The 62,219-nt window shown below is 44.2% G+C and overlaps 1 protein-coding gene across 2 annotated transcripts; it reads right to left on the bottom strand.

Annotated features, from left to right (window-relative positions):
* Positions 1-1,655: 1,655 nt before the first annotated feature.
* On the bottom strand, positions 1,656-38,399 carry HIF1A (hypoxia inducible factor 1 subunit alpha). 2 transcript variants are annotated; one of them, XM_081911320.1, is made up of 13 exons: positions 38,074-38,399; positions 14,162-14,352; positions 12,311-12,456; positions 12,075-12,159; positions 10,542-10,654; positions 9,352-9,554; positions 7,788-7,894; positions 7,453-7,600; positions 5,399-5,619; positions 4,927-5,207; positions 4,037-4,162; positions 3,330-3,703; positions 1,656-1,796 (listed from the first exon to the last, which is right to left on the bottom strand). In XM_081911320.1, exons 1-13 carry the CDS (start codon positions 38,115-38,117, stop codon positions 1,673-1,675), a joined length of 2,163 nt encoding a protein of 720 aa, XP_081767446.1. In that variant the 5' UTR covers positions 38,118-38,399; the 3' UTR covers positions 1,656-1,672. The 2 variants fall into 2 exon arrangements, with proteins under 2 accessions (XP_081767446.1, XP_081767445.1); XM_081911319.1 differs by having other exon boundaries at positions 1,656-1,799; positions 38,074-38,397.
* Between the last annotated feature and the right edge of the window lie 23,820 nt (positions 38,400-62,219).

The following is a 62,219-nucleotide window of genomic DNA, read 5'->3' as shown; positions in this document are numbered from 1 at the left end:
ACAAACACACACAGAAAAGTCCAATTAATATAACCACAGAGATACCATACAGACATACTACTGAGTTAACCAGCTGCTGTGTAAAAATGGTCCTTCTTTCAAAAAACAGTATTTTGCAGGAAAAAATCTGAATATAAAAGTTTAGGAACAATAAACTGTGCAAAGGGACATCCTGTTTATTTTGATGAGGCTTCGGTGGGGACAGGTGAAGGCCGCCACACATACATACAACCTTGGAATAGTTGCTGCCAGATACACCACCTATAAAATTTCAGCCTGGTCTTTGACTGTAGTTTACCTCTGAGGCTCCTATGCACATTGACTTAGGACCATAGCTGGGGATAATTGGAGAGGAAATCAAAATGGAAGATCAAACACTCTTTCAGTACGCGACAGTGGCTGCCAGAACTCTAATAGCGCAGAATTGGAAGACATCAAAAATCCCAACTATAAACGAGTGGCAATCCAAACTATTTGATTATTTAGAATTGGCAAAAATGACACAGAAAATAAGAAATCAAAAAGATATAAAGTTTAACAAAGAATGGAATAAATTTATGACATACATGGAAACAGAGGTTAAAAATTTAAAAATCACAGTAGGTGTGACGTAACACTTGTGATGTAAAGAGTTTTTTGAGGAAAAGAAACTGCAGATAAAAAATCATATAATATATTCTGAAACCGAGATGAAGGGAAGTCAATCAGTGTTGTGTGTTATTTAGTAAATGTAAGTTAATTTGTTGGTATCTTATGTTAGGAGATGTTTTTTCTTTTTTTTTCGTTATTATTATTTCTCTTTTTTATGTATTTCTTTTTTATGTGTATGTGTTATGTATGTTTCTTTTGTTTCTTTTAATGTTTGATGTAGCAAAACGAATTAAAATCAATTAAAAAAAAAAAAAAGACAGGACCATAGCTGTCAACGTCTCCCTTTTTTAAAGGGAAATTCCCTTATTCCGAATAGGATTCCTTGCAAGAAAAGGGAAAAGTTGACAGCTATGCTTAGGACTCCCTCCCATGTGAAATGCATAGGTTCAGGCAGGCAGCGTACCCCAAACAAGACTTTTGGGCTAATGGTGTGAACAAAAAGTGCAAAAATGATAATTCTCTGCCATGTTGTAAAATGTTTGCCTTCGGCTATTCACTTGCACCCACCAGTCTCCCCCACCTTAAAAATGAGATTAAATGGACTCCTTGGACCAAGGTTTTCTGCAGACTTGCTGGTAAATCGTAAGGGTTTGATGCTAGAATTTCTGAACTGTAGTAACTAAGGTGTGGGTTTGTCTTTATAAATTCTGGTCACCCTAAGTGTATGGTTCAAGTGGCACAGCAAGCAAATGTACCAGGCTACAAACATCAGCTCCAGGTAATGGACCAATGGGGAACGGAGAGGAGATAGGGCAAGCCCACCAAACCTTGTTCTGCCAGATACGTTCCAGGGTCTTGAGGCAAGAGAACTCATGTTAAAAAGGGATCCCTATGGTTCAGTGGTGCTGAATAGGATTATTTTTAAATGTTCAAACAACTGTGCCGTCACCTGATATGAAGGACAGAACCATGACCACACGGCTACAACCTGATTTAAATTACCACCACAGAAAATTTAAGCTTTTTTTTTTAAAAAAAGCAACAATCTCATGGTTTTTTTTAATACAGAGGGACTGTATATTTAAAAACTTACAATGCCCACTGCTTGGAAAAGCAAGCCATCTTGTTCCATTTTCCGTTTCCTCTGAATATTATGCAGAGCTATTAACTTTGGATTAATTTCTTCATTTGCTGCAGCAGTTGATCTACTGAAAATAACAAGTTCAGAAAGTTAATTCCCACTCCCCTCCAGACAAAAGTAAGCTCCACAATGCTTTCTTGCTTGTCAAAATGTGAGTTCCAAGGGGGTTGGGTTCACAGAACACTGATGTGTGTGGTACAACACAAAGAAGAGCATTGAATACAGTGGTATCTCGGGTTACATACGCTTCAGGTTACAGACTCCACTAACCCAGAAATAGTGCTTCAGGTTAAGAACTTTGCTTCAGGATGAGAACAGAAATCAGGCTCTGGCAGTGCAGCAGCAGCAGCAGCAGGAGGAGGCCCCATTAGCTAAAGTGGTGCTTCAGGTTAAGAACAGTTTCAGGTTAAGAACAGACCTCCGGAACGATTTAAGTACTTAACCCGAGGTACCACTGTAGCTACATACAGCTGGGATCACGTGGAGAGAAAATACAGTGTTCAGAGAGACCTGAAGATCATATTTCAGAGAGTAGGAACAGCCTTTAGGATATGCTCAAAGGTTTGGGGCAGGGTATGTGTGCATGACCAGCAGTGGTCAGTCAATGACAGGATGGGGTGCGAGGTCAACTACACCTCAGTAAGACTGAAGCAACTTCTGAGACAGACTGATGCCAAGAAAGTGGTGCAATCAAAGGTTTGCAAGTTCCCCCATGTAGAATATTCCCAATGCATATGAAACAATCAGCACATTGGGGGTGGAGGGAAGAAATAGTTTGGCAATGAAGACATCATACAAAGTTCCTGCTTTTCTGTTTCGGCTCTAACTTGCAACCCGTATCAGGGTTCCTGTGTAGAAGTTTGGCACCTATGGAAGAGTCATTGAAACTTTGCCCAAGGCAGCATTACCAGCAGCAATAAGTGCTGCCCGGAAGAGGAGCACACAAGTCTTTTTCAAGCAAAATACAAGCACAAGTGGTGGTGCGGTGGGTTAAACCACAGAGCCTAGGGCTTGCCGATCAGAAGGCTGGCGGTTCGAATCCCCACGACAGGGTGAGCTCCCGTTGCTCGGTCCCTGCTCCTGCTAACCTAGCAGTTTGAAAGCACATCAAAGTGCAAGTAGATAAATAGGTACCGCTCCGGTGGGAAGGTAAATGGCGTTTCCGTGCGCTGCTCTGGTTCGCCAGAAGCGGCTTAGTCATGCTGGCCACATGACCCAGAAGCTGTACACTGGCTCCCTCGGCCAATAAAGCGAGTTGAGCGCTGCAGCCCGAGTTGGCCACAATTGGACCTAATGGTCAGGGGTCCCTTTACCTTTAAACTATCCAGGCAGAGACTGATAACCTGAAGCCTAAACCTGGAATTGTGTTATAGGACAGTATTTGGCTGAAACCTAAATCTTCTTTGTAGAAGAATCAATAGGTATCAAGTCTACTGTGATACACAACCCCCTGCAGCAATACAGGAACCTTTTTTGCCCAGTGTGGGACTTCAACCCATGACTCTGAGATTAAGAATGTCCTGCTCTACCACCTGGGCTATGTGACTGGTTTTGAGATCAAGTGGGCAACATATTTTTTAAAAAACAAACAAACTACCTTTTACCCAGCGTGACTGTTAACAAGTTTGGCACTCCTGGACTCTGCTTCTCTTTCTGCTCTGTCGTGCCTTTTCCTTCTCTGACTGGAGACGCCGTTCGACTGAGATTCTCGGCATAGGGTGATGCTGGGGCACTGTTGGCTTCTATGACAATGTGAACAGGAGCTATCAGTGTCGTTGATTCATCCTCATGTTTGACCGTCGCAGGTAGTATCTTGTCTGCGGTGGGCTGAAATCCCGTGACGGTGCCCGCTTTGGAAGGAGGGCTTGCCGAATTGCTCTCCAGCGGAGAAAGCTGGTCAAAGGAACGCAGCTGGAAGTCATCGTCCATGGGTATGTAGGGCGCCAACATTTCCAGGTCTAAATCAGTTTCCTGAAATGTCAGCACAAGAAAGTGTAATTGCATCTTTTGACAGGGAAGTCAAGACTGCTGTGATGGTCAATCCAGCTTTAGGGTTCCCATCTACCAAACCTCCTGCCATTTCCAAATGTGGGAGCCCCATTTAAATGAACGGACACAGTGAGCAACACGGCTATGTACACAATTCTTGTGTTTTATCCCTCATCCCAGGTTGAACTGAGCATTCCAGCTTCCAGGTCACACAAGTTCTATCAAAAACACTGCACACTATTAGTAAACGTTTAAAAAACTGAATGCGGCCATAACGCAGGCCTAAAAAGTGAGTGTTTCCTCCAACGTGCTCACCTGCATAGAATATGGGTTTTTGGACTCTGGGTCTATTGCAAATAGCTTTTCCACCAGCTCCAACTTGAACTCGCTGTCGATCTCGCTGTCCACATTGAAGCAATAGTCATTAGGAGGACTACTGGGCTGTAAAGACAATCCACACCTCTATTCAACAAACTGTGCATTTCCCTCACCCAATTTTAAAAGTGGTCTATGTTCAAAGATTTCCCCATAATGCAAAGCATTAGAGCTTCCGTAATCAGGATGCTGCAGGATTCCAGGACCACACAGCCCGTGGCTGTTGCAGCTCACACATATTTAATGTCATAAATATATCCCCGAATTCAAGGGACACCCCCCTCGCCCTCACTAAAAATCATCTTTTTAAAATCTCCTCCTCAATCTAATAATCCTTTCCTTTGCTCATCAGTAAAGAAGGGTTGCAAGTTGTCAGATGGCAGAATTCTGTACAGCTCAAAAGGCTTGGCTTAAGCTGCCATCTGTTATGAGTCAAATGAAGCAAGAGGAGCTGTTCTGCAAGGTTCAATCCTCAGCATTTCAAGGTAGGGCTGAGTAAGAGACCTGTCTGAAATCCTGGGAATGCAGCTACCAGTCAAGAGTAGACAATACTGAGCTAGATGGACCAACATAAATCAGCTTTCTATGATCCTAAAGGAGCTTGATTTGTCTAGCTCTCCTGTTGCATCATTTCATGTTGAATCAGATTATGCTGACTGGATTGTTTTAAGCTGATAGTGAAATGTATGCTGCCCCCAAGCTTCTTGGAAGAAGGGCGGGATACAAAGCTGACAAATTTTGACATTGAAAATAGATATTTTATTTACAGGTCGGGCAACGGAGATTCAGTTAAAAATTACAGATCTGCAGCAGATTATCAGATGACTAACCTCAGGTGGGCTTTGGCTGGGGCTTCCGTCAGAAGGAGTATCTGGTTTTTCTTGCATCCGGCAGATGGAGAAAGCAAGGTCCAAGGGCTCTGTGCTGGGCTCCAGCTTGGACACCACCTCTCTATTGAGTGCTGGGTCCGCATTGCTACGGAGTGGCTTTGTAGCTTCGGAAGCAGGCAGAGGGGAAATGGCCAAATTTATACTCTGCAATTTCTCACTGGATGAGGGGAGCATTACATCGTTATACAAGGGAACGTCATCAAACTGCTGCTCATCAGACTCTACAAAAATTAAATAGAAAAGTCATCACCCTAAGTGTTGCGTCGCACCTTAAAGGGCCTCATTAAAAATCCAGCACATATTACGTTTGCGACACCCTGAGGGCATCCGGCAAAACATGCCGCTTGCTTTTAATGTACTTCATAGGCAACTCTGCCTGTCAGAAGGCTGCCGGAATTAAACACCCACCCACCATCATTGCTGAAATCCAGCGCTATTATGGTGTCTCCAGCTGCAGGAGCAAGGTAGGTTAACGCATCTGGCTCCTTCTTAAGCTTCTCATAGAGGCTGTTGCTGTCTTCCAGTTCAGTCTTGTCCAGTATTTTGATCATCCCCATCTCAGGGGAATCCACTGGTTTCAACATGCACTCGGTTTGCTGGAGTGAAAAAATCAAATCGCCCTGAACAATGCCACTGCAGAAGAGAAGAGGAGGGATGTTAGAGAGCACCTTGTAGCCTTTGATTCCCTAAGTTTATCACATTAATGGCTTCCAACACTTTCTATCTCTTTCCTGCTGTGGAATCCCTGAGTGTCTGCTGCAGGACCCCTGCTCGTTGCAGAGAATTTTACGGTGTTAACTCAGTCCATATGGTGAACTGACCACACATACCTATAGAACACATCAAACACTTCCCCCTATGGCTGCACATTGCAGGGAAAGATTGCTAGTAGCGGGCAAGCTGCTTTTCCAGGAAACTGATCTCCTGCTACTCATCTTCTCACTGAGGAACCCAGAACAATACTCTAAAACCACTGCAACACTTACTTGGGAATTAGCCTGAACTCAGTGGTTAGCAAACTCGTAAGACTGGGTTGGACATGTTCATTAGTAGCCTGGCAAGAGGCTTTCCGGATTAGTACAATATGAGAACAAATCTGAAGGATGCAGATAAAATAGAGATTAGTATGCGAAGTGTAACATCTCAGGCCACATTAATTTATCCAAGGTATGTTCTCTTGATGAAAGCCATAACACTGTAGTTATCTACACAGTTGATAAGCTGTTTCTCCCTATATATTTTGTTTTATATATTTAAGCATTATAAGATAGGAAGATATTTGTAGTCTACAACCTTTAAGGTAGAACATAAGAGTTCTATAGAACCCTTTTTAAAAACAAAAACAACTTTCTACTTGTTTGGAAAAGCCCTAATGAAGAGGCAAATATGGTGTGACAGATATCTGGTTCTGTTAAAGAATACAGATGCATCCTTCTATAGATTGTTCTTTTAGTGCACTATACACTAAGAGCACGCACTATGAGGTCTCACCAAAGGCGCAGTGGTTGTTCACAGAACATTGCCCTCTATGGCTCAATTGAGCCTCATTGACCCTTCCTCGCCCCCAACACATGCACGCAATACATATGCACATGGGTGTTAACATACACAATGGTGTAAGGCATTAGAAGGTACCGGTGGGTCCATTCAGTGTTCCATCTCTGAATGCTGCACGGTACTTGACTTCCAGAGAATGATTAAATTGCAAGGCAGATAGATTGTGCAGGTGGCATGTGCAGACATGTAACCCAGGCATGTTCCCTGCAATGGCAGTTCTGCTATTTGTATTAATGGGGTTAATATGCCCTGTGGGAGTCTGCATGACAGACTGGACTGCACACAAGCAGACTAGGATGCATTTACAGATACAGGTGTCTATTGGTGTTTTTCATTTTTAATATATATGCAGCATGATTCAGGCACAATCCAAGCTATAAAAATGTATGTGCATTGGGTGAATATTGTGTGTGTGTGTGCGTGTGTGCACACACGCTTTAACTGCCCCCCAATACAGAATGAGGCAACCCATAGGAATAAAAGAGCTACAGTACGACTCAAGATGTTACCATTTTCTAGTTAGCCTTGTTAGCAATTTCCTTGGGCATCTCTGACAGCATAATATGAAAATGGGCAAACACACATACAAACTGGGTTATATGAATTATGCATTCACACGGCAGGTTTTCATAGCTTCCCTTAAAATGGAAGGAGATATGTTTTGCTGGCAAAGGCAACAGTATTGAGAGAGAGAGAGAGAGAGAGAGAGAATAAATACCATGAACTACATAGATGATAGGTAGGTAGGTAGGTAAATAGATAGATAGTACCATGAACTACATAGAAGATAGGTAGGTAGGTAAATAGATAGATAGCCAGGCTGTTTAGGCATACTGATGTGACTAGACTGATCTTTGGCATTGAAAAACACCTACCCCTAAATACCCACAGGTAACACAGAAAGCTCACCTCAAGACATAATTCACACACACTATACACTGTGGCTGAGAATTCTTATTGTTGTATATGACGGTTGCTTGAGTCTCGACCCAAACATAGCCCCCGTGTTTGGCAAGCATTCTGTACTGCCCGGTGGTCACCTGTCCTTTAGCGAACACTGGAAGCAGAAAGAGACACACATTATTTACATTGTTAGGCAATGTCTAAAAGGTTAACAGTGAAACAATCCATAGCCTTTTAGAATGTTGCGGGCACTATGACGCGTGATAGCTAGAAGCAAGCAACAGAGAGTGTACTTCAGCCTGCAACTATCTCATTTCTAAAGCCACACACCCCTCACTTACTGTCATGATGTGTTTTGGTCAGATGATCAGAGTCCAGGGCATGATAATATTCATATATGGAGCGACCCAGGAGCTCATCGGGGTTGTATCCCATCAGTTCCGTAATCCTTGAAACAAAAGGGGGAAAGGATGTTAATTCAGTAATATTTCTACATATTGCAGGGCAGATAAAACTTTATTTAAGGTCAGGTATTTTGTTTTTTAATAAGGGCAGGTGACTTCAAGGAAAAGCACGGCCAGTCTGCAAGCTACTGAAACAAACACAAACCACTTGGTTAGCTACATTAGCAAATAAGTGGCTTGTGGCTTTTCAAAACAGCCGTATGAATTAATGTCACTTCCCATATTAAATGAGGACTCAGCTACACTGGTAAAGAAAAAGTGATTTATATGTGTTGCATGTGCAATATAACTTTGTGCCACCAGATGGTGACTTGGAGTCCTGTTTTTCTCTACCTGTTTTCCCTCTTTAAATTTACAATGCTTTAAACTGAAACGCCTCTTTGATGTGTCTAGATCCAGCCTGTGTGCTCCCTGTAAATAACTCATTTTTCAAAAAACGGGGAAGTCGCTTCCCTAATCTAATCAAGACGCTGATAACCAAGGCCCTCCAAGATTCTCATCATGCCCAACTAAATTGTTGCTTGTGCAAAATGACTTCTGCAAGTGCAACAGAACTTCCCCGCCCTCTGCTCCCCCTACCCAAAAAATATGCCTGGGGGGGGGGTGTCCCTTCAACCTTCCAGAGCAAATTTTGGGCAAGTGACACATGGAGAAGGGAGGTTCCACTGATGTCATTCCGCAAATGCAATGATACAGCCAATTCATAGGTATGTCTCCCTCCTACATTTTGCTTTTTATCGTAGCAGATATATGCCTCCTTATCACAACTAGCAGTAATTTAACACAGAAGGCAGTTGCTTCACGTCTGTGAATTCAAGTACAACTTTTAAGTCCAATTCATGCCACCAATTTCAGCTTGCCACAAGTTCTAATAATAACTGCCATCGCCATGCATCATATTCTGACTCTTAGTGAGTGTTTTGTTTCTTTGAGTTTTAGATAAGATGCATCCAGGGTATAAAATCAAGGGATGAAAATGTTTTGCATAAAGGTGTAACAGAAACTACATAAAATGCCCTTGGTGTTAACGGTGAGAATCACTTCTGCTCCAAGTTGAATGTTTAGAAGTGCCATGTTTTAGTTACTGGCTAGCATAACGTATTCAATTCTTTTGGCCACTGGGTGGCAATGTAGTGCGTTCTTGCCTCAATAAGTTTTTTTTAAAAAACACCACCTTGATTTTGGTTACAATCTTATGAAAAGGGTAAGCATAACTTAAAATGGAACATTCACCACGTAATTTATCTGGAAAGTATTTTGCATCATCAGCTTTCAGATTCTGGAGTTGCAAAACTTAAGGGTGCACCCAAGGACCTACCTGTTTAACTCTTGCCAAATAAAGTGCCAAGGAAACAGACAAGGCTAGTAACGACACGCAGATCCACCTACCACCATTCACACGAAAAGCCAGGCACCACTTACTTTCACTCAGAGCTTTTACCTTTCATCACAGTATGAAAATTTCATGTCAAGGCAGTGGCGGCTGAGGAACGTCTTGCTGTCCAAGGGGACTTCAATATTTGATGGATGGGGGATGGGTTCACAGATTAACACCAAACACGTCATGGGGGGCTTTTTATATCCACACACTGTCTGGTTGTTGCAATTGTCATAGACGCGAATGTGCCCTGTGCAATGAAGTACCTGGGTGTTGGGGTGAAAAGGAGAGCTTGGTTACCATATAGCAAAACAACAACAAACCTGTGATTACGTGAAACATACTCAATAAACACACAAGACGTAACCGGCTGTACTTTTGAATAAATAAGGTATACTACAATTTGATGTGGGACGCAGGTGGCGCTGTGGGTTAAAGCCTCAGCGCCTAGGACTTGCCGATCGAAAGGTCGGCGGTTCGAATCCCTGCGGCGGGGTGCGCTCCCGCTGCTCGGTCCCAGCGCCTGCCAACCTAGCAGTTCGAAAGCACCTCCGGGTGCAAGTAGATAAATAGGGACCGCTTACCAGCGAGAAGGTAAACAGCGTTTCCGTGTGCGGCTCTGGCTCGCCAGAGCAGCGATGTCACGCTGGCCACGTGACCCGGAAGTTTATCCGGACAGCGCTGGCCCCTGGCCTCTTAAGTGAGATGGGCGCACAACCCCAGAGTCTGTCAAGACTGGCCCGTACGGGCAGGGGTACCTTTACCTTTACTACAATTTGATACAATGAATAGTATACCTTATTTATTCAAAAGTACAGCCGGTTACGTCTTGTGTGTTTATTGGTTACCATATAGCACAAAGTAACGGAGGGAATCAAACAACACAAGTTGAAAGAGGTATTCTATGACAAGGAGCCTCACCATTCGGCAACTGAACTTTAGCTACCGACTCTAATTACCCGAGGAACATCAAAAGGCAGCAAGCTTATGTATCTAATTTGCAGCAAAAGCCTTGCTAATTTGAGCATTACTTTGATGCTCCTCAAAGGCTCACCGACTGCAAAAAACATTGGGTTCAATGGCTGGTGGGATTGCTAAAGTCTCCCCCCCCCCCCAGGTGCCTTCCTCCTCTATTTTTTTTTTTTGCCAAGTGTGCACAGCTAAACATGTACACATGTGTGTAAGCTGTGGGTCTACTGTAAATCTTGACACCAGCCATTCTAACGTCACATGTAGAGCACTTGTATGATTACCTTCCATGTGGCAGACTTTATATTGACAGTTCTTCCTCGGCTGGTCAATGTACACTTCATTCTGAGGAAAAAGCTGCGCTCCGTGTTATGTTCCTTCCCCTTTTTCACAGGACCTAATGCAAGAGTGTTAAATATCAGTATTATTCACTACTTCATGCAATATTGAATCCAGAAGGCAACAACTGAAATACAGACTTAATGCAGCAAAAATACTTTTACGGTTTCTTTTCCAGCAGAATTTAAAGCACTTTGGAGGGTTTTGGAGGGTGTCTAATGCTGTAGAAACTGCTGGAGTTGAGAACATGGCTACTATGTCAGTTTCAGGAAATGCAGCAATTAATACAGAAGTAGTCAATATTGTGGGAGACAGGTGCTCAGTGTAGATGAAAATTTAAAAGGCCTAGAGGACAACAACTCAGAAGTGGGTGGATTAACAGAATAGTATCAAGGCTGTTTTAGAATGCCTCTCCCCGCTTTTAATTAAAGGCAAACAAACAAATCCCGAGGCAGGTCAAACCAGATTTAGTTTATCTTCAAGAGGTACTTAAATGTACTTCTCAAGCACGTGCAGAAAACAGATCCTACCATTAAGATAGATGAACTGTTTTGCAGGTGAGAAAACCAGTACAGGGGACTGATATTTAAGTACACTTGCGATGAGGCACACAAATTAGTTTGTGCAAGTAACTGCAGCAACAATATCCTGTGTGAGGCAGATGCAGCACACTGATCCTGCTTAAGTTGTAATCCCACTGTTCCAAGTAAAAATTCCCTGTAGTAAGCTATGGCGCTTTATGCCAAAAGGCACAATTTATCCCTCGTTGTGCTGATGTAACCGTGGTTGCTCCACATCCAAAAGTTTTCACTTAATGAAACAGTGGCACTCGAGGGTCAAAAGACCAAGTGCTGCTAAGTATTTTGCATCCTCAGTACGGGTTGAAATTCTCTCCTGCCTAAAGATCACATATGTGTGTGGGACCACAGGCACATAGATTTGATTCATATAAACTCCTCAATCCATCAATGGCATGGGAAGGGTTGCATCTATGAGCGTATAGCACTACTCATTTTACAAGTGGCTGGCTCCCCAAGACCCTCAAAAGGGAGGCTTTTGCACAAGTACGGCCCAGGCATGTCTAGATCTAGGTGAGGGTTGCTCAAGTCATATATAGCCATATGTGCAAAGTAGGCAGGGGCTCTGGACCCACAAAGAGGATCCTTGGCTGGGTAAATGCATTTACCGAATCACAATTTCTAATCAATATATTAAAATCTGTATTTTATTTGTGTAACTCCCACTTTTTAGGGTTCAAACCCTTGCAAGGAAGCTTATAACAGTTAGAAAAGTACAACATAGCAAACCATGCAATGCAAAAACTTTTCATAACTTTTGAAAAGCAGCCTTGGGTGTTTCAGACTTAGTTTAGGTATCCTGGGTTAGGCTGTTCCTTAAATCAATCAAGCTTAATTAGTAGCAAGCAATCAGATGAGGCATGTGACCTGAAGTTAAAAGTTTGAATGTCTCTGTTTTACCATTCCGGTGGGTGAGCATTTCTCTCAACTCTTCCTGGTCACACGGATGAGTGAAATCAAACACACTGTGTCCGGTCAACTCGAACTGCAAAAGAAAAAGTTCAGTCTAGTAGTGTGTTTTCCATAGACACAACTGGACACAACCCAGGTTCAGTACTTTTAATGGGATTGTGGCTGTATTGTAGGAAAATATATTATTTCAGCTAAAGCGATGGGAGGAGATGCTGGTTTCCTACCTGTGTGAGCCCCATGCACTTGTTCACATTTTCAGACATGTAGATCATGTCTCCATCCTCTGAGAGAACCATGACAAATCCATCAAGAGCTTTTAAGTAAAAGCAATTCAGCTGTGTCTCCATTTCAGCTTCTGCCTCCAGGTCACCTAGACATTAAGACATCTACACATTAGATTTCAGACACCTAGGCATTAGACAAATTTGGTCAGTCACCAATGTTCATATTTCCTGTTTGATTCCACCAGCACTCATTCTTATCATCGCTAAAATACACCAGTCATAATAACGCTTTCAAGGTGGAAAGTTGGTGCTAATCAAAGATGAAAGTTGAAGAACTTATATAAAAGCTCAAGATGTTCTTTATGAAGGCTTCTTGTAGCCCGAAGGCTCATAAGGGACATTATACATTATAAAGTCAAAATTTTAGATTTGGGAGGACACTAAAACCTTGTCTGACTTTGAACATACACTACTGATACTAAGGATGTGACTGCAAGAGTACGCTATCAACTAATTAAATCTGATATGGGAAACATACAGGGTCTAAAGGAATGTTGGGAGAAGGCTACTGGTTACCAATCTGAGGATAATGCCTGGTCAAATATTTGGGAGACAAAGCCAGTGCATTCAATTTCCCAGATCCCTAGATTTGAATCTCTTACTCTGATTGTTGTTTAACTGCTTTAACTGTTTTGCTGTTTTAAATAGCTTGTTCATTGTATATTTAATTATGGGTGCTTTAATTTACTTGTTTTACTATGTATTTTAATTACAGGTAGCTCTATTTTTTGTAACTGGTTTAAATTATTATTATTTTGCTTCTTGGCTTTTATACCTGAGACGGGTAGGGTATAAATAATAAATTTGTTTGTTTGTGAATGAACTCTATGTTTCTTCTTGAAATGAAAGGCAGTTGTTAATAATAATAATAATAATAATAATAATAATAATAATATTGCCTCAACACTCCAGTATCTGAGATATTCATCACTATAGCAAAACTAATAAAAGTTTGTGAAATAAAACAGGAGAACCAGTTTAATGAAAAAATGAAGAATACTTGATTTTGTATGTTAGAACAAGACATGGAATGATAATGATAGTACTACTATGGTGTCTGTTCCAATTTTAATACGTACTTATGACCTATGCTACTCACATATCTTAACATCACAAATTTCTCAGGGAAAAGTCCTCACTCCATTAAGTACTTTCACAAGTGGATGAGATCACACGTTTGGCTCTCTCACGTAAATCAGGAACTTACAGTATGTGCCATCCAAGCATAGAGCAAACTAGTTTCAGCAAGTTTAGAGCACCGTGTGCCTTCAAACCATGCCCTGGGCCTTTTACTGTCTGTCTCCGCATAAACCAGGTATTAAAGGTTATGTAAAAGGTACATAAAATGGGCTTTTAAGAGATGGCAGAGGCAGCTGAGAAAATATTGTGGAAACAGTGGCAATTTAACCGAGCAGGGTATATATGCAAATAAACTTCGAAAAAGCTTGTGTTGCTGGCAGTCTTTAACAAAATGTTATATCTTCCAGAGCTCATCATTCTGTGGAAGTAACATTCTCTAGCAAAAGCAATGTCAGAGGGGTTGAGAGTGAGAGGATGACACACTTTGAGCTCCAACCACTGAAAAAAAGATAGTTCTTGGGGTTTTCCCCTCCAATTATTTCACGAAATGACCTTCCTGACCTCCAGGGGGTGGGGAGTGAAATTAAGCTGCTGGGAAATGATGCAATTTCAGATCATTGCAACACAAACACAAGAGTTAAAACTTCTGATTCACCGAATTGTTCCAAACCCTACTTTTCACTCCATCCTACTTCAACTGTAAAATCTCACCTGCATCAAGCAGTTTCCTCATGCGCAGGTAGCTGATCGTTAGCCTCATAATTGAGGCTTTGTCGAGATGTGCGCTCACATGGTGGGGAAGAGGCAACTGGTGAGCCAGTTCATAGAACACCTCCGATTCCTTGCTCCTCCTACACCTGGCTGCATCTCTGGACTTCTCCTTTCTGCGTTCTGAACTTATCCTGCGGAAATGAAGTTAAGCATGAGTATTTAAGACCATGTGTATTTGCCTTGTGTTTTCACTGAGGAATTATTGCCTCCAACCAACTACCTGAAGATAGAGCCACCATACCACTCTCCTAGCCACCTGAAAAACGCCACAGGTTTTTAGTCTAGAAGGGAGAAAGAACCTCAACCACGTAGCCTTCAGAACTGCACTTGAAAAGGGGTGGGGATCCCTTTAATCTGACATTCAGTGCTAGAAGAGTCTCCATAGGTGGTTTACAACTGTGTTCTTCAGCCTTGAACCCCCAGATGATGTTGCACTATAACTCCCATCCTCTTTGTCCATTGGCCAAGATGGCTGGGGATGGCAAGAGATGAAAAGCAGTGGTTTGCAAGCAGTTAACAATTCCTAGCAATTCCAGTACAGAGTTACTGCGTTCAGTGCGAAATAATGAAGTTTCAGAACTATTTCGAGCGCTTAACCAAAAACAAATGCCAAAACAACAAAATAATAATCACTGTTAAAATAATTAAATTTGTTTAGTCAGCCCGAAATAAGTTTCGGCTATCTTTGCAAAAGCCTGCAAGGTGCGGGCGACTGGGACTGCCTTGGGAAGAAATCCCATTTTGAGGGGCTACCACTAGTAGAAACCTTTGCCAACACCAGCCATGAGTCTGAAGGCCACAGTAGTAGAAACTCGAAAGCAAAGCAGTGCTAGCACGCCTGCCATGGTCAGGCACATGGCTCTACCTGTGGTACTGGCTCTATGTGTGGCACTGGTCCCACTGGAATAGCTCCACCAGAGTGGAGGGGAGGATAACCAGTAAGCCAGAGCAGCGGCTGCAGAGATATGCAAAGCCTGAAAGACGTAGCAGTGTAGGAAAGATGAGCAGGAGGGTAGGCACCACCCTCATACCAAGTTTTTGAAAGGTTGAGCTATTTTTTTCCAGTTACTGTTTCTACCCAATATAGCTTGCATTTCACAGCAGCTCAGATCTTCCTTGTAAGGCAATTCCTTTAAGCTATCCAGATGACTTACTCATGGAGAAACTGAGCAGCTATGCCTTTTGAGCAGGAATGCCTTATAAACCGCTTGGCATGCTTCCTCTGAGGTCCTATTCAAAGATCTCTCTTGGGGGAGGGAAAGGGTCGTACAGTGGTACCTCGGGTTACATACGCTTCAGGTTACAGACTCCACTAACCCAGAAATAATATCTCGGGTTAAGAACTTTGCTTCAGGATGAGAACAGAAATCGCACGGCAGCAGCAGGAGGCCCCATTAGGTAAAGTGGTGCTTCAGGTTAAGAACAATTTCAGGTTAAGAACGGACCTCCAGAACAAATTAAGTACTTAACCTGAAGTACCACTGTACAGGGGATGCGGGTGGCGCTGTGGGTTAAACCACAGAGCCTAGGACTTGCCGATCAGAAGGTCAGCAGTTCAAATCCCCGCGACGGAGTGAGCTCCCGTTGCTCGGTCCCTGCTCCTGCCAACCTAGCAGTTTGAAAGCACATCAAAGTGCAAGTAGATAAATAGGTACCACTCCAGCGGGAAGGTAAACGGCATTTCCGTGCACTGCTCTGGTTCGCCAGAAGCGGCTTAGTCCTGCTGGCCACATGACCCAGAAGCTGTACGCCAGCTCCCACCGCCAATAATGCGAGATGAGCGCTGCAACACCAGAGACGGCCATGACTAGACCTAATGGTCAGGGGTCCCCTTTACCTTTACCACTGTACAATATACCCTGGATCTGCAGCATCACTTTTGTAATATGAGCTCACCTTCCAATTTGTTTCACCCCCCATTTGTTTAAAGAAGACAGAGAAAAGTCTATGCAAAATCATTATTTTCGGTAGTTTCACTTCTGTTACCACTTCGTCATGTGACCCTTCTCTGCAGAATTTCTACTCTAAAAATTCTCTGTGTTGTGGCAATTACAAGGAAATTCACCAGCTGAGCCAAGAATTGTTCTAAAAATCAAATATACTGCAAATGTTCGTTTTTGCTTTGCTTTGCTGAAGGGTAGTACGTCTCCTCAAACTGAGAGGCAATTTTGTTAACTTTGAACTACTGTGCACACCTAGGGCTAATCCAAAATGTGACCGAGTGGCCACCATTTCACAACAAACTGTGATTTCCACCCCCCACCCCCGTTTTCATACACAAAATTATTAATACTACATTTATATCCCACTTCTCCTGGCAGGAGTTCACGGTGAGAGGCGCAAAGTCCCCCTATGAGCTTCATGGCTGAGTGGGAATTCAAACTCTGGTCTCCCAGATCCTAGTCTGACATTAACCATTATATCAATATTGTTTAATATATAACCTTTAAAGAGTTCATTTTAATCTTAGCTACCTTGGGTAGCTTATGATGGAAAGGCAATGTACAGACGTAATAAAAGGCGATTGGAGAAATTCAAGGAAAACAGGTCTGCCCGCACCTATTAACCGCAATGTGATGGTTCAATAAGCTACTGATAAGGAGCAGGGGCTGTTGACTTCAGAAGGAGTTTTGACTACAGCACTGAAAGGTTGGGCAAGATGAGAGGGAGGTTTGTGGGACTTTAGGGAGGATTGGCACAGCAGTGCCGTGAGGAATGATTTGGCAGCAAGAGGCAGTGAATTGTTGAGAAATGTGTAGGAGAGTCTATAGTTATAATTAGCTATAAAGTGAACTATTTGGAAGGTGGAGGAAGAGCAGAGAGGGTGATTTTTAAGGGCTCAGTGTGCTGGGTTTCGTGGGAGGAGAGTTGGAAGGGAGCTCCTGTGGCATTCGGACTAGCAGAGTGAAAGGCAAGATGGAAGATAGTGAAGAAAACAGAACAGCCAGCATAAAAGTGACCAATGGGGAGTTGAAAGGCAGTTTTCAAACGATGCTTGCAGCTAAGGTATTGTTTTGTGTTTGATGAAGGATGTAAGCTGCCGAGACTATCTCAGAAGATATGAATTATTGAAATAAATACATAAAATTAATAGCCAGCTCTGGAGGTTTTCCAGGAGGCATTTATTAATTAATTACAAATCTAGGTTCTCTAGGTGACAACATTACCAGTGTGGTAAACCTGACAGATGAGATGGGTCTTTTGTCTGATCCTTATGTTAATATAGCTTATGTTAATATAGATCTTATCTTACAACAAGTGTAGGGGCTCTTCGGCTCTCCAGATATTGCTTAACTACAATACCCATTGGCCATGCTTGCTGGGGCTGATGGGAGCTGCAGTTCAGCAAACATGAGGAGGGTGAAATGTTACCCCACATCTGCCTTACAAGGCTGTAAATATGGTTCAACACTCTGAACACTCAAGTAGTATTATAAAAAGAGCTACGTGGTTATTAATAAAACTATTCCTAAAATATCACATATTGCTACCTGAATTATGAGCAAGGTTGCCCGCAATCAATTGATTCAGTGTACCAAGGATGGAGCCATCAAGCATCTCAGCTGCACAACCCATCTGTTTCAACGATGAAGCCAGACCCACTAAAATGATCTAGTGCAGCAAGCACTTAAATTAATTTAGATATGATTAACTGCCACTTCTATCGGATTGTGATGAAACACACACACACATAAACAATTCAGTCAAATGAAATATTTAACTTCAAAAGGCTACTAATAAGCCTATTCATAAAGCTATTACAACATTTAAGAGGAGGCAATTTCTCTTGCAGCTTCCAACAAGTGGTATTTCAAAAGCGCGCAAGCGCACACACACACACACGACTGCTTTCCACAAGCCACCCAAATGGAACCCAGCCATCAGCATTTAAAAACTTCTGCCTTAGTTCATGGTTCATTGCCATTTCCACTTTGTGTGTTTCTTCTTCTTGCATACTGGGACAAGAGAATTGTTGTACGAGAAAGCTACATTCAAACAATGTAGCTGAGATCACAGAATCGTAGAACTGTAGAGCTGGTAGGGACCCCCAAGGGTCATTTATTCCAACCCCGACAAACAAACACATTCCACTATGGCAAGCGCAACCTAGGTTTAAGGTGCTGTTTGGCATCTAGCTTATATCAGAGTTTCAAATACTGGCAAGGAAGCCTGTATAAAAAGCACCAGAAATGTTACTTGATGTTTCATGATAACAATATGGCTAGAGTAATATCTCACCCTCCAATAAGGGTCTGGAAGTTGCTTCATATATTATATGCCATTGACACCTCTTGCAGCAACTGAATAAGCTGTGGCAATGTTGCAGAGGTGTGGGGCTGGCAGAAAAGTCCTTCTGCCAGTGACTAAACTGCTCTAATAGTAAGGATCGTCAACTGTGATTCGCAGAGATGCTCCAATCTGGGTTTGGAGGCGAGAAATAAAAAGCAAAGCTGTAAGACGAGGTGCAGCTGGGGTTTGGGAACACAGCATGTCAAAAGAGAGAAGAGTAGGAAGGTAGGAAAGGGCTTTTTTAAAAGGCTAGCGGTTCAAAGAAATGGGAGAAAAATGGCAGTGGGGAAGGAAATGAACTGGCAAGAGAGAAGGAACAGTATCTTCTGGGTGGAAAGTTGAAGTTCATCGGGTTGTTTTAAATAGCCAAATACTCGCAGGCAGGCCTGATTCGTTTTGGATTCCTCAGAACTCGCTGCTGTGTCTGTTGGAAAGGGTTGGCCCACACCCTGTGGGTGCTGCCAAGCCGCTCCCATCTCTCTTGGCAACATCTGCTTTTTCTGCCTCTGGCAACACCTGTCAGTCAATGTACCCTTCTTGAACACAGCTTACATTACTCTTTCCACATTGTGTTTTTAGACATAACTATTGACAGGCAGAAGCACTCCTCTGTCACAAACACAATGCGGATGGCAGCTCCCCAAGTTACACAAAGAACTAGGTCGGCAGGATTTGTACAACTTCCTACTGCCTTGGAGTCCTGTCAAGGTAACTCAGGACTTGAAGCATATTTACCAGAGGGATGTTGTTTATCCACAGCACAAACTGAAGAGGGATTCATGATGCAGGCGATATAGTAGAGTTTTATGCTTTGTTCTATTTATAAGCTACCTTGGGGGTCCTTTTGTCACTGAAATCATGGGACCGTGGAGAATGGACTGAAACCATGCCAGGGCTGTGGAGCCTGTGGCCCTCCAGATAGGGTAAAACTACAACTCCCATCATTCCTGTCCCCTGGCCATACTGAATGTTGGCCTTCAGTAAGATTTCTGGGGCCCCAGGCTCCCCAGCCCTGGAATAGACTGTTGCTAACTTTTTAATGATAGCCAGGGCTGTGCATACATCATGCTGTTTCTCCTTGCAAACAGCCATCCAGGGCCTTGCGCCCCCCCCCCCACTGCCAGTATCTTATTCAACCACATTTAAGGCTTCCATAAGGAGAAAACATTGTATACAAGTGTTCAAGGCAACGTTCACAGTCATAAGGCTTGAAGACTCCTCTCTAACAGCTGCCACCACCACCACTAAAGGCAAAAGGAGAGTTTCTCAGGAAGCAAGAGCTCTGTGGCCACTTCCACATTTGGTGTTTTCTCAGCACTTCTACAGAATTGTGGCATGCACACAGGGATCTGCCAATAATGATAAGTTATGATGAGTACAGGGTAGCACTCAAGATTTGTCAATGTTCCACCTGTGGTTTCATCTGTCTTGTTAAAAACAAAAGTCTTGTTTTTCTATTCGCTCTCAGCTCTAGGTTACCTCTACTTTGCTCAGGGCTTTTTCAGACAATAATGCAAACCTTATACTTGAGACCATTCTCATCAACCAGCATGCATACTGTTTGGCACAGTGGTACCCAACTTGGAAGCCCCCAGATGATGTTTGACTCTTAACTCCCAGCAGCCCCAGCCAACAGTGCCAATGGTCAAAGATGTAAGAGGTTGTAGTCCAACTACATCTGGAAGTCGTCATATTTGCTATCTCTGATTTAGCCCAATGTTGCTAATGTACTATTAGTAGTAATGTTAGTAGTAAAAAGAATTATCAATATATTGCATTTTATTTCAAGAAGAGCTACCAAGGCAGATGAGAGACAAAACCCAACAGCAAAATAGTAAGAATAAAGCCAATTATAAAACTACAAGCATCCATAATTAACACACACAGTAAAACAACTACATTAAAACACCCAAAATTAAATATCTAACAAGGGCAACCAGACTGTCAATACCGATGGGGCCTCCCATATTTCAGCAGGCAGAGCATTCCACAGTACTGGTGGCACCAGAGAAAAAGCCCACCTCCATGTTACTACAAGCTGACATTCATCACACCATGACAAATCTAACTAACCAGGTTCAATTTGCAGGTCTTAAGGTCCGTATAGTTAAAGCCATGGTTTTCCCAGTAGTGATGTATGGAAGTAAGAGCTGGACCATAAAGAAGGCTGATCGCCAAAGAATTGATGCTTTTGAATTATGGTGCTGGAGGAGACTCTTGAGAGTCCCATGGACTGCAAGAAGATCAAACACATCCATTCTTAAGGAAATTAGCCCTGAGTGCTCACTGGAAGGACAGATCCTGAAGCTGAGGCTCCAATACTTTGGCCACCTCATGAGAAGAGAAGACTCCCTGGAAAAGACCCTGATGTTGAGAAAGATTGAGGGCACAAGGAGAAGGGAATGACAGAGGACGAGATGGTTGGACAGTGTTCTCGAAGCTACAAACATGAGTCTGACCAAACTGCGGGAAGCAGCGGAAGACAGAAGTGCCTGGCGTGCTCTGGTCCATGGGGTCACGAAGAGTCGGACACGACTAAACGACTAAACAACAACAACAACAATGCCCTTACCAGGCAGTGAAGAAGACCACATCTTAAGCTTTAGGGAGGGATTATGGTTTAACAACAACTGACTTCTGCAGACGTATTTCAGTTTGGCTGCTTCTCCCTATATAATTGCTAAATAAAAAAGAATTGATACTGGTGGTGACCTTTTTTCACTGTTATTGTTTGTGTATACACTCCCAGAGTGGTAATTTTCTGATTCCATGGGTGGTCTTCCTGATTGAGGACTTAATGCCCTCACTGGAACAGCAACAATAGTAATTAAGTCCTCTATTTATAAAATACATGCAAACAGCACTTATGCTCTGCCAATACTTTTGGATTCTGAAACAACTGCTATCATACATTTAGTATGATTACCAAGAAATGCTGTGATGATCACCTAAACACTGCTGAAAGGAACTATCTCCACCAATATTATATATTAGCACCACCTACTTCATTATACAAGGCCTTAAAAGTGTTTCCTTTATTGCAGATTGATTTATGTTACTATATCCTCTGTTCTAAAAGTTATTCAAAATAATTAAGCTGTCATCACCCTTTCCATATTTTTTTTGCAAGTGAAATTCATATACAACCACTTATAAAAATAAAACACAAAACATTACATTTTTAAACACACATAGATTTGGCCTTGCCAGTAGTCTCATTTTTATCCTGTGAAAACTCTTCCCATCTCCATTTTACAGTAATTATGTATAAAAACCAGGAAATAATCACTCCTGTTCCAAGTCTTCACATGCAGTCTCCAGTATCACATGGTTTTGAGCTTCATTTCTGAAGACATTCTGAACACATTTCTGTGTTCCCCTTTTCCCAACATGTAAAACTAGCCAATAAAACAGATGGTTAATTAAGTGCTATCTGGCCATTTGTGAAAAGGAAAAGCAAGGAGGGTTGGCCGCAGCCTCTCTTCAGGAACTGGATGCTTGTTTGGTCTGGGGCAGGGCCTGTGAAAGCTAGATGAAGCACCAAAATAAGGGTAAATGCAGAAAGCTTGGAGAAAGAGTGTAGGGTGATTAAGAAACTAATAGGAAAAGGGCTCAAATATCTAGGAATAGCACAGCCTTGAAGGTGAATCTCTGGGCCGTTCTGTCTCAGTGGGGGCCTGAGAGTGCCTGGGGTGTATACACAAACTAGGTAAAGGTAAAGGGACCCCTGACCATTAGGTCCGGTTGCGGCGCTCATCTTGTTTTACTGCCTGAGGGAGCCGACGTTTGTCCACAGACAGTTTTTCCGGGTCATGTGGCCAGCATGACTAAGCCGCTTCTGGCGAAACCAGAGCAGCGCACAGAAACGACGTTTACCTCCCCACCGGAACGGTACCTATTTATCTACTTGCACTCTGACATGCTTTCTAACAGCTAGGTTGGCAGGAGCAGGAGCTCACCCTGTTGCGGGGATTCGAACTGCCAACCTTCTGATCAGCAAGCCCTAGGCTCTGTGGTTTAATAATAATAATAAATTTTTATTTATATCCCTCCCTCCCCAGCCAAAGCCGGGCTCAGGACGGCTAACAACCACAGCGCCACCCGCCATAAACTAACTAAATATAAATTCAGGTAGGTAGCCGTGTTGGTCTGATGTAGTCGAAATAAATAAAAAATAGTCCAGTAGCACCTTAGAGAGCAACTAAGTTTGTTATAGGTATCTGCTTTCGTGTGCTTACTTTCGTGTGCATGGTAGCTGAAAGCTGTACCCCGGCTCCCTCGGCCAGTAAAGCAAGATGAGCACCGCAACCCCAGAGTCGTCCATGACTCGGCTAAAGGTCAGGGGTTCCTTTACCTTTAAGGTGCTACTCAACTATAATTTTTTATTTTAACTAAATATAATTTAAGCTGTTTTTCAGGCTTAGCTCAAGTACAATTCCCAGGGTAGATAAACATTTTTTTTTTTTTTAAAAAAAGACTTGACAAGAGTTACATGTCTATCTGCTTTCATATAAAAGGCCTGTCTTTTCAAGTTTATAAAATGGCAACTATAGAAGCCCCCAACAAATAAAAGATCAAAGGTACAAAGGCAGCTTGGGAAGTTGAAGGAACAAGATGGCAACTCATATTTCTGAAGTCCTGTCCAACCAATCAGCCATAATCAGTGTGCACATACGTCTCACAGAAACACTGCTGTATTTGTTGCTTAGATTATATATCTGGGTTTCTAACACTGGTTTTAATCTCTTACAGGAATGCAACTCAGAAAAAAAGGAAACAGAAAGAAGTTATCAGTGTCCTAATCCAATATTTATGCTTACAGTCAAATGACAAAATTTATTTTTGCTTTTATGGTAAACCATGCTTAAATTCCACAGAAGGTCTTATGCGGCTGCTGAGTCCCTTAGTAGAAATTGTAAATGATGGAGCCAAATTTCTTGAGAACTACCGTTTTTAATTTACAGGACGTTTGCTAGAATAGCAGTAATCTGACTCTGCATATACTTCTAAGGGAGCGGGTGGGGGTGGGCAGGGTTCTATAGTGAGAAATCAGTGGCAAATGTTTTTGGTCACAAAGTAGGAATATTTTCCAAAAACTGAAAGCCTGAGCACAGAACAATGGAGGATAGAACTTGCACAGCCCATACCATTTCTTCCTGCTGAATAAATACTACATCTGGCACTCCTTATGCGGCAGCGTTGGGAACTACAGCTTACCCCATTTCATAGAATAGAATAGAATAGAATAGAATAGAATAGAATAGAATAGAATAGAATAGAATAGAATAGAATAATAGAGTTGGAAGAGCCCACAAGGGCCATCGAGTCCAACCCCCTGCCAAGCAGGAAACACCATCAGAGCACTCCTGACATATGGTTGTCAAGCCTCTGCTTAAAGACCTCCAAAGAAGGAGACTCCACCACACTCCTTGGCAGCAAGTTCCACTGTCGAACAGCTCTTACTGTCAGGAAGTTCTTCCTCATGTTTAGGTGGAATCTTCTTTCTTGTAGTTTGGATCCATTGCTCCGTGTCCGCTTCTCTGGAGCAGCAGAAAACAACCTTTCTCCCTCCTCTATGTGACATCCTTTTATATATTTGAACATGGCTATCATATCACCCCTTAACCTCCTGTTCTCCATTTGCTTGACTTACCAGCATTATCAAACTCACATGTACTACTGTGTCCCAAAACTTCTCCCACTATTGTATTAGGTTTGATATATACTGTATAGCTAAATAATTCCAGCCTGCAACATCCTATAGCTGCTTCCAGGGACCGCAAAACCTAATAATGTAAGTAAAACGGTTGGGAAGGTTAAACAACAACAACAACAAAGCTGTAAGATCTGCACTCTAAATTTTAAATGGATCGGATACTCAAGCCTGACTACTGAACTGTTTTGCTTCTAAGTGTTTTATTCCAAAAAGATAAATGTGCAAGTGCAATGAAGGGTTAATGAAAAGGCAGCTCGTGATTTATGCTCAGTGAATGATAAAAGATTGCAATCCACAAAATTAATTACTCCAAAGTAGTGTCACTGAAGTCAACCATGGGGATTAAGTCTCCTGGTGATTTGAGAGGTATACAATCATTTTATATGACTATTGTAAATTAGACTAATGTACCACCATTAAGCAAGTATTTACATTAGTGCTGGAGAATACAGTGGTACCTCGGGTTACATATGCTTCAGGTTACAGACTCCGCTAACCCAGAAATATTGCTTCAGGTTAAGAACTTTGCTTCAGGATGAGAACAGAAATTGTGCTGCGGCGGCAGCAGGAGGCCCCATTAGCTAAAGTGGTGCTTCAGGTTAAGAACAGTTTCAGGTTAAGTACGGACTTCCGGAACGAATTAAGTACTTAACCCGAGGTACCAATGTACCTCAAAACAAGCAACTCAGATGCCCAAACAAAACAGTCCACCTGCATAAACAGAGGAAAACTTATTCCTTCTGCTATTTTTTTTTCAGGCAGTCCGGTTAAAGGAGCTGCTCTTGCGTTTTTATCCTAACACCTCAAAACATTAAGTTGCTCTCCAGAAAATGTGTCCTGCAAACAAGACAACTCTCGAAAAAGTAAGCCCTGTAAACAAGACAATTCTTTTAAAAATAACACATTTACAGGCAACCTTTACACAAGCTCAAAGCAGCTTTCAACAAATAATCAGATAACCAAGCTTCAGTGCCTACAAAATAAGAGACAGCACTAATTTGCATTCTGTAGGTTATTTGGCTTCAGGAAAACCACCACACAATTCATTGGTATTGTACATGTATCTTCTTTTCTCGGCAGTTGCCTGTAAGTAAGGTGTTACTGTATCGGGCTGGGCTGGGGTCTAGAGGAAGTGGTAATTCACCAGAAATTATAGTACAGTGGCAAAAACTAGAGTTCCTTTGAAACTCCAGAAAATGAGATACACAAAATAAGGTAATGTAATATTTTTCTGGACCAGTTTATTGAAAGAATATGCAAGCTTTAGGTAATTGTCTGGTAGAATGGAACTGTTGTTGTGCTTGTTATTTTATTTATTGCATGTTATATCCAAACAATAATTACTTTTAACCAAACTGATTACATACATTTTCACCAACAAAAATTGATCCAAAAAATATCAATTTATCTGGCTTATAACTGTTTTTTTTCTTCAGCTACCTGTCTTTGATTTTTCCTTAGCATTTTATCCAGTATTTCTTTCTGGCTTTTAAGGATATATGTATTTTGTACTTAAATACAAAATGAGACCATCAGGGGACAACTAGATATCAAATGTTCCTTGGGTTAGGATTCCAGAGAGCCTCAAAAAGACGACACAGGCAACCTTGGTGAGGTTGTGAATGTATTGCTCAAACACATACACACAGCTTCCAAAGACTTTGTTATTTATCTGTCAACTTCCTATCTCATATGGCTGCAAAGAGGAAACTATAAATATATAGCTAATGTTATGAGACTGTGTGTACCAGGACCTCACAGCAGGCTTCACAGACAGAAGCAGACTGACAAAAAGTTCCCTTGAAAGATGGAGTATAGCCCAGCACATTGGGTCCAATCTTCCAGGGGTGAAGATGGCTTTGTCAGGCTGCTTGTTACAGTGGAAACAAACAAAAAATCCCACTAATAAAAAGGAAGAAGGGGCTGATGAACCTAAATTCAGAGGTCAGAAATGAGTTCAATTATTATAATTATCATCACCGTTTATTTACAGAGTGATACCAATAATCAGCAGGACCATGATACTGCTATTCCTACTGGGAAGTGCCATCACAGAACTAGAGAGTCAGTGAAGCTCCATTAGTGCTCCACACTTCAATCTCTGATTCAAGCAGAAGCTGTTCCTTCCATCCCCTCCTTGGAGGACCACTGACAAGTTTAGTTGTGTATTGGGGGGTGGCGCAGATCCTTCCCTATCAGCAAGAAGGGATTTTACCATGGATAGAGAATTCTTCTGATTCCCATCTCTCCTTCCATCATTTACTATCCACTTCCGGGTATGCTGAAGGACAGACTTGTTACAGCTATTGTTGAATTACATTGGCTGTTGCCCGATCTCATAGGGATGGGGCAAAGCTGGTTCACAGCTTGCTGCAGGTTAGCATTTGAAAATAAAACTCAGACGAGGGTCTGGATGAGCAGGCATTCTAGCAAACAGAAAGTAGGAGTCTGTGGTCCTATCCCTTTGTTTTGGCTGACCACAGAGGTCACAACTACAGTAGCCTTCTGTCCTTTCACTTTGCTCCCATCTTTCCCCCACTTTGCCATCCTGTTTTGGAGCTCCTGGGAGTGGGCTAACCTGTATTTCTAAAAATGCCTTGAAGCTCCAAGAGTTACATTTAGAGTGTGTGCATACTGACAAAAGTAATGATTGCCAGTCTAAACTAATCATCTGGTAAAAGGCATACCAGTCTTTGCTGCAGCATGATGATGCAACAATGGCAATGGACAAGTTTTCTAGACATACAGTGGTACCTTGGTTTATGAACTTAATCCATTCTGGAAGTCCGTTCTTAAACCAAGGCGCATTTTCCCTAATGAGGCCTCCCGCCACCAGTGCCCTTTCACCATTCGGATTCTGTTCTTAGACTGAGGTAAAGTTCTCAAAGCGGGACACTACTTCCGGTTTTGAGGAGTCTGTAAACCGAATTGCTCGTAAACAGGACTGTTCTTAAACCGAAGTACTACTGTACTGACAACGATCCCTTTAAAGGCTTCTACCTTCACAAATTACATAACTATGACTGCCTAATCAAAAAAACAAAACAGCCATCTAACCAATAGCTTCTGCATTTCATATTTTAATTTTGCAATATGTTTAATCTTGCAGGAATTTAAAAAGTTGTATGCAGACATACATATGGCAAGTTGTTCAATATGTCCCAACAAATGAACAGACTTTCATTTTTTAACAATTAAGTCTAGACAACTGAGTAAAATGCAGAATGTCTGTTTAAAATGAAATTCCCTAGAAACTAGAGTGTTTATGTAGTTGATTCTAAATGCAAGGAGTGAACTTGAATTACGTAATCCTGCATCCTGCCCAAGAATGCTGCATACCACAGGTTATCAACCCATGACCTAGACTAAGGATGGGGAACTACTAACAAGTGGGATCATCTTTTCACCAGCATTAACAGCTGTTAACTCTTTGTGCAGTTCCAGAAGTGCTCAGTTGTATTATCAGTTTTGAGTGCTGCAAATAATTCTGGAAGTGCTGTGAGATCACGGCTGCCTGAAATGCCCCACTCACGTTACTAGCATTAACAGCTTTGTAAGAAGAAGTTCCTGCTTGGTTACATCTTCAGTAAATAACCCAGACTCTGCACAGCTGGTCTACATAGATATGGGATGAGGAGGGCTGGATGGGGCTTAAAAATAACAATTTCTGAAGCACTCTGCTAGTGAGAATTTTCCTTCTTCCCACTCAGTCGCAGCCAAACTTTTAAGCTGCGTTATTCATGAGTTGGAATAACAAAAATATGCTCTCCTTTAATCAATGGATTGAAGACATGACAGCACTTGCAACATATGAATGGATTTCTCATAGACACAGACTTTGCTTGGATAAATATATTGATATTTGGATACTATTGATACTATATTCATACAGAATATAGTAGGTTATTAAAAGAACCCTGGACAGTTAAGTCCAGTCAAAGGCGACTATCTCGCTTCAGGCCGAGGGAGCTGGTCGTTTGTCCACAGGCAGCTTTCCAGTTCATGTGGCCAGTATGACTAAACCGCTTCTGGCTCAGTGGAACACCGTGACGGAAACCAGAGCGCATGGAAACACCGTTTACCTTCCGGACACAGCGGTACCTATTTATCTACATGCACTGGTACGCTTTTGAACTGCTAGGTTGGCAGAAGCTGAGACAGAGCAACGGGAGACCACCCCGTCACGTGGATTCAAACCGCTGACCTTCCGATCAGCAAGCCCAAGAGGCTCATCATTAATAATCATATATGTATTAGCATATATACATATGCATATATATGTGTAAACGCACGTGTGTGTGTGTGTGTGTGTGTGTGTGCATATATTGCGCTCTTCCTCTTTTTTCACTTTATTTTGTATAGCTGAAAAAGCTTTAAATAAAAAAATAATAATAACAAGGTATCCAGTAAATCAATACAAATACACTGAAAAGTGTTATACCGTAAAAACCCCCACAAGGCTATTCACCCCTACTCAACACAAGCAAGAACCCCTGGGGCAGAAAGTGTGAGGGACAAGACAAACTGATTACTGAAGGAGAGATTTCACCTGTGTATGGGCTGTGACTTGAGCAGGAGGAGAGGAATAAAGGGAATGAATGATCTTGGTTTCTGTTGATGTGAATTGCAGAAAAGTGAAGGGATGTGTCTGTGTGCACAAGAGATGGCCCAGTCCACTCTGGCCACATTCAGTTTTGTTTGGCTGCTGACATCCATGGGTCCCAAGGGCTGGCCAAGAGGAAATATAGCCATTAGACAGGAAAAGGTTCCCAATCCTTGTAGGCCCTAAACAGTGTGCCAGAAAGGAAACACAAGCACTGATCCCGTGCTTCATTCAGCGTGCCAGAAAGGAAGCGCTCTATTTACTGTCCAGTGATTGATTTATGGATTCGTTTCTGGGAATCCTATGGAAGTTCTCAGAGCCAAGCAGATTCCCAACACCTACTTCAGTCAACCAGTGTTTTTCAAACTCCAGTGCCCTACTGGTTCAGAACAAAGGTTTATCTAGTCCAACAACCCATTGTGAATCCCACACCCTAGCCTAAATTACTTAGGCTTCACTGCGTTTTCTAATGGTTTGGTTCAGAACACAGAACAAAACTGTTTAGAATGGAATAGAATCTCACAATTTCTAAGCAGCTTTCTGCAACTCTACCATAACCTAATTTGAAACTTCCTTGGGAAGAAAAAAAGATCACCAAAACTTCTTTCCTAAATTATCAAGGCAGATCTACTGGATCTCAACATTCCCTTCAGTAGCCAACAAATGCGTCACATTTAACTGCATAAAACTATTATCATGAAAGAAAAAACTCACATAAATTTGCAATGCAAACATTAAAGTTAAGCCAGAATCTTCTCCACATCTAAACTAACTGCACACTTCATTTATCAAAGGCTGGGAACTATAGCGACGCCAGAGCCACATGTCGCAAATATGCTCTTCTTCCAGAACCAAAGCCTTTCTACAATAGATCTTTTTCACAGCTCTAGCCTCACGTCTGCAACATTTTTTGAACAGTACTGTAGTTGCTATCTACCTTCAAGAGGTCCATTTAAATTTTAAAAACAGTAACCATGTGATAATCAAAACTGGTACCTTCAATGTACACAAACATCAGAACACAAATTATCAAGAAACTAGTTGCCATGGCTAACTTGGGTAGGGAGGCCAAGTAACATTTGTGGACTAATTTGAAAGGCTGGACTACCATTTAGGAACTATGCTCCATCAGTTTGATTATTAGCCAGTTTATTCTTAAGTAAGGTGTCATATGTTACTGTTTCTCAAGCACAGAAAATTATGATCTCATAATGATACCTTCTCTTCACCATATCTCACCATTGTGTGTTTGTGTGTGCACATTACAAGTTCCAAACAACCACAAAGTTAATTCCATGCATTGAAGGGGATCCATCTTTTCAAACAGCAGCCAGGCTGCCTACTTGTCCATTCACAAACACAGAAAAATGCATCTGAAATTGTGAGGGCTATTCAAGATAGTTTGTTATATGGTGTTGTCCATTGTTCAAATTCAAAAACATATGCCCACACCCTTGGGCAGGCCTAAAGTACTTCTTTGGATCTCTGGCATACTTGGCACAAATCCACAACTGGCATCAAGCAGCTTATTTTTCAAACTAAAGCAGGGATGAAAAGAATGCTATCCATTATTTATTATTAAATGTTTATTATATGCTATCCATTATATATATATTTATTAATTATTATTATTATTATTATTACCCTCCCAGCCACTCTGGATGGCTTCCAAAACATATAAAAGCATAATAAAACATCAAAAATTAATAGTAACAATCCAATATTTAAAAGTCACAATAACTCTAAAATGAATAACTTATATCAAATAAAGCAATGTTCAATAATTCATTAGAATATAATAGCAAACAGTAAAATTAAACATCAACAAAGTGTTTGCCAATTAGCAAAAAGAACCCCCCCCCCAAATTCAGCTCTTGTGCTCCAGAATATGAAACTGGAAATCTGATAGGTGATTAGAGTATACACTGTTCTAAGATTCTGGAGAACAGATGGGGACAGTGTGTTTCAAAGAAGCCACTCCACTTTATGTACAGTAAATATCTAGTCTCATATCAGGTATTGAGAACAGTACTGTCTTTGTTGATTTATAATTTACAAAAGTCATACTGGTAATTAAAACCTGCAATTCTAATGGATTTTAAATACTTAATGTAGAGCAGGCATCAATGATGCCACAAAAGCCTCTTTCTATCAGAGTTAGCTACCCAGATGCCCAAAAGATAAATTCCACAACAACTCTTCATATCCCATGTCCATTCTAAAAGACAGGGCTATTTAACAACCACAACCTTATCATTAAAGCTCATCTTCAAGCTGGAAAACCCCTTGACCATTCTGAGCAGGAGAGATGCACACTCTTAACCTCCATTTTCTTTTAATGCAAATCAACTATTTCAGGTTACTTTCCAGTACAGTAGTGATACTGACTTTTCAATAACAGCAAGTTTCAAATCTGAAGCCACCCTTATGAATACACACTTCTCTCCCATAACCCTTCCCTGGGAAATCCTCACCCCCTAGTCTTTATTCATGATTAAGCCCAACCCCTTAAATCTGTGCACAAAACAGACTTCATTTTCAGCTGATTCTGAATCCAAGTACAAATTCTTTTCAGAGTTAGCCTCTCAGCACAAGTAGATTTTCAAAGCAAGGTGTAGCCCTCTTATCTGACTGGTCCAGGGGTCAGCAAACTTTTTCAGCCATGGGCTGTTCCACCGTCCCTCAGACCATGTGGTGGGCCGGACTATATTTTGAACAAAAAAAGTAGAACAAATTCCTATGCCCCACAAATAACCCAGAGATGCATTTTTAATAAAAGGACACATTCTACTCATGTAAAAACACGCTGATTCCCGGACTGTCCGCACGCCAGATTGAGAAGGCGATTGGGCCGCATCCGGCCCCCAGGCCTTAGGCTGCCTACCCCTGGGCTGGTCACTGGAAACAGAACATTGGTCTAATCCAGCAAGGCAGTTCTAATGTTCTTATGGACGATGTCAGGGCCACCCAAGGTCCCAGCTCACAAGAGACCAAAGCCGATTCCAGCTTATATACAGAAGCTTTTATTGAAGAACATTGTTAGCTTCATATCCGAGGCGCGTGGCCCCACGTCTGTTAGGCTTAGACCGCTGAAGTCCCCTCTGAATCAGTCCCGCCTCTACACCAGTTTAAGAGGCTTGTGCTGGACCACCTCTTCCTCTCCTTCCTTTTCCGCAGGGTCTTTCTGCCCCCCTGGGTTCCCTCCCTCCGGGATTCCCCAGAGGCTGAATCCTCTGACGCCTGCTCCCCCCTCCTTCTTGCTTTGGGACCAGGCTCCTCCTCCGGGCTCTCCTCACTTCCGCGCGCCTCCACATTTGAACTTGGCGCGCGTACGCTGCTTCTGACCTTCCTTTCGACAGTTACGCTGCTCCCGGTACTACTCTCTGCCCCTTCCGGCAGGACGTCTTGCCCCGATCTCCTTCCCCTCTCTGCTTCCTGCTCTGCTCCGTCTGACACACTGGTAGCTCCACCCCCTTCACTCCGTTCCGGCGGAGAAGCCGGTCCCGATCTCCAACTCCCCTGCTGGGGGTTCCCCTGCTGCTGCCCTGCTCCTGACTACTCCCCCCTGTGGCTCCCCTTGGCCTGACCAGGGGCGCTCCCTTTTGGGAATCCTCCGATTCACTGGAAAGACTCATGGAAACCCTCGAGTCATTGTCATCCTCTTCCTCGTCGCCCTGGGATCCTTCCCCCTCGCTCTCAGTCTCCTCCCTCATCTGCGCCTCTCTCCCTGAACCCCTGACAGACGAGAACAGAAGAATGCCTCAGGAAGATCATGTGCCCAGCTAAGTATCAAGCCGGAAGCTAATTCCATCTCTGGGGTTGCAAGGAAACCAGTGCCTTTTCCTTCTCGCCCACTGGATGCTTCCTGAATTCTGAGGAAGGAAGCCACAGAGGGCAGGAGGCTGCTGCAAACAAGGACAAGCCTTTGGCAGCAAGCCCGCAAATGTTTTGAATGCAACAGTATCATCATTCCCTGCTTAACCAATGTTGTCAGACACTCCTGTTTGCAGCTTCCCCCTTTAGACTTCTCATATTCGCTAGCCCCCAAAACACGATAGCAAAGGAAAGCAAAGAGCTGGTTCAAAGCTGCATTGATGTGGCAAAGGTAATCAGACCCCTGAAGCAAGTACAATTGCACCTAGGCTTCAGCACAAATGCTACTGTGTTCATAACTTTGCCAAACAATCCTAGTCAAAGAGAAGAAGAAGAAGAGTTTGGATTTGATATCCCGCTTTATCACTACCCTTCAGGAGTCTCAAAGCGGCTAACATTCTCCGTTCCCTTCCTCCCCCACAAAAAACACTCTGTGAGGTGAGTGGGGCTGAGAGACTTCAAAGAAGTGTGACTAGCCCAAGGTCACCCAGCAGCTGCATGTGGAGGAGCGGAGATTCGAACCCGGTTCCCCAGATTACAAGACTACCGCTCTTAACCACTACACCACACTGGCTCTCCTATGGGGCAGAACATGGGAAAGCTATGACCAGTTCCGAGCAGCTTTCCTTTTTGAAATCAGAAGCAGCTGGGGCGGGGAATTGGGGCACTAGTGGGAGGGAGACTAACCCTTCCTCCTATGTTGTTTCCTTGATCAAATCACTTTGTCCCCTCAAACTGCTTCCCCCCACTCCCCTGGGTAAGAGACTGGAGAAAGGGGATAAAACCCTCTTGCACAGGAGCTCCCCAGGAGTTCAATTCTGGGGGGCCCATAGTTGTTTGCAAGGACATCTGAATCTCCTGTATCATATACTTTCATCCCACTCCAGCACTAATGACCTGGAGTCAAAAGTCCTGATGTGTGCTAAAAAAAAAGTATCAGCATAAAGTAACAACTATTTGCACACCTCTATAGAAAATACAAGGGGCACGGGTGGCGCTGTGGGTTAAACCACAGAGCCTAAGGCTTGCCAATCAGAAGGTCAGCAGTTCGAATCCCCGCGACGGGGTGAGCTCCCGTTGCTCGGTCCCTGCTCCTGCCAACCTAGCAGTTCAAAAGCACATCCAAGTGCAAGTAGATAAATAGGTATCGCTCCAGCGGGAAGGTAAACGGCGTTTCCGTGCGCTGCTCTGGTTCACCAGAAGCGGCTTAGTCATGCTGGCCACATGACCCGGAAGCTGTACGCCGGCTCTCTCAGCCAGTAAAGCGAGATGAGCGCTGCAACCCCAGAGTCGTCCACGACTGGACTTAACGATCAGGGGTCTCTTTACCTACAGAACATACAGCATTTAGAAGTGTGTTGGGAATGAGGAAACCTTTTAAACACTAATGAAATTTACATGAAGAAATCATTTATGTGGCTTCTAAGCAAGATCAGAGGGGCTGCAGGTTTCAGACTACATTTGTGTAAATAAGTTTATTGTTAGGGAAAGGCATTTCCAGATGCCTGTGAACCTTACAAAACAATCCAGAGTTTCCTCTCAGAGAATCTGTAGTTACCTTCCTTTGTATGTGGTGGGTTGTTTGTTTGTTTTTGTAGAACTCTCCACACCAGCATAAATAACTACAGCCCTTAACAGAAAAGCAAACAGGTCTCACCTACCCTCTTTAATTACAAACTGAATGTTCACACCAAGACCCAGGAGAGGAATGCGTAGCACCAGATTTCAACACACAAGGCTGCTCTCTAAAGACAGGAGCTGCAATGCATCTATTGTTTTCTCTAAACCAGGGAAATTTGTAGACACCAGGAGATCTCCTTCATGCCTTAAAATTGTGGTCTTCCCACAATCACCTTCTGGCCACACAGTCAGCAAGGCAATTTCATATCAGACCATCCCATGATGACATTAAAACAATGTATTTTTGAACACATCAGAGACAAGCAATTTAATCTTTGCATAGGATCAGCACATTAGCTGTATATCCTCGTGAACACAGACAAACTTTGCTTCCTAATAGTTATACCTGTACAATTTACACTCTTATCAAGTATACAAACTACATGTATACATGTATCCATAAATATTTACAGTTAAAAGTTTGTTGTTGTTTAGTCGTGTCCGACTCTTCATGACCCAATGGACCAGAGCACGCCAGTCTTCCACTACCTCCCACAGTTTGGTCAAACTCATAGTTAAAGTTTAAAAAGGCATATTTTCGTCTGGTTGTATATCATATCAAACATTCTATTTTAAAACAAATATCGCCCAGTTATATCATGCCAAGAATATCTATTGTTGTCATATAATCAATGTTTTTATTCCAAACCATAATAAAAGCCACCAATTTTGTTGAGAAGTCTGAATTGTTTGTTCTCTTCCCACATCAATTTTGGCATATAATTCTGTTCACAACCATGACATCCCACCCTCTTCTTAGCCACTGGTCAATTTTAGGGAGATTACGCTTCTTCAAGATCTGAAGGTATTACGGTGTAGTGAGTGTTTTATCCAGTCCCAGTAACACCATTTTAAACAGCGAGAAATGTTACAGCTTGAACTCATTTAACCGTCTCAAATTGCAAAAATGGCATTGCTATCAATATAAACAAACACTGCCTTCTGCCAATGGGAGATTAAGAAACTTAATCCACCAGAAAAAGGATTGGTGTCGAATTTAAAAATAATAAAAAATGACCACCCAATCTCCACAAATATCTAATGGCAAACCTTACTACACATCTGCAAATTACTACAGGATCTTATCGCTTGGAAATCCAAGGTAATTACCAAAGGAAGATCCAGCTCGTTCTGAACATGCCACGGGAACCAGCAATTAAGGGAAATATGTGGGTAATTCTGGTGTTTAGAATAACCTCTGCTACCCTTGCCAAAAGAAAGAGCTACAGTTTCTCTTTCTCAGCGTCCTCCATTCTCAGTGACTCATCCCCACTACAGAGAAGAACAAGTCTGCCTCTTGTAGTCTGAAGCAATAGATGGGAGAACCTGATGCAAATAGAGAGCAACTACAACACCAGGAGTTACAGAACACAGGCGAAAGACTTCGGAAGTACCATCTAGAACAGGGGTAGCCAACATGCACTTTCCGACAACTCCCATCATCCCTGACCATTCACCACGCTGGCTGGGGCCGGTTTGCCTATCCCTGATTCAGAAACTGATTACTGTATTGGTGTAAATTATTTGATCACAGGTCAAAGAAGTTAATCTAATGATACCCTTGATATAAGGCTGCTTGCATCCTCTTTTACTAACATTTACAGAAAAGAAGAGTGATTTCCAGGATACCAATGAGAATTTTGTAAATGTTATTTAAACTTTTAAGCGAGTTCCATCTCAAGGGTTAGGCAAGTAATGCAACATTTAGAATTAAAAGTTACAATCCTATATACAATAAGCTGGCATAAATATACTCCAAACTGCATTCAGCAGTGGGGCTACTACTGTGACTGAGCCTGGCAGAAGGAAAGCAGACTTTTAAAGTTTTGTTTGAGTTAACCCACCCTTTTTGCTGTCTTAATTTATGTCTGTCATCTGACCAGGCTGAATGGGTTTAGGATCCAGTCTAAGTCCCCCACCCCGCTGGTTCTGACCCAATCACATCCCCAGAATACTCTTCTTTCTGAGCTCACACCAGCTTAAGATCCACCAGGCTTGATGGGGGAGATAAGGACAGCTGACCTACACCAGGTCCTCAGGATCCTAACCCACTCATCCCAGATCTTGTTACAGGATGCTCCCGAAATGACAAAAAAAAAAAAACAACACATAGCATTTGTCCTTGAAAGACAATGGAAACACAATTCCAACAATTTTTGAACATTTGAATTGTATGCTTTATTCTCTGCAGTCATTATTTTTGCAGCATACAAAAGAACAGTTTGTCTCTTTCACTGGAGACATTTCTGTTCTTCTGAAAAAATCATGAACTTAAGAAGCATTACCTTTCTGTTCTGTCTCAGGATGCGGGGCCGCCTTTTAAAACATTACTTTCCTCTCACTTTCCATCCACTCAAAGGCACGGAATTTCCATCCACTTACCAACAGTGATTTTATACCTTCCTCAAACTGACTTCTTCCCATATGGTTTGGTTACAGAGAACTTGGAAAGCTCCACAGCAAAGCACCATTCTTTTTTCTAAATCATAGCCAGGCCCTGGCAGACTCATCTCCATCAAATATCCATCTACAAACACTCAAAGACGTATTAACATAACTCGCCTGTCTGTGTGTGCCTAAGAAATCAGAGACTGGACTCACACTGCTCATCTCAACCACAATGCTCCCAGTCTCATTTCAAACTAGCCAGGTTTTACATTCAGCCTAAAGCAACAAACTCAAAATATTGGGGTCTACCCTGGGGAGGCAGCGAAGATAAAATTAATCTTGTAAGAAAAGTTGAGCTGATTAACAAGTCAAGGGCACCCTCCACTTTTCTATATCTTGGATTCTCGTTTTATCCCCCCCCCCAAAAAAAAAACCCTCTCACCCCCCACCCCCTCCAACAAAATGGCGACGTGGACACTTTGGAAGAGGGGGGGAGGGAGAGAGAAGGTAGAGAGAGAAAGAAGAGGAGGAGAAAGAGTGAAACACCCTCCAGGGAGAAGAAAGGATGGGGAAACAGGAGGAATGAGAAAAGAGGCAGGGGGTAGATTAAGATAAGAACAAAGGGGGGGGGAGAAAAGAAGGGGCGCTGCCAGGAACACACACACAGAAAGGACATAAAGGAGTAGGGAGTAACTCTATTTTTTCTCACACACACTTTTTCTCTGCTAGATTTGCTAAATAATAATAATAATAATAATAATAATAATAATAATAATAATATAATAGATGGGGAAGGTAAATGATGACAGGACCCGGGAGGAAGGATGCCAAAAAGAAGAAAAAACACCCTGATGAAACACCCTCCTCGCTTTTGCAAAATGGCAAAGCATCTTCTTTGAAGCCCAGCTAGGTATAAAAAAGAAGAGAGGACGATAATAAAGAGGGATCCGAAACCTTGAACAGGAGAAACCAGATTTAGACGGCGGCGGGGAGAGAAGAGAAGAGAATTTGGACGTGGGAAGCAAGCATATTATTACTATTATTATTATTATTATTTCCCCAAGGGCCTGACTTGGAGGGAGAACAGGAGGAGAAAGGCTGGTGGGAAAGCAAGAGAAGGGGATTTTCGTCCTTCCAACATCTAACTCCGCGCGCGCGCTCGGCTTCCGGGGGCACAAAACAATACGAATACGAATAATATCGGGGTAAGCAAGCAAGCAAGCAAAGGCGGGCCGGCCCTCTTCCCGAAACCAGGAGCGGGGGGCGTGTGAAGGAGGCGCGCGGTGCCGCCCAGACCCGCACCTTTTCTTGTCGCTGGAGCCGCCCGTCGTGGCGCAGGGCTCCATGGCGGCGGCAGCAGCGGCGCCGTCGTCGTCGTCGTCGGAAGCCAGCTTGCCTGCCCGGACGGAACTTCTACCGCAGGCCGGGGGGGAGAAGGCAGGCCTCTATCTCCTCAGAAAGACGGCTCGGGCCGAAGCCTCACGCGCCGCGGCAGCAACCCGGAGGAGGCGACCTGGCTGAGGGGAGGCCGGCGAAGGTTAGTCAGCGGCGTCGGCGGCACAGACGGGAAAGAGGAGTCGCAGGCGAGGCGGGCGGGGACGAGGCGGGTCCGGGCCTCCGCCTTCCCGTCACGAGCGCCGCCTGCGCCAGTCAGGAGAGGCCTAGGCGGCCCGGCCCCCTCCTCGCGGCCTAGCGCGGCCCAGCCAACCGCCGCGCTCGAGTGGGTGGGCCGAGCCGCCGCGCTTCACGTGTAGCGCTGTGTGAGGGGCGGGACGGAAGGCCGACGCCGCTGTCTCCTGCGCGCGCTTTCCTTCCCCACCTCACGGCTTCAAACTGGGGGCACCCTCAAGTGTCGTTGCTGGACTACAACTCCCGTCACCCCCGGCCGCTGGTCTTAGTTGCTAGGGATGATGGGAGTTGTAGTCCAACAAATATCTGGGGAACCAAGGTTGAGAGAGAGAGAGAGAGAGAGAGAGAGGCTGCCTCACAGGGTCGCCTTGCCGACTCAGAAAGGGCACGGCAGGGTTGGCAGCTGTCTTGTGTAGTGTTTGGGATTTTAAGTTCAGGGAGGAAGAGGTATATTAAGTTTATACAAGGTTTCCCAAACTTGGATCGCCAGCTGCTGTTGGACTACAACTCCCATCATCCCTAGCTAGCAGGACCAGCGGTCAAGGATGATGGGTGTTGTAGTCCCAAAACAGCTTTGGGAAATCCTGGTTGGGAAGGTCGTGGGCAATGTGGGGAAAGCCTTTAAATTCAAAGCATAGGCTTTTCCACTGATTGATGGTCCGTTCTCAACCCATTAGCCTGCTGTACACATGATCTAGTAGAAATAATCAGAATATTTGAAATTGAAATGCTCAATGAAGTCACTTGTGTGGTTCATTCTAGCAATGCAACTGGCAACCCGACTGAGCAATAGGCATAGCTTCTGACCAATCATGCTGCAGGTAGCTTAGTTCTGAACAGGGCAGGTGGGTGTCCTGCCCCCCCCCCACGTAAATCCAGCCTATGCCCATGCTGCCTACTTGCAAATAATCTCTCTGCTGGAGAAAGCAAGCACTGAGTTACACACAAAGTGTAGTGCAAGAATTTCTTTGGCCACTGTAACAGGGATAACGCCGCTAATGTGCATAGAACCAACATGTCCAAAACATCCTGGGAGGAAAAAGCCAGGCACCGTTTTTCAGGTACAGTAGTCTCCCCCATTTTGTTGCCCTTTAGATGTTTTTTGAGTACAGCTCTGATCAAGAACCAGAGAGCAGCTTGGAGAAGATTGGTTTTTGTAACAGGAGTGAGACTAGCTTCCCTGGGCACACATACTTACCGGTACCTCTTCTTCAAAGAAGCTGGGAAATAAGAAGTTCTCTGCAAGAAGTTGGGAAGCTTTGTCTTCCAGTTTCGCTTAACCCCAGTTTAACTAAGCAATCATTCTTAGTTAAACTGGAAATAAATAGTCTCTGCCCACCTGCCACAGTGTCCCTGCTCAGAGGATGCTGGAACATGTGTTAGGGATTGCACATTCAGTCTGTGTGAGGCACTGGCCAGACCTCAAGGGCCTCACAATTCCCCTACATGAACATAAGAGTCCGCCTGGGGACATGCTAAATACTCTTTCTGCATCAGCACATTACAGAGGAAAGTTGACTGTTTGTGGGCAAGCTGTCTTTGAAGGAAGCTTGTCTGCTTTACATTTCACTGAGGAAACGCTGATAAGATGCCAAAGCAGCTTGCGGTTTTCTGGAACAGAACTTGAAAGCATGTCTACACTTGAGAGGCACTTCGTTTGTGGACACAGAGGGCAAAGAGCACTCCACCCACTGAAAAAAACTTTCCAAGCACTGACAAGCAAGAAACACACCCCTTTTTCCTCTCAGCACCAACAGGGTTGGCTCCCCAGAACCTTTCTGCATTTCTTCTCAATGCAGAAAAAGCTAACTACTCAATAAAACCTGACCTTACACGATTGTCCTCTTTCCCTTGCCCTGCTGCAATCAAACACCCATAAATATCCTCCATCTCTCAAATCTCCATCCCCTCCGAGCATAAATTACAGCTCCTTTACAGAGACTTGAAGGAGATGAACAGACCCACAACCTCTTGGTTGGTTTCTGAATGTCTGATGTAGATTTTCAATTTCCTTGTTCTGTATGGGACAATGACAATAAAGATTATTGTATCGTATTGTAACCCTTCCTGAAACATTGCTGCGTGCACACCTCAAAAACACATTATTTTGCCCAAAGAATTCAGGGAAGGGTGCTGGGGTTTTTAATAATAATAATAATAATAATAATAATAATAATAATAATAATAATATACCCCGCCCATCTGGCTGAGTTTCCCCAGCCACTCTGGGCGGCTTCCAATCAAGTGTTAAAAACAATACAGCATTAAAAACTTCCCTAAGCAGGGCTGCCTTCAGATGTCTTTTATAGAGAAGATAGCTGCTTATTTCCATCACATCTGAAGGGAGGGCATTCCACAGGGCGGGCGCCACTACCAAGAAGGCCCTCTGTCTGTTTCCTTGTAACCTCACTTCTTGCAATGAGGGAACCACCAGAAGGCCCTCGGTGCTGGATCTCAGTGTCTGGGCTGAACGATGGGGGGTGGAGACGCTCCTTCGAGTATGCAGGACCTGAATTTTAGCCTTGGGAGGGGTAAATTACAGTTCTTTGGATTCTTGAAAGGCAGGATGGGTGGGTAGCATAATGTGGCTTCAGTGTTGGGGAGTGATGCCAAAGGGAACTTAGCTTTGCTGCATTTTCTCAGTTGGGGGAAAGTGAAAATGTGGCTCAAATCTCTGCCATCTGAGCTAGCATGAAAACAGCTATTCAAAGGCAACCAAATTCAAATCCTTAGCTATTCATGTGCAGATGAACTTGCTTGCCACAGGCTTGGAAAGCCTCAGCATGTCACAAAAAGGGTATAAAGAGATGAACAGGGCCTAAATCAGGGGTCGGCAACCTTTTTCAGCTGTGGACCGGTCCACCCTCAGACCATGTGGTAGGCTGGACTATATTTTGGGGGGAAATAGGAACAAATTCCTATGCCCTACAAATAACGCAGAGGTGCATTTTAAATAAAAGCACACATTCTACTCATGGAAAAACACGCCGATTCCCAGACTGTCCACGGGCCGGATTGAGAAGGCGATTGAGCCACATCCAGCCCCCGGGCCTTAGGTTGCCTACCCCTGGCCTTAACAGAAGTAAGCCCCCACCCTTTGAACTTTACTGGAAAGCACAGCCCTTCCCCATTTCACACCATGAATCTGAAATGCTTCTATTCTTTGTTAAGATCTTAATCTTCCATTTACCATAACACAAGGTGCTCTTTTTGTACTGCTAATGGGACACCTTACACCAGTGTTTTCCAAACTTTGGAAACTCAAAAGACACACAAAGTTGTTTTTTCCTGGATTAAAAGGGGGGGGGTAGGCTTCACTTGTGTGCTCAGATTCTCCTCCCCCCCCCTTCCCCTGTCATGGAAAAAGATGGAGTTTAAATTAATGGTTATAGATATAAATATACTATGCTTTCTGGCCAATATTGGATGCTTCTGGGATCCTCCCTTGCGATGACATCAATGCCCATATATGGAGAGGGATATAGAAACATAAAAAGAACCTGCTGCATCTTGCTAGTGACTCATCTAGTCTAGCATCCTATTCTCACAGTGGCCTGTCTGTGGGAGACCAGCAAATTGGGAATCAGGCACAAGATCCCTCTCGCCTCCTGTGGTTTCCAGCAAATGGTAGTCAGGAGCATTGCTGCATCCAAATGTGGAAGCAGAGCATAGAGCCATCATAGCGCATGGGGCCTCCAAGAGCATCCACAGGGCAGATGCTTCTAATTTGGGGAATCACTGCCTTCCACAGACAATACCATTTGCTTGGGCACACTTTCAGCCCAGCAGAGCCAATCAATGGGAAGAAAATGGAAACAACTTTAGTTCATGCTACAAAACGGGAGTGTGTTTAGAGAAACAACAGTTTCATGAACACACAGTTGCTCTCGTTGCAATGGCTACCACCACTTACCTTTTGCAATAAGATCATCCTTATTTGTAAAATGCCCACATCTAAAGGACTTTACGGACATTCTCTCGCAGTAAACCTTACAACAGCCTTGCAAGCTAAGTAAGTAATTATCCCTATATAGGAGGAGGGAAGCTGAAGCAAGGAGACTGCAGCTTGCCTAAAGTTACCTAGTGTGCTCATGGCAGGAAATGTAGCTCAGACTTTACCGTGCATTCCTAGACATGTCTACTCAAAAGTAAGTCCCACCAATTTCAAAGGGGCTCGCTCCCAAGTAAATCAGCATAGGCTGGACTAACTGACTGTCAGCCCAGGAAGTATTTAAAAGCCTCTCAATCACTGCATTCTAAAAGCTTGTTGGTAATATATGACCTTTAAAAAGCAGAGACATCACCTTGCCAACAAAGGTCCGTATAGTTAAAGCTATGGTTTTCCCAGTAGTGATGTATGGAAGTGAGAGCTGGACCATAAAGAAGGCTGATCGTAGAAGAACTGATGCTTTTGAATTCTGGTGCTGGAGGAGACTCTTGAGAGTCCCATGGACTGCAAGAAGATCAAACGCATCCATTCTTAAGGAAATCAGCCCTGAGTGCTCACTGGAAGGACAGGTCCTGAAGCTGAGGCTCCAATACTTTGGCCACATCACGAGAAGAGAAGACTCCCTGGAAAAGACCCTGATGTTGGGAAAGATTGAGGGCACAAGGAGAAGGGGATGACAGAGGACGAGATGGTTGGACAGTGTTCTCGAAGCTTACCAGCATGAGTCTGACCAAACTGCGGGAGGCAGTGAAAGACGGGAGTGCCTGGCGTGCTCTGGTCCAGGGGGTCACGAAGAGTCGGACACGACTAAATGACTAAACAACAACAACAACAATATACGACCTGCTCCTGTCTTATTTGGAGCACATTTGAGGCTTCTAATCCAAAGTCCAGCTACTAGCAGAGCCCATTTTTCTTTGAATTCATATGATTTGGCCGAATCACAGCCAGTGGCATTGTGGCTTCGGGTTAGATGCGGATTTATTCATCAGCTGTTGCAGCCATAACAACAAAACTTCATATGCACCAGAAACTTTGGACAACAGATACTGTGTTCAGCTCATGGTATCACAGCCCTAAGGTCCAAGAAAACATAATCACAGCAAGCACCACATATCTAGCATCAAAGCCACTGGCATTAAGAATGAAAAGCAACCTCTCTTTAAAAATGGAGTTAGTCTAAGCTTCATTCTCCTTAGACATCTGTAGCAGTGACATAAAGACCTACACATCTTTTGAAGCAGAATTTATTTACAGTCATACCTCGGGTTGAAGTAGCTTTGGGTTGAGCATTTTCGGGTTGTGCTCCATGGCGACCCGGAAGTAACGGAATGCGTTACTTCTGGGTTTTGCTGCTCACGCATGCGCTCAAAATGACGTCACGCGCATGCGCAGAAGCGGCGATCACGACCCGCGCACACGCAGACGCTGGTTGCGTTCGCTTCAGGATGCGAACGGGGCTCCGGAACAGATCCCGTTCACATCCAGAGGTACCACTATATATGAAATGTGCATGTATATATGGGGAGGTTGGTACCTCTGGTGAGTGACACATCATGCTTCTTCTGGGATAGTGTATCCACCTTTGGTTCCTACCCTGCCCTCAGCTCTCACCTATGGCTTCTAGAAGCTGTCACCGTGTGAAAGTGGCCACATCCTGGGAATGGATTCGACTGGCCGGCTAAACCAGAGGTGAGAGTGGCTGATAGTTCTCAACCCCTGAGTGAATTAAGGGCTTCCCCTACATGTGAAAACAGGCTCCAGCGGATTGAGTGGACAAGACCAATATTGGGTGCAAAAGTCAAGAAGGTGGTTTCCGCAAATGCTGTAGAGGGAAGTGAGGGTCAGATGGGGCTCGTCCAACTGGGAAAGGAGCCCATCTAGGAGAAGGAAAACTCTGATCCTTGTCAGTGACCCTGCCTTGCGCTTATACTCATATACTTCGGGAGTAAATGCTGAGGCAGAATTCACACCCACTGCCTTGCGGGACATCTTCAGGAGAAGAAAAGGCTAAGGAGTAAACCCTACACAAATTTGGAGTGGAGTCGCTAAGGCGTTTGGGTGGCACCTTGTACGCCTCCTTTTGGCAACTCCTGCAGCCAAGCTGTGGCCAAACATATTGCTCTGCTGTCCTTTGGCCCACATCAGTGAGGCTGAGAGGGGGGTCTTGTCGTTTGGGCAGCCCAGGACCTCCAAACACACTGCCCAACAGGTGCTGCGATTCTCCAGTTGTTTGACTCTTTGAAAGTTTTAAATTATTGCTGTTCATTTTATATTGATAATTTTATTGTTCTATCTTTTTTGGAAACCGCTTTGAGGAGGTTATTTCACACTCCTGCGGTGTGTAAATGTTACTAATAAATAGTCGTGTTAGCCCAAGGGTTACTGATAGCACAGCAGGATCCCTCCTCTCCCTTTCATGCACCCACCTTGCCAAATCTGCTCCAAAAAGTTGGCGCAAACCCAGAACAGGTTTAGGGGGTGTGCAGAGGGAGGAGAGGTGGGGAACACAATAGCACTCCCCAATGCAGTGAAAGTGCCAGACACTCCCGGGGTCCATTCTGAAAGTTCTTGAGGCTACCTCTCCTTCTGTTTACCTTAGAAAACTCCAAATCATAGGTTGCTGGCTTGTTTTGCAGGCCCTGTCCTTTTTAAGGGGGTGTTTGGAAGTGGGATTGACAATGCAGGCTAACGGCAGCCAGTGACTCACTCACTTTTCCTGCCTCTTATCTGTGTGCAAAGTTCACACTTCTTTAATTCATCTTTCAGGTTAGTAGAACTTCTTGACGAAAAGGCATTGCTTATGCAAGATAATTACTCATCTGGGGAGGGCAAAAGGTCAGGAGAACCCAAGGCAGGAAATGCAGTCGATGGGGGGGGGGGCAGAAATTATGGGGAAAGTGCCTGGTGTGAATTTGCCCAGGCATTCAAATTTCATAGTCAAGCCCAAAGTGACTGCGTTCGTGCACCTATCCAAATCAGCCTCAAATGGAAGACAACTGGGCTTGGCTCTGACGGCTCGATATTTCTCCCCAACAACCGCTGCTTCAGGCTGCCAATCGCTTCCTTTCTCCATAGTCCCTTTAAATCAGAATTGCGCCTGCCGTCCCTCCTCCCAGTCCCTTGGACATTCATCTGAAAGTCTGCACGAGAATATAGGGAGCTGCCTTACAGCATGTCAAGACCACTGGTCCAACCAGCTCAGTATCAGCTGGTAGTAGCTCTCCAGGGTTTCAAGTCTCTCCTAGACCTACCTGGAGATGCTGTGGGGGGTTGAATTTGGGACGTCCTTCTTGCAACCCAGATGCTCTGCCACTGAGCCATGGACCGTAGCTGTGTGTATATAAGTGGAACTCAGATAGGCTTTTTCACAGCCAGGAACCGTGCAAATGAATATGTGTGAGGTTCATTCAGGTCTGTAAATTGTAGCCCTGTGAGGGAAATACAGGTTTCCTAAGAACTCTCCAAGGGACGCAGGTGGCGCTGTGGGTTAAACCACAGATCCTAGGACTGGCCGATCAGAAGGTTGGCGGTTCAAATCCCCACGACGGGGTGAGCTCCCGTTGCTCGCTCCCTGCTCCTGCCAACCTAGCAGTTTAAAAGCACGTCAAAGTGCAAGAAGATAAATAGGTACCACTCCGGCAGGAAGGTAAACGGCGTTTCCGTGCGCTGCTCTGGTTCGCCAGAAGCAGCTTAGTCATGCTGGCCACATGACCCGGAAGCTGTACGCCGGCTCCCTTGGCCAATAAAGCGAGATGAGCACCGCAACCCCAGAGTCGGTCATGACTGGACCTAAAGGTAAGGACCTTTAAGAACTCTCCACCCCCTTAGCAAACTACCGCTCCCAGAATCCTTTGTGGGGGGAGCCTTGAGTGTTTAAAGTGGTATCACAGCTTGAATGGTAGCCAGAGTCAGATCAACAGTCCATCAGGCTATCCACAGCTTCAGACAGAAAGTCCTGCCCAGTCCTACCTGGAGACTCTGAGTGTTGAACCTAGGGTATGTTGCATATAAATGATATAGTAAATATGGATATTAAATATATACAATTAAAACCTGGTTGGGAATTTCCCCCACTCCTCTCCTGCCCCCAAATCTGAACAGTGCCTCTAGATGGACAGCAACTGTCCACACAGGCTACAAATTCTGCCAGCGTAGCACGAGAAAAATGTACCCCAACTTCAGAAACACTAATTTACTCATTTCATAGTGACAGGCGGTCACTAACAGGAAAAACAGTGGCAGGGATTGAACAAGCATGCAAAAAAGGAGAGTCCTGCTGTTGACTTTCACACACTGTTCATAACCCCCCAGACACAGGAAACAACAAGTTGAAAGCAGTTTATGCAATCTGCTCACATGATGCTGGCGATAGGTCACCAGAAGCACTCACATCACTTAACGGAGACAGTTGACAAGTCACGGCGTGCAGCCTAACCTTTGCCTCGCTGCAGTTAATTTTTAAATTAAAGGCACTGTGCACAAGCAACACAACAACACAACTGGCTGTTGTTCCAAGGGGAGAGTTCGTGGTTCAGAGACAGAACATTGGCTCCTCACACAGAAGGTCTCCCAGGTTCATTCCCCCAGCATCTTCAGGTAGAAAGACAGCTGTCTAAAACTCTGGAGAACTCCTCTCTGTCATTACTGGAGGGTCCGTGACCTGGCTTGGTATGTTCCTAAATGCCAGCCTGTCTTGAATACTTGCTGGAATCTCCTAGTATAACATTCTTGGAATTCATTAACAGACTGTCGCGTCCCCAACAAAAAAAAACCTGATGTGCCCCATCCTATATTTGTGCATCTGGTTCTTCCTGTCTAAGTGCAGAACCTTACATTTGTCCCCACTGAAACTCTTTTGGTTAGTTTGGGGTTCAATAGGGACAGATATTTATATATTGTATTTCTCTTTTCCTTTTGTTGGAAGTTGCTTGGAGACCTTTGAGCGAGAAGCAACTACTAAGTCTAATACAGTGTCCCTTGGTTCTCAAACACCTTGTGACTCAAATGTTTTGGCTCCCAAATGCCACAAACCCGGAAGTGAATGTTCCAGTTTGCAAACATTTTTGGGAAGTCAAATGTCTGATGCTACTTCTGCGGCTTCCGGTTGAGTGCAAGAAGCTCCTGCGGCCAATCAGAAGCTGCCCCTTGGTTTTCGAACATTTTTGGAAGTCAAACGGACTTCTGGAATGGATTCCGTTCAAGAACCAAGGTATGACTGTATATGAAAGTGAAGTGAAATAAATACAGTGGTACCTCGGGTTACATACGCTTCAGGTTACATACGCTTCAGGTTACATACGCTTCAGGTTACAGACTCTGCTAACCCAGAAATAGTACCTCGGGTTAAGAACTTTGCTACAGGATGAGAACATAAATCGTCCTCCGGCGACGCGGCAGCAGCAGGAGGCCCCATTAGCTAAAGTGGTGCTTCAGGTTAAGAACGGTTTCAGGTTAAGAACAGACCTCTGGAACAAATTAAGTACCGGTGCTTAACCCAAGGTACCACTGTACCCCAGATAGACTTGCCATTCACTAATTTGTCTTAATCCCCATTTAAAGGTGCCTGCCCCGTGGCCATAGCCACATCTGACAACTTTTAGAAACGAGTGGTGCCTTGTGTACTGAAAAGCTTTCTGATACAGCTGGCCAAGTTCTGCATTTCTAAACGCTGAGCTGTTTATTATTGTCCCAGCTGCGTGCGACATTGTTTGACTTGGAACTTTTAAAACGTCATTTCAGTACTAGGCAACAACTCTTTTTTCATTATTCTCACAGGCCTTTAAAATCTGGTCCTTCTGCCCCTTGGAATGGAAGTTCAACCTCTCCCCTGCAAAGTCCACAAAAAGCAAAAACACACATGTGCGTATGCATTCGCCCCTACCCTTATTTTACTTGTTTCATAAAATTTATATACCGGTATTGCTTGGTTGTATAAAACCTCAAAGTGGTTTGCAAAGGGATAAAACAATAAAACCAAAACTGGGTAGACTTGTCGGAACAAAAAGGTTCTTGCAGACACCAAAAAGGTTCTTGCAGACACCAAAAAGATTACATTGAAGGTGCCTGCTTGATCTCAAGAGGCAGGGGGTTCTAAAGTGCAGTCACTGCTACACTAAATGATGGGGTTCTTAAAAATGCAGGTATTATGTGGCACCTGTAGTAGGGCGAGTTCTGCTGATCGAATGGGTCAATTGGGCACATGTGAGGTAAGGCGATCTCGTCGGTACACTGGTCCCAAGTTGCTAAGGGCTTTATAAAGTACGTAATCGCAGCACCTTGAACCTAGGGTTGCCATATGTCCAATTCCAATGGCGAAATTACCATTGGGGAAAATTTCAAAAAATCAGCAATACCTCCAGGTTTTTGCAAACAGAACCAGGAAGCTCAACAACTATTGAACCTTGTCCAGTAGCAAATCAGCAACCAGTGCAGATCTCTGAGCGCAGGTGTCGTATGCCGACAAGGCCCCACTCCTGTCAGCAATCGTGCTGCAGCATTTTGGACTAACTACAGCTTCCAGGTCAAGCGCGGAGGAAACCCTACATAGAGCACGTTGCAGGAATGAGCTTGCTACTGATTTGCCCTGCCCAAGGTACGCAATAATGGGGGTTCTCACTTCTCTGTGCTGAATTGAACTGAAGCAGCAGGAGGAAGAGATTGGAAAAGGTCTTGCCATCATGGCCATGTGTGGCCAAATGCAAAGGAAGGCCTTAGGCTGGGCTGGGGGAGGCTGGATCAGATGTCCCCCACCCCATGAGGGGCACTTTGGCAGGTGAGCAGGTCTACTCACCCATCAATCACCCGCTGTCAACCATTTATTTTATGATTTATTGCACTTATATGCCACCTTTCTACTCCAAGAGGCCCAAGGTGGGGTACATGGTTCTCCTCCCCAGTTCATCCTCACAACAACTTTGTGAGGTAGGTCAGGCTAAGAGATGGTGACTAGCCCAAGGTCCCCCAATGGGTGACATCCAGCTTCATGGCTGGATGAGGATTCACACTCTGATCTCCCAGCACTCTAACCATTACTCCACATGGGCTCTTAACATCAGGTAAAGTGTGAGAGGTTGGAAGGAATAACGTTTTGATTACTTGCTGGACCCTTGGAAGAGATTGCCATGCAGCCCCAACCACCAAGTCTGCTTGGTGGCCCCTGGGCTCACCTTATTTCCAGAACAAAGACTGGAGTGCCACTGAGTTTCAAGTCCTGCATGGAGACATGGTCCAGTTAAAAGGAAGGATCCTGCCAGATGCCAAAGAATTTGTTGTGAAACTGGGCCAAGACCCTGAGAACCTCGTTCTTCACTTCAACCCGCACTTTGACCCCCAGAAGTGTCGGAACACCATTGTGTGCAGCTCCAAGGAAAATGGGCTGTGGGGGGAAGAGGAGGAGAGCATCTCCAAGTTCTCTTTCGAGCAAGGCGGCAGAGTTCAGCTTTCCTTCACATTCCTTACTTCTGAGATCGAGGTCTCCTGGATGATGACCACGAGATCTCCTTCCCCAACTGGCTGGGCCTGAAGGTCCTTGAATACATGGCGGTGGAAGGAGGCTTCAGAATCAGAGCCCTCAGATTCCTTGAATCTTGATTTCCCGTAGTCCTGTAACATGTCCGAATAAATTCAACTTGGTTTTTTTTAAAAAAAAAATCAGGTAAAGTGTTTGTTTATCAAGACCGGCTTAAATTCAATATTGGCTCCATTCCTGAACTCCAGTCTGGAGGTGGTTTTTGGAACAGTTTTACCTCTGAATACCATCTGCTGAGAAGCTGTTGCCTTCCAGTGCCTAGCAGCCAACAGAATAGAAAGCAATGCATGTTTATTTCATTTGCAAATGCGCTCATGGGCCTGGGAGGCTCGTCATTTAGGGCAAGGTGGGGCAGAGCCCTGTTAAGATCCTTACAGATCAATTGCTTAAGTGTCTGCAGGGTATCTTTGCAAGGGAGGAGGATGGTGGAGAAAAACCAGAACTAGTTGTCCCAACCTCCAGGGACCTCTTGGGCTGCCTCACCTGCTCCACCACGGTCCAAAACATTAAGCTGCTGCATTGCATCTCCCTTGGTGTCCTCATGAGCATTTCCTGCCTACAACTTACTTGTGATGAAACCAAGGTAGCAGCAAACCCTTGGTTTTACAAAATGCAATAAATTAAAGTCAGCAGAACTAAGTAAACAAGGCCTGCAGCTTAACCAACGCTGTGATCAGAAAGCTGAACTGTATGATAGACTGCAAGCCAGCAGGAACAAACTTCTGACGTAATTTGGTGTTTATCAGGACTCGAGGGGGCAATAAAGTAAGCAAATAAGAGTTTCCTCCAACTGGATGACCGGCTGGAGGAAATGCAGAGTTTCACAATAGTTGCTTTGTCAGCACCAGAGTCCGGACCAGCCTTTGACTTCTATCCTATATCCTTCCCAATAGAACATTGTATGAGTGTGCATCCTTACGGGCGTTTTAATTACAGGTGTTAATGGTTTAATGGGATTGCTCACTGTGCATTTTAATGGTGGATGTTCATATTTCAGTGCTTGTACCGCTGGTTTTCATACTTGTGAACCACTTCAAAGCCTATTTTGAAGAGAAATGGTCCTGGGAACTGCGAGAAGTGAGTGTGTTCTTGTGCTTGGCTCATGCCCGTGGGTTTCCCAAGCGTCATTGTGAGAACAGGATGCTGGAATAGATAGCAGGCTTGATCCAGCAGGCTTTTCTCGTGTTCTCAACATTTATAGCATGTCGATCAATATATCTTGAATCTGAGGTGTGTGTCTCTGTGTGTTAAGAGCATCATATTTCCATACGAACAAATCTGCAGCTGCTAACCTCCATAAATTCAAACTTCTTTCTCATTTGGTAGCCTAGCCAGATGCAAAACAGGGTGAGGTGGGGGAGCTGCTTCCTTCAGCCCCCCCCCCCCAGGCAGGTGCTGTTGACATAAATGATATTATCTGCTTGTAGTAGCCACTAGCCAATAAGAGCCCTCCAGCTATTAAAGCAATGCAAAATCCTGTAGAGAAGAGTGTGTTGCATGTCCAGACTGTGTGCTTGCAAACTATGGGTGCTATATCATTGGCTTAATGTACTCCCAGAAGGAATCTACATGCAGGCAGTAACTGCATTGTGGGCGTGGGCATCATCTCCAGCACGATTAGCATAATGGTTAATCTAGGCAAAAGTGTGACTCATGAAACAGGTCCATTCGGGCTATCAGGCTGCAGTTTAAATTTTAAGAGAGATGCAGTTAGCTTCATTGACACAAGTTCCCCCCCACTCTGAGTTATGATTCATATATTTTCTCTGGTTGTGCCCTATTGTTCTGCTTTGGCATCAAACCGCTCAGTCTAAGCCAACTCACTTCCCTTTTGTATCACGGCCTCCATCTAAATGCCGTCTTGCAGGGTAAGTGAAACAGACAGAGGGGCCCATTTCACAATAGCTCTTAGCAAACCAGTGAAATTTCCTGTGAACCAGAAGTCTGTAGTTCTAACTTTGTTACTTGGGTATGGAGAATGTGAGGACCTCACATGTTGTTGGATTGCAACTGCCATCATAGGAACATAGGTGCCAGGCCAGTGGTCCACTGAGCTCAGTATTGTTGCAGCCCACCGCAATCTCTGAGGAGTGCAAGATTCCAGGGGTTCCAGAAACATACCCAGAGTTCAGTTTCCTTGGAATGAGGCACAGCGGAGACTGCAGTGTCTTTATGGAGCCAGCATGGTGTAGTGGTTAACAGCGGTGGATTCGTAATCTGGTGAACTGGGTTCGATTCCCTGCTTCTCCACATGCAGCTGCTGGGTGACCTTGGGCTAGTCACACTTCTCTGAAGTCTCTCAGCCCCACTCACCTCACAGAGTGTTTGTTGTGGGGGAGGAAGGGAAGGAGAATGTTAGCCGCTTTGAGACTCCTTCGGGTAGTGATAAAGCGGGATATCAAATCCAAACTCTTCTTCTTCTATGATCTATGGTTTATTTACACATTTATACAGCCTGAGCCTACGATGGAGGGGCTCACAGCATTTACACTCCAGAAGGTATTGCTGTTACTGTTGTTAGCCACTCTGAGCCCGGCTTTGGCTGGGGAGGGCGGGATATGGATAATTTTATTTTTAATTTTTATATTATTATTATTATTATTATTATTATTATTATTATTATTATTATTATTATTATTATTATTATTATCCCATAGTCACAGCCTTGGATTCAAGCAGAATTCAGGCATGGCACTCACTTTCTGGCATTTCCTGCTTCTGCCCGGCTCTCACATATGAGCCACAGAAGCAACAACTAAATATTTTATCATTCAAGCAGCACCCTCTGGCACAAAGCAGTGGCCTCTCAGTCCCTGCCACACCCCCACAGGCACGCTTGGTGGGGATGGGGGAGAGGGCTTTCTCATTGGTGGCTGCTCCCAGACTTTGGAACTCTCTCCCTAGAGAAGCCAGACTGGCTCCCTCCTTGCTGTCCTGTTTTATTCCAACAGGGAACTAACTGTAACTAAGGAAAGGGCTGTAATAGTGTTGTGCTGTTTCCATCGTCTGCCTTTTAATAGATTTCATAGACCCAAAAGTTCAACCAGTCCAACCCCCTGCAATGCAGGAATCTCAGCTAAAGCATCCATGACAGATGGCCATCCAATCTCTGCTTAAAAACCTCCAAGGAAAGAGAGTCCACAACCTTCCAAGGGAGTCCGTTCCACTGACGAACAGCTCTAACTGTTAGAAAGCCCTTCCAGATGTTTAGTTGGAATCTCCTTTCTTGTAACTTTGATCCATTGGTTCAGAGCAGGAGAAAACAAGCTTGCTCTATCTTCCACATGACAGCCCTTGAGAAATTTGAAGATGGCTATTGTATTGTTTTAATTCTATTCGATTTTAATTACTTTCTAATGATCATTTGGGGACGCGGGTGGCGCTGTGGGTTAAACCACAGAGCCTAGGACTTGCTGATCGAAAGGTCGGCGGTTAGAATCCCCACGGCGGGGTGAGCTCCCGTCGTTCGGTCCCAGCTCTTGCCCACCTAGCAGTTCAAAAGCACCCCTAAGTGCAAGTAGATAAATAGGGACCGGTTTCTAGCGGGAAGGTAAACAGCGTTTCCGTGTGCGGCTCTGATGCTGGCTCGCCAGTTGCAGCTTCATCACGCTGGCCACGTGACCCGGAAGTGTCTTCGGACAGCGCCGGCTCCCGGCCTCTTGAGCGAGATGAGCGCGCAGCCCTAGAGTCGGTCACTACTGGCCCTGATGGGCAGGGGTACCTTTACCTTTAATGATCATTTAGGGATGCTGGTGGCGCTGTGGTCTAAACCCCAGAGCCTAGGGCTTGCCGATCAGAAGGTTGGCGGTTCGAATCCCCGCGATGGGGTGAGCTCCCGTTGCTCGGTCCCTGCTCCTGCCAACCTAGCAGTTCAAAAGCACGTCAAAGTGCAAGTAGATAAATAGGTACCGCTCCGGCAGGAAGGTAAATGGTGTTTCCGTGCGCTGCTCTGGTTCGCCAGAAGCGGCCTAGTCATGCTGGCCACATGACTCGGAAGCTGTATGCCGGCTCCCACGGCCAATAAAGCGAGATGAGCGCCGCAACCCCAGAGTCGGCTGCGACTGGACCTAATGGTCAGGGATCCCTTTACCTTTAATGATCATTTACGAAGAGTCGGACACGACTAAACGACTAAACAACAAAGCGTTTTTAAAATTTGTGCTGTTTAAATTTGTATAAGCTGCCTTGAGTCCTGGTCCAGGGAAAAGGAGGGAGATAAATAAATGTAAAGATAATGTACCCAAATGATCTCCCTGCACAAACCCTGTTTGGCAGAGGCACAGTCTTCTAGGGTTGCCAGCTTCTCAACCTGCCTCTGTTGCTGTGCCCTTATTGAACTGCAGGCTGACCGGCATCAAGTGATGGGGGACCAGCTTCTCCAGGCTTGGGGATGAAATGTCACCACCTGCCAGTTTGGGCTGATGCCCCAGACTCTGCTAAATGTATAGCAACTGGGGCAGGTAGACAAGCAGGTAGCCTTAGTGGAAAGAAATACCTGTAGGTACCCAGTGTGAGTGTGAGAACTCTGCTACCCCTGAGAATAAACAGTGTGATGGGCAAGTTTTCATCCCTTGGGGTGCTGATATTTAAAACCTAACCCTGAGCATTCACAGTGCCCTTATGTAACCTGCTCAAAGTAAATGATTTTTCTTTTATAGAACAAACGCAACAAAAGAACCCCAAGATGTCTATAAAAAGAAGCATTTAAAACCCTACAGGTGTATTCAGTAGAGCTTTTTTAGACACAGCACTGCAATGGCCTAGCAGTTCCCTTAGTAACACACAATTCAATTTACTACAAGGCAGCCACATGATCTCATTAAAAAACAAACCCAGTTGTGGCTACTCTTTATTTATAGTCATTTTAATGAGCGCTCGGCAGGAGAGGTTATTTTAGGATACTCACGGCCTGGATTTCCTGAATGCTGGCAGTTATGTAACGCTGAATGGAAAGAGAATTGAAGGATGGGGATTGAGACACACAGTGGGTTTCAATTCCAAAGGCACAGTATTAATAGCACCTCTGATTTTCGAAGGAACAATGGACGTGCCAAAAGGGTGATATGGAAATATTATCAGGTGTTTTACTGCGCCCATCAAAATTAAGATACCTGCCTCCCTAAAAAAAAGCTATTTATACAAGTTTTTCAGCATATTTATGCAAGAATCTGTTCAAAAGCAAACACAGATTGACTTGCATATTTGACTTCTTGCGCCTTGTGGAACATTACACACTTGTGTGTACAGTGATGGCAGCCTCCCTTCCCCCCTTTCCCCTCCCCCTTAATCGTCTTACCAGAAATGTTTCTGTTTGTGCAGTAAATCCAGCTCCTAAAACTGCTTGCGATCTCAGCGTTATGTAACCTCAGCAGATGGGCTCTGAGCAATTTTTATATATGTATGTCAATTCATATTACAATCTAAACAGGCTGCAATCATTTATCAGCTCATTTGTGGTGTGGAACCAAAACAGATTCCGGGCCTGTAAGCGGGTGTGCCTTACATTTCTCCATGCATGGCACCACATCAACATGAATAAATTACTTTATTATTCGGCACGATATTTGGAATCAAAATGCAAAGATTGTCCTACCTTTCCATGCCCCGTACCCCAATAGTCAGATCCACTCCCAAAAGCCCTACCAAAGTTTTCTTTCCCCCAGCCAAACTGACCTTCTCTCTTCCCTCAAGGCAGCTCTACTGACTTTCAGCAGCACAGAACTAGTCTCTTTATCCACAGTTTGTGCATTCGCCAGCATTATGTACTGAAGTTCTCACCCTGGGCCAGCAGGGGAATACTGTAGATAGTTATGCAAATAAGGGATCGAAAGTGACGTTCAGTGATTGGATAGTTTTAGAAAATTGTTACAGTTACATTGTACTGGAGCTCTATATAAGCAGGCTGACTGAACCCTTCAGTTCAGTTCTGTCCTGGCCTGTGAATAAACAAGAGCTGTTTGAAGAATCGCTGTGTCGTCTGATATGTTCACCCACAACTTAACAGTCAGTGTTTTGTGATATTTCCCAAGTTAACCAGTTGGATCCTTCCCTTCTACCACAAGAGAAACAAATGAACTTAATCAACAGCAACCTTCTCTAGTTTCATGAGCTTCTCGGTCAATTAATATAGTAGGTTATATTATCTCCACCTCCCCCATTCATTTTTGTCAAAGTGAATTTTGCTGGCTCCTTTGCCAGGCTGCCAACAGATGCCAGTAGCAGTCAGTGGGGCAGTGGAGGTGGGATGGTGTTGCTCACCACCCTTCCAAACCCCAAGTTTGGAGGACTTGGGGAGGAGCTCAGCATGGGGTGCTCAGCACAGTGGAACTGCCAATCCAGTGCTCGTGTCACTGTATGCACCCTGCACTGAGCTCAGGAACCTGCAGCAATGCTTTGCCAACTCTGACCTGCCACAACATTAGCTGCTACCTGACCCTTTTTGAGAGGAGACGCTTGGCATTAAAACCTGGGGCAGTCTTCTTGCAGCGCACCTGCTCCAGCACTGAGCTACAGTAAGAACATAAGGAGAGCCTTGCTGAGTCAGATCAAAGGCCTGCAGTGACCAAACAGATGCCTCTGGGATGCTCACAAACAGTGCAAGAGACGATCGCTCTTTCCCACCGTTCTTCCCCACCTTGTCGTGGTGAGTGGGCTTGCACGTTCCTATGACCCTTGTGAGTGAAGCTGTCAGGAATCTCGTACTCCCAGCATGGTCACTCAAGGCGGTAAGGTCAAAGGGAAGGAGCTAGACAAAGAATGATCTAAGAAGTCCTCAACGGCAGAACAGGCGGATGATAACAAGTGGTATGTTACAATGGCTGTGAAGGCGGATGAAGGCTGCAGCAGATAGTAATCTACTGGTTCATCATGACTACTTATGTCATCAGAACAGAGCTCTACTGTAAAGACTGTGCGTTGGTCAGCGTACACTGATCTACACACATAAAACAAATTCACACACAGGCATCTTCCAAAAACCCATCACAAATCCCAAAAGTCCCATGGCGATTGGCAAATGGTAACGGGAACAGGATCGTGAAATCTGGTAGCCTCTAGTCTTGGATACAGATTCAGGCATTCTGACTCAAGGAATGAGGCAGTTGAGCACCTCAGCAGCTGTATCCATGACTGAGCAGCCCTTTTTAGGATCCACTCCGCTCACCCCAAAAAGCGGGAGGGGCTAGAAAAGGTGCCCTAAACATAGTCTGCCTCCCTTTTCTCCTGACTGGATTACCGCGCCCAGTGGGGTCACCACCTAGTGGTCGTAAAAGACCACACTGTGATCAACTCCCACCCAGAAACCAATGTCCCCACTGTGGAAGGATGTGTGGTTCCAGAATTGGCCTCCACAGTCACTTATGGACTCATTGTTAAAACTGTGTTTATGGAAGACAATCTTACTCGGCTACGAGTGATCGCCAAGGAAGAAGTAGGCATCAATGATCCCTCCTCAACACAAACACACAAAACACTATGGGAGAGAACAGTCGGATGAGAAAAGCTGTGGCACAGTAGTAAGACATCTGGCTTGCATGGTCCCATGTTCAGTCTCCAGTCAGGGATGGGAAAGGTGTCTGCCGGAAACCCTAGAGAGCCAGTCCTAGAGTCCTAGAAATAGATTAATAGAAATGTAGAGTTGGAAGGGACCCTGAGGATCATCTAGTCCCACCCCCTGAAATGCAGGAATATGCAGTTATCCCGTCCGGGGATGGAGCCTGTGACCTTTGTGTTGTCATCACTACTCTCTTGTGTTGTCATCACTACTCTCTTGTGGTGTAGTGGTTAAGAGCGGTAGTCTCTAATCTGGGGAACCGGGTTCGCGTCTCCGCTCCTCCACATGCAGCTGCTGGGTGACCTTGGGCCAGTCACACTTCTATGAAGTCTCTCAGCCCCACTCACCTCACAGAGTGTTTGTTGTGGGGGAGGAAGGGAAAGGAGAATGTTAGCCGCTTTGAGACTCCTTAAAGGGAGTGAAAGGCGGGATATCAAATCCAAACTCTTCTTCTCTTCTTCTTCTTCTTCTTAACCAACTGAGCTAAATGGACCAAGGGTTCTCACTTGGCACAAGGCGGCCTCCTATGTTCCACATATTGCCAAGAGCTACAGGGAAAGCAAGCTGAAGCTTATATAATGATTTGGAAAAAAGCAGCTGCATCTTGGGACTTTAATTTCCTTTAAAATACTAATGATATCTATCTGGCCTTGTTGCCTAAAAAGAAAAAAGTGGAGGTGGGAAAGAGGCAGAATCAATCTTTTTCTGTTTGTGTAGCATGATTCCCTATTGAATGCACGCGAATACACCCATGTTACATTTTTGGCAGGGACTCAAAAATCCTGCTTGCTTTAGAATAGCTTTCTTCTCCCATGAGTGATGTAATTGACTTGACTCTGTATTCCTAAGCATTGCACAACTGGGTTAGTTGATCTAAGCAGGCTAATCCCGTGAAACACCGATTTGGCAAGGGCCCAATTTTTGCCCAGCAGTTGGCAGAGCACAATTCAAGAAGGGCTGTTATTTTTGGGATGCAAGAGGGAACACCTCGATTAGGGCCAAGATGATGGCAGGTCAGATGAGGACGGTGAGTCGGTTTGTTTGTTTGTAAATGGGTTTCCGCAAAGCTCCTTGAGGACTCTTGTGATTGAACTAAGCCAGATACTGTGTTGGGCTCTTATGCAAGGGAAATAAAGGGAGCTGATGGGATTCTTCACCTCTGCAATGTGACTTGCCTATACAGAACATTGCGTAGTTTCCAAGGAAGACAGCCTGCCCAAGATCAGGAAAGGTAACATTGTGTTAGGTAGATTAATAGACAACTCCATACCCTCCAACATTTCTCCGATGAAAATAGGGACATCCTATTCCATATTAATAATTTTATTATTTAAACCCTACGCATCTGACTGGGTTGACCCAGCCACTCTCGGAGACTTCCAACATACAAAAATATAGAAAACTATACAGGGTTGCTGTCAGATGTCTTCCAAAGGTTATATAGTTACAGTGGTACCTCGGGTTACATACACTTCAGGTTACACACTCCACTAAGCCAGAAATAGTGCTTTAGGTTAAGAACTTTGCTTCAGGATAAGAACAGAAATTGGGCTCCGGTGGCTCGGCAGCAGCAGGAGGCCCCATTAGCTAAAGTGGTGCTTCAGGTTAAGAACAGTTTCAGGTTAAGAACGGACCTCCGGAACTAATTAAGTACTTAACCTGAGGTACCACTGTACTTAACTCCTTGACTTGAGGGTTGCATAACTCCATACTCTCCAACATTTCTCCGATGAAAATAGGGGCACCCTACCATACCCTCCAATATTTATCTGATGAAGGAAATAGGGATGTCCTATGGAAAAGTGGGACATTCCAGGATCAGATCAGAAACTGGGGTGGCTTCTGTAAACCTGGGATTGTTCCTGAAAAATAGGGACACTTGGAGGGTCTGCCAAGAGCAGGCTTCCTCAACCTCCAGATGTTTTTGGCCTACAACTCCCATGATCCCTAGCTAGCAGGACCAGTGGTCAGGGATGATGGGAATTGTATCCTCAAAAAATCTGGAGGCCTGAGGTTGAGGAAGCCTGGCCAAGAGCATCATTCATATGCATCCATTTGTACAGGACAGTTCATTGCTTGCAATAGTTAAGAAGATTCAATGTTTCTTTCCACTGGCGATACAAATTTATTTGTTAGTTATTATACTTGGATCCCATCTCTGCTCCCAAAGGAGCCCAGAGCAAGAAGCATCAAAACAGATTCTCTATCCATTGCAAAGAATGAAACATACATTTTAAAAAAGGGGAGAAAACCAATCCATACCCTCCATCCACCTCTTTCTTTTCTAATCGGATCCATCACATATCCTCATGTTCAGAAATCAAACAGACTGCAAGGCTTAATTGACGAGTTTCATAATAGCAACTGATATTTAGTAATTCCACCACCCACCACATTGCAACCTAAAACAAAGCGAAACATATTTAAAAGAATTTAAACCAAATGAAACATTGACAAACCATCAGAAAACATTTGAGGACAGTTAAAAGCCATCTTGAAACATTCCTTTTTAGAAAACGAATTGCATATCCTGAGAGTTACTAAGTTCAAGGATGCCATGGGCAGTATCTATCAGTCATCAAATACCTGGGTAAAAAGAAATGGCTCCAAATTTCTCCTGAAATTCAGCGGTGAGGGAGACAGACGCTCCTCCCCAGGGAGGGCATTCCACAAAGGGGGAGCCACCACTGAGAAGACCCTGCCAGTGCCAATCTGGCAGCAGCTGGAGGTGGTGCTCTCCTGCCAATTGTAGGGCCCAGCACACTTCTCATTTGTCCAGGGACTAGCCAGGATAGAAGCAGTTTTGCATGTAGCTTCTGTATGGGACATGCCCTTTGGATATCCTTCTTCCAAGCCAGGTGTGCCATCTTTTTTAAAAAAAATAATAATTATTTTCACTTTTACAAGTTTCCACATTCACATTTGCCAACAAAAAACAATACATTTATTCACCGGCTTCCCTTCCCTGCCCCTTCTAGGTTTCCTTCTAATTATCCTCTGCTGCTGCATATTCTAATTACTCCATATTATTATTTTTTCATGTCCTGCTAATGTTTTAATTTGTTTCTTTAATGATTTAATGTTTCTTTAATGTTTTAATGATTCTTTAAATATTCTACAAACATTTTCCACTCTTCTGTAAATACTCTTTGTTCCTGGTCTCTTATTCTATATTCCTTCAGTTTCATTTGCTGTTTCTCCTTTGTAGGTACTGAACTCTCCCTGCATTTCGTCGCATATACTATTCCAACTGCCTTGGTTGTGTTATAAGAATTTTAAGGTCATATATATATATATATATATTAAGATCTTATCTCGAAGCTACAAACATGAGTCTGACCAAACCGCGGGAGGCAGTGGAAGACAGGAGTGCCTGGCATGCTCTGGTCCATGGGGTCATGAAGAGTCAGACACGACTAAACGACTAAACAACAACAACAAATATATATATATATATATATATATATATATATATATATATATATATATATTCCTAAATGTACCAAGCAAACACATACAAATATGTAAACCCACATGTCTGAAACCCACAGAAAAGTCCTGAAACCATTTTCTCTCTCCCAAAATGACCTCAAATGTTTCTCTGCAAGGTCGAAGGAAATGGGAAATCTCCCCATTGTCTCTTTCACAAATCCTGTCTTAAGGGCACATTTAAGATATGAATAGGGTGTGATCCTGTGATCTGGATTCAGGAACTGAATAACAAAAGGGGTGGCCAGGATGCCCAGGTCATCCAATCAAGCATCCTAGCAGGCAGGAGAAAAAACAACACACTCAGATTTCTGTTGTAGTCCGCCCCTCCTGTGATTTATGCATGATGCATTGGGGGAGGTGGTCCTGAGATACACCCCTTCTGTGATGTATGTATGATGTTTCTGGGGGTGGTCTGGAGTTTGAGGGTGGGCAATTAAAAAAGTCTATATAAGGGCGGGCACACCTTTGTTCTGGTTCCCTCTCTCCCCCCCCTCCTGTGTGTGTGAGGGAGTATCCTGTTGCAACAGCTTTAATAAAGATCAGGTTTACTAGCTGCTTTGCTTCTCAATATTCTCTGGTTGTTCTCTGTTACAGTATTTTCTCCTACCAATAGAGAACCTACAAAAGGACTTTACAGTCATACCTCGGGTTGAAGTAGCTTCAGGTTAAGCATTTTCAGGTTGCCCTCCACGGCGACCCAGAAGTAACAGAATGCGTTACTTCTGGGTTTCGCCGCTCGCGCATGCACACTCAAAATGATGTCACGCGCATGCGCAGAAGCGGCGAATCGCGACCCGCAGACACGGGTTGCATTCGCTTCAGGATGCGATCAGGGCTCTGGAACGGATCCCGTTTGCATCCAGAGGTACTACTATATATGGGCTCTTGGGTACCCCATAAGGGAAAAGGAGCAGTTTTTTCCTCATAATAGTTGCCGAAAGAAACAGATTATTTTGTTCTCTGGGACCCCGAGCCAGGTGTGCCGTAAGTCCCCGCAACCTGACCACACAGCAGTGATGGTCCCCCAGAGCGAAGAGCACTGTTGACATCATGAGCTCTCCATCTGTGTGGCTGACTTTCTACGCTCAACGCAGGGCTACTCTGTGACGAAAGATTCCTGGACACACCTATCCCAGTCCCAGTGATGTGGGCTGGGACGCAGGAAGATGGCATGTCAACATGCCCTACTTTTACCTCTGAGTAGCAGCAGCAATGCCGAAGAATTGATGCTTTTGAATTATGGTGCTGGAGGAGACTCTTGAGAGTCCCATGGACTGCAAGAAGATCAAACCTCT

Source organism: Podarcis melisellensis, assembly GCF_964234715.1.
Source record: "Podarcis melisellensis genome assembly, chromosome: 1".
NCBI lineage: Eukaryota > Metazoa > Chordata > Lepidosauria > Squamata > Lacertidae > Podarcis > Podarcis melisellensis.
Note: the sequence above shows the minus strand (reverse complement) of the source record. Positions and strands in the feature narration are given on the sequence as shown.

What these genes read in the sequence shown, in the direction of transcription:
- HIF1A (XM_081911319.1), bottom strand. Translation starts at nt 38,117, where the DNA reads ATGGAGCCCTGCGCCACGACGGGCGGCTCCAGCGACAAGAAAAG. An exon ending in GGCTCCAGCGACAAGAAAAG is followed by an intron (nt 14,353 to 38,073) that starts GTGCGGGTCTGG and finishes TCATTTCCGCAG; the next exon opens with GATAAGTTCAGAACGCAGAA. An exon ending in TTTTCATACTGTGATGAAAG is followed by an intron (nt 7,895 to 9,351) that starts GTAAAAGCTCTG and finishes TTTTGTTTCAAG; the next exon opens with GATTACGGAACTGATGGGAT.